Below are 61,963 nucleotides of genomic sequence, written 5' to 3'. Positions count from 1 at the left end.
GGGCAAAGCGCACTGGGCACCACATGGAGGGTTCGGAATTTACGCCGGCGCTATAACCGGTCCCATCTTCTTCGATCACACACTGACCGGACAGCGTTACGTGGGCGAAATCCTTGAAGCAGTGGTGAATTAGTTTCTCAGGGAAGTCCCGCTGTCACGTCTTCCACTTCTGTGGTATCAGCAAGATGGGGCGCCAGCACACGGCAGCAGCCGAGCACGAAATTGGCAGGACGCGGCTTTTCACGCGCAATAGGTTGGAAGGCGCGGGTCTGTAAATTGGTGGGCTAGGCCACCTGACCCCTCTCCAATCGATTTCTTTCTTTAGGGTTATATGAAAGATTGTGTTTACATGATCGAGACGGACGTCAGGTTAGCTCAAGACAAGGATAACGGATGTCTGTCGTAGATTTCGACCGTCGGTCATCAAGAAAGCCACTGAACATGGGATAAATCGGACTCGGTACTGCGTAATTGAATGAATGAATAGAATTTATTGATAGGAAAGACAGAGAGGTCGACCTGAGCTATTGCGCTCTAGTCTGCTACTCTGCACTGGGGAAGAGGGAAGGGGAGTGAAAGTATTGGGATGGATGATGATGATAAGATAAGTGCTTATGTACATGAGACAGTGGCCTCGCTAGAGCCGCTCGTCGAGCTTGGTGTCCTGCAGGAACTTCAACAATACTTTTGTTGCACGCATTGAAATTGCAGTGTCAGGCCATGGGCCGAGGAGAGCTTCCTCCGACAGTAGTTGTCTGCCAACGCTGGCTAGGAAACTGTCTAACGTCCTTCGCTCCAGCATATATGCTGGGCAGTCGCACAGTACGTGCTGCAGTGTTTCGGGCATCTGGCAGTGTACACAATCAGGGCTGTTCGATTGGCCGATGAGGTGTGCGTAGCGATGGGTGAAAGCAACGCCGAGCCGAATCCTGTGTAGCAATGATGTTTTGCTCCGTGTAAGTTTCGGGGGCAAACAGAATTTACCGTCTGGGTCAATCATATGTAGACGTCTGTGAATGTTATCAGAGTGGGCTCTGTAAGCCTTTGTAAGGTCCTGCATGAGTGCATTAATCATGGAGTTGGTGTCAGGTCGCGAGTAGGCAATCCGTACTTCATCAGATGAAGAGGAGGCCGATCTTGCCTCACTGTCAGCGAGTTCGTTACCAAAAACACCACAATGGCTAGGCACCCATTGAAAGGTGATCACGTGGCCACTTAACTCGGCACTGTGATAAAGTTCGACGATTTCCAGCACGAGCAGATAGTATGGCCCTTTCCTTAAAAAGTATTTTAGCGCCTATAGCGCTGATTTGGCATCACACAATATTGTCCATTTATGGGGTGTCTGCGTTCTCATAAAACGGACAGCCTCCCGTATTCCGGCAAGTTCCGCAGCCGTAGATGTCGATTTGTGGTCTAATCGAAATCGTTGAGTAATTCCAAGTTGTGGGATGACAAATGCGGCCGTTGTGGCAGATGGCGTGACCTAACCATCGGTATATACTTGTACAGTCCCACTATATAATGTAAATATATGGGACAGGGTGAGCTGCTTCAAGCCAATGGAGGAAACGTGAGATTTCTTCCTAATTCCGGGTATCTGAAGCCTCACTAGTGGTCTTGGCAATGTCCATGGAGGTGTCGCGGGGATGTCGGTGGGCTGGAATCTTGCAGGTATAATGCTTGCGTGACATGCAATAGCTGTCGAAGGAAACCTATTCGAACACGTCCTCTACGGAGCAGCTGGTGTTCAACGGCGCTTACGAATTCATACATAGTAAGGGCATACTGAAATCTGATGTATCTTTCTTTGTTTATTGTGCAGGCGTCCAAATCGCCGAGTCGGCTCATTTAGAAGTGGTTATTTACTTTCTTGAACTAATCGGTTTTGCCTTTTCTCTACACGAGGGTCGCTTTCCTGTCCGTGTATTTCACTTTTATCTATTCCCACTACCCTGTTTTTGCAGCACGTACACACCCTCATGAAAGCTAAAAGCGTCATTTTAATTTGGCTTTGGTCAGAAGCAAGTTTCTGGCGCGAAATGTAGCTGCGCGCGCACTCAGTCGATGCGGCGCGAGCAAAGCCGGGAATTTTATTTATGCTATGCCTATTACATTGTTTTTCGCCTTTCGTGCGTGGTCAGAGCGGCGCTTCGGCCGCGTTATCAAATGGCTTTTGTTATCAATGTGATCGGTCGGCCTTGTGAGACGGGTAATAAGTGTGACGTAGAGAAGAAGGAACAGCTGCAAAGCCGCGAAACCTGGGCCGCTATTTTGTAGCGATGCCTTAAGCCTTATTCTATGCTATTCTTTTCATCCACCACACACAGCCGCCTGATCCCGTTGATAATGTGGGCACACCGTCGCTCTGACCACTGGCCAAGTGCGAAAAGCCTGAAAAAGCACAGAATCTGAAAAGGCATCGCTACAAAATAGCGGCCCTGCTGTTGGTGGTCCTTCTGTACCATTATCAAGGTGATGCGGTGTCTCTTCGGGTTTGCGACAGGCAATGCAGTTGCTTTCAATCAGCCTATTTGAGGGCGCTGCTTTATGGATGCGGGTGGGAGCGCAGTTTTTTTTTATTGAAGTGAATATTAGGAGAGGTTGGCGCCTTTATGGTGGCACCGGCTACTCCTTGTCACTTAGCAAAGGAAATAAATTTGTGTAGAAAGGGAGAATAACGACACGAAATATGGCACTCAGTAGAACACTGGATGAATAAAAAATATACAGTCCAACAGTACATGAGTCGGAAAGTTCTGTGCATTAGTTCAGTCCACGTACGCATACATAAAGTCAGATATTTAGAACAGCCATAACACACAACACATGTAATGCACTGCAAGTACAGAACAGAAATATACATATTGTATAAAAGTTGCGATCGCCACATTAACCAATTATGAATCACGAACAACGTTTATGTTACTCATTTAGCGCATTCGGATCATCTGATACCTAATATTTTCCCAAAATGTTGGTCTCCTCTAAAAACTTTTTCAGAGCAAGAAGCGCTCTTTTTTGAAGGCCCGCAGTTGGCCATGGGCCAAGTATTTTTTTTAGAGTGAATGGTCTTCTGTCTAATATCAACAAATTTGCTTGCAGTACCCTTCTTTGTGGATTGTATTTAGTGCACTCGAGGAGAAGATGATGCACATCTTCGTCTGCATGGCCACAAGAACACTGTGGACTGGAGACACGTTTTATCCTGTACAAGAAGTGTTTAGTGAATGCAGTACCAAGACGCAGGCGGTGTACCAATGTTTCGAATTTTCTGTTGTCTCTTAGATTTTCCGACATTGTTAAGTTTATACATGGATCTATGAAGTATAACTCAGAGTTTTTAGTTTGCTGATCAAACCAGGTAGTTTTGCTGAAGCCACAAGAAATCTGTCTCAGGAGCAGACGGACTTCACTACGCAATAGAGGAAGATTGGTTGTCTCCGCGTTATTGTGCGCCCGATTCGCAGCTGCGTCCGCTGCAGTATTTCCAGGAATATTGCAGTGCCCAGGTATCCACTGGAATGCAATTACGTGGTTCATTGCGCTTGCTTTTGTAAGTTCTTTGAGTGTCTCATACAATAGCAAAGTGTTCAAAGAATTTTTCTTATTGCTCTGTAGTAATGTAAGAGCGGCTTGCGAATCGCTAAAGATAACCCATTTTTGCGAATGTTCTTTTGATGCTATGAAACGCAAAGCACACAGGATTGCAAACAGTTGTGTCATGGTGGAAGATGTCGCTCGGGATAATTTAAATGTTTGCTCTAGCGCTAAATGTGGAATGACGAATGCTGAAGTCGAGGAATTTTTATGACACGAACCATCTGTATAAACGTGTATGTACTGGGGATATAAGGAGTAAATTTGGAAGAGTGCCAGTTGTTGTGCGGCTACTATGAACATGTCTCTCTTAGATATAATCCCGTCAACCGATAATTCTATTTTAGGACATGTTAACATCCAGGGAGGGTAACAAACATCCACTTTGCGTAATTCAAATCTTGGTAATAACGCTTTATGTTCTCGAACAACATCGTGAATTTTGCTTTTGTTTCTTTCGGTAAGCGCGAGGTTTAATGGATGATTCTCGTGTTGGGTTAAGATGCGATAAATATGTCGGCATGTTTCAACCGTTCGTATGACTGGAAATGGTGGGTGACGAGCTTCAGCAATTACTAAAGAACTCGAGGTAGCCTGCGGAACCCCAAGACACACTCGCAGCCCCCTTGCCAGTAAACGTTGAAGACGTTCCTCAGAAGTTTGTGATAAGCCATGGAGAATAGGTGCCGAGTAAGCAATTTTTTGTTTTATGAGTGCGTTATGAATTTGTAGTAGCGAAGAGACTGATCCCCCCCACGTTGTGCCTGCGAGTCGCCGAAGTACGTTTATTACTGCATTGGTCTGCTTTTCAATTGCGCGGATGTGTGAAGCCCATGTTAGCTGGCGGTCAAGAATAATTCCAAGGAATTTATGCTCTGTCACAAACATCAAGTTTGCCCATTAAGCGTAAGTTGGAAATTATTCAGCTGTCGTCTAGTAAAAGGAAGTACGGCTGTCTTTGCGTATGAAAGACTCATGCCTCTTTCTTTTAAAAAGGTGTCGATACTATAAAGACCCTCTTGCAGCGTTGTTTGAATGTCTTGTATATGAGATCCAGAGGCCCATATGCAGATGTCATCTGCGTACAGCGAATACTGTAGACCAGAGGGAGTTTTAGTGGCAAGGCTGCCATGACGCAGTTGAATAAAAACGGACTGAGAACACTGCCCTGCGGAACGCCCTGTGTGATGCTGTGATAATTACTCGCGCCTTCGATTGTTTCCATAAATATTTTTCTGTCTTTCAAGAAATTTGATACCCATCGTAGTGCTCGACCGTGTAGGCCAAGCTCTAACATACCAGCAAGGATGTGTATGTGACTTACAGTGTCGAATGCTCTTTGAATATCTAAAAATACTGCTACTGTCCCATTCCCGCAACTTCGTTCATGTTCGACGCATGTGGCAATGTCTTGTACTGAATCCATTGTACACCGCTGTCATGTGGTATTTTTAATATTTCGTGAGGTTTGTTTGCCAGTCGAAAACAATTGTACGCAATTAGTACGATGCTGAAAAGACAGCAGTTAGATGCCATTTGGGGGTGCCTACAGATGCCTCATTGACAGTTTGATAATTAGGACAGTACTTCTCAAATTAGATAAATTATTGCAATTGTCAAATTAAATTTCAGGAACGAGACAATTACTAGCGGCTACTCCACTGTACTGGAAACAATATGCGCTAGGTTTTGTTGGAGTTTCGCAGCTGCTCTTTTTTAAAGTTCATGATAGTTGGGGAACACTGTATAATTCACTCAGTAACCGAAATGAGGCCAAGCCAGTTTCACTCGAAATCAGAATCAACAGGGACGCGATCAGAGATATTTTGTTCGATACGCGTTCTGTTCAGTTGCTGCAACGTCACAAAGTTGCAGTATGCAAAATTTGTGACAACGGGGCGGAGAGAGCAGATAATCAGGAAGCGGTGACCTCCCCGGAAGTTTACTTCCGTCGTTTGTCGTCTGCTTGCAGACAGTATACTACAAAACGAAATGTTTCTCGTCTTCCAATTGAATTAAATCTTTTTCTAAAAAAATGTACTTTTTCTTCTCAAGCCCAAACACGTTTTCAATTAGTAGTACGTGTGACTACTGCAATTTATAACTATTAGTTTCTTTGCGTCGTCCCTAGGTGGTGTCGCGCACAGCGAGATGAAAAAAAAAAGAACGACGGGAAGAATGGCGCACTTTTCAAGAGGCAGCGACAACATTCCAGTGGCTCGCTGGCACCGATGATGGGGTCGATTTCTCTGTACAACCAACGAATTATTTGTTTCGAGAAACAAAAACGATGCGGGAATTCACTTTCTGCCATTTCTTCAAACGCGTTTCGCACCGCCACCCGCTCTCCTCCTTCCTCTAAAAACGCCAGCGCAACAACCTAAGTTCCCAACGGAAGCGCCATTTTCTCAAATTAAAACTATGGGTTGGATTCAAACGTGCCATGCCGCAGCCGCCTGTTGGATCCAATCCAATCCACCAGACGCGCCATGCGAAGCCGTATGATCGCTCCAAACTTCCCAGCTCCCGTCGGGTTCGGCGCCTAGCAGACGAAATGCTCGGTGGGAGGATGATTGACAGGAGCGTGTCGTCATTTTGACGTCACCAAAAACGTGGCCGCGCCCCGCGGCTGGCGACGTCGGCGCGGAGTAGGCCAATCGCGCGCGCCGGTAACCGAACGAACGCGCCGAACAACCATCTCCGATCGCACCCCAGGAGTCATGAGCAGGAACGCTTATACACGGACTCACAGAAAAAGACAAAAAGAAAAGACAGAGAGATGTTGCAGTTTCGCCGGATAGGCGAAGCAATATTACCAATATCGAAGCATACGACGATTACACGAAATGACTACACCACCGAGAGACGCCAGATTCTTGGTGGTAGGAGAGGACTCAGGCTGTGAAATTGAATTGTCTCCTACTATGAGGTCTTGTAAATTATCATATAAGGCCGTCACTTCAGTGAACAATTCTTCGAGGTCACACGAAGTTTCTTCAACTGCAAGAATATATATATATATATATATATATATGTGTGTGTGTGTGTGTTTGGGGGGGGTGTTGTTGTGAAAGCTAGTCGCCCCCCTCCCCCGGAGAAATGAAAACTTTTCGCCTATGGATGATTGGGTCATTTATTCTGTTGTGAGCAGTTACTTATGCCAGGGTGCACTTAACAGCCGTTTTTGTAAACTCGCGGACTGGTGCGACAACAGAGGAATGCATGTGAACTTTTCCAAAAGAGTGTCCATGACAATGAGATTGAAAGGAAAACCACTATTTTATACTTACCATATTGGCAATCGGAACCTTGAATCAGTTACCTCTGTTAAATACTGAGGCGTATCAGTTAACAGTAACCTCAAATGGGATACCCATATTAACAACATATGCAACTAAGCATTAACAAACTTTTCTTTATATGTAGAAAGCTAAAGAAGTCGCCCTCATATGTCAGGCTGCAAGCTTATCGTCTCCTCGTGCGCCGAGTCCTACAGTATGCTTCCATAGTGTGGGACTTGTACATTAACAAGGAAGCTGCCAAACTCGAGCGAATTCAGCGCATGGCTGCACGGTTTATTTGCTCAGATCACAAAGCGTCATCATCAGTTTCTGCTATGTTAGGCAAACTCACACATACTGGAACGCTCCACGCGTTTCGTAATATAACCAGGCTGATTTTTTTTTTTTGCTCGATGTGTTACAACCAAGCAGGTTTAGCAGATACCACACATAATACTCTTGCTCCATACAGGTCGTCGCATATTTTTCATTCTAGAATAGTTCAATCATACTTTGCCCGCACAAACTTTTTTCAGAAATCATTTTTGCCACTTACAGCGAAGAAGGGAATCATTTACGGGAATGTCTTGTTGAATGCACATCTTATGTTTTCGTTGGCAAACTGTTGACAAACCATCTTTTGTAAACCCGCTCCAGCTTGGGCAGCATTATGAAAAAAAAAGGAAGAAATACAGCCGGTCTGAATAAATGGGGACTTGGCAGTACACAGTGTAAAATAATTTACACCCTAAAAAGTGAAAAACGGTGTAAATGTGTCTGTAACTCACACCCTTAGGGTGTCCGCTTAGTAGATAACACCCTAAGGGTGTGGCTTATAGGCACATTTACACCATTTCTCACTTTTTAAGGTGTAAATTATTTTACAGTGCACGTGACTGACAAGATGATTTTCGAAATCTCCGCCTCGTTCAGTCAGTCACAATTTCATTGCTCAGTTTTTCTCCCGCAACACTTCGCGGAGAAAGAAAAAAAAAGCAGTGTTCTCAAGGGTCTGGGTGACATTCACTCATGGATACGCGTGTTTATCCTCGAAACGGCATCCCCTGGGAACTGTAGATATGTGTAAATCATAAATCGGACTGCTTTTCATCAGTCTGCGTCTGATGTTTCTTTCTGGGAGCAGTGAGAGCCACTGTCGCAACCAGTGTAGCCATTTATTAAGACGCAGCTGTATTGAAAAGAAAAAAGAACCTCTTGTGCGTGGGCAAAGTTCACGCATCGCGTTCCCGTCGTAATCTTGAGCTCCGTACTTCATTATCCTCCTTCTCACTGCCTTTGTCGATCGCTCTCGCGAATGTCCTGAACCCGCTTGTTAAGGGCGACAAATTTACCATTCCGGTCTGGCCAAAAGGAAAAAAAAAAAGCGGAACTCGGTATAGCAGCTCAGGCAACATTATGGGAGACAGAAGCAGCCCATGCATGTAGAATGCCTTCTTTTTTTTTTGTCCCTCCCTCTCTATAGAACGGTCCTTCACTTCGCAGTGCCTGCCCCCTCATTAATGATTTCTCTTTAATCCGGCAAGGCGCTCATCGCAGCTCAAAAGAGCGATCACAATTTAAGGGCTTTGTATCTAGGGGCCGCCGCCGGAGCTCAAAGGCGCTCGCGATGCTCGGGTTCGTCGCGGCACCGACTCGACTCGCGTCGTCATTGTGTAGGCCGTAGTAAGGGTGAGGGCCCAGTGTCGCAGCCTAATCTGAAGTCTTGGCCAATGAACGTCGTGATAAACCACGAAATCCATCGCCGAGATAATGTGACGATTCTATGTGAAATTTATTCCGTTTCCCCGCTCCGTCAGCGGCCCGAGCGGTGCTCCTCTCACGCTATCGCATGCGTTGGCAGGCCGTGAACAGTGCATGATAATAATGCATGATGTTTTTGCTTGATAATAGAATCAAGCGAAAAGATCCTTGCATTATACTGGCCCTTGTCTCAAGTTGCAATGTTACCTATACGTTATTGATTTTCGATGGAATTTCATTGAACCTGTCTACCTATACCAATGCTTTCTGTCGTATGCAACGTATTTACTTGTACAGCTCTGACAACTGCAGTCGGCAGCAATACTGCATATGCTTGACTATCTTGCCGATGTAACGGTGAAAACCTGTGCGAGGAATGCTTGACGAAAATTTCTTAGGAAACCATCGCAGCTGGGAGCAAAAAATTAACGTTGCGTAACTGCATGAGCGACAACGTAGTAGATGGCCTGGATTAATTTTTGTATTCTTTAACGTGTGCCCGACGCGAGGCACTCGAGTGTTTTTGCATACCGCCCCCATCGGAATCCAGCCACCTCGCCCTTGGTCGAACCCGCGCGACCTCGTGCTCAGCATGTGTTCGCGGCAGCCCTCGTTGCTAGTCACATGACGCGTGCAACGCGCGCGCAGTCACCTGCGTAACACTACAGAACAACCACCAAGTGCAGCGGACAGAGCTTGAGAGGCAAGGCGGGAGAAAAAGACTCGATTTATCGACCACTGGTGTGAATAGAGATCGGAGAGCACAGCTAATGTAGGTAGATGTAAAAATATGTGGGGCTGCGACAGATCCATGGCGAAAGCATCCTGTTCCATACGCCTACAACAAACGTGGTCATTACGTGCCATTCCTACGCTGCTGTATAGTGTTTCTCCGACGACTGTCTCAAATGATTAAAACAAGGGGATTCGAAATAAACGGGTAATGTTTTTGCTGGCCGAGCTTCTTGGCAATTGCTGACGTAGTAATTTGCGCGATAATCTTCAATGCAATACACAATCGACACCGCTTCAATGCAAATATAACCATCGTAGTAACATTTGGTTTCAGAGTAAAACTAACCTAGTAAGAGCATCTCGCCTGAGCACTGTTTCATGAATTCGGTGTTGTGCCCCGGCGCACTTATGAAAATGCCGTGCTTCTGTAGAACGCAGTCAGATGACGGCGTCTTATGTTGTAGGCTCATTTTACAAAGGAGCTGTATATGGCTAGGTTCTGACGAAAAATGTGTCCGTGGGCCAGAGCCCTGTGGAATGGAATTATTTATATATATAGTCGCCCAACTGTTTCCGCGTGATGTTATCAGTCGCGGCGGTCGCACCGAATGTTATCATCTTATCGACCATGTTATTTTAGCAGGGAAGAAGTTGGGGCGTGTTGGTAGTTCAATCGTAAACTGTATCCCAGTTTACGACCATGTTATGACGTATGACCTTCAAGCCCATATATAAAACGTGAGATGGCGAGGCTCCTTCGCTCCCATTGGAGGGTCGAAAAGTATAATAAAACGCAATCGTATACCCACTAATCGTCGACCTTAACGACCACCTAGCGCGCCTAGACGGCAAGTGCATTGTATCCTTCCTGTTGGAACGGTTTAGAATTGAGTGCTACACAGACGTCACTGTGTCGACCACGCGCCACCGGTCATGGAAAGATTTAACCTTTAGCAAGAACGTGTCTAGCATAGCAGTACAACCGATCGCGGTGCAGCACAGCGACCACAAAGCTATGGTCTCTGTGGTAACGAACGAATGAATGAATGAATGAATGCTTTATTTAGACAATACATTGTCTGGGATGTAGGGGCTAAAGGCAGATGCAACTGCCTGACAAAGGACCCCCCCCCCCTACCCGTACATTGCTCAGGGAGTGGAACATCATGAAAATACAGTGGAACAATGTACAAACAAGAAAAAGAACAAAATGTATGCGGCAAGCAATCAAGTATACAAAGAAGTAAGCTTGTTACGCTTTATACATAATATATCATCAGTAATGCGCGAGAACATGGAAATATTTAAACAAGCAAATAATAAGTATGTGTGTTACAAAACATTATATAGCAAATAGGAGAAAAAATGTAAGAGAAAAAGCGACTTAGGAACTTAGCATAAGATAATTCCTGACCCTTTTCTTTAGACTATAAGCAGATCTACATTCCTGAATCATACTAGCGATTTCTGGATTATTATTGAGGAAATGAGGTATTAGGTAGGCGAGTGTCTGAGTACCATATTTGGTTCTAAACATAGGTGTTCTAAGTCTGTTATGCCTAAGGTGATATTGTGAGTTGTCGGATGACAAAAATGTGGACAGGGTATTTGGGTCATGCAGAATTTCCCTATGTGTATACATAGCAAGCCTTAGTTGGAATAGATGATCTATTGTGAGTATGTTTAGCTTGGAAAAGTATGGTGCAGTGTGGTCACTATGTTGAAGGTTTTCTATGCAGCGCACTGCTCTTTTTGTAGGATTATTAACCTATCTAAATTTGTCTTAGTAGTTGTACCCCAGATTAGTAGACTATAGTGTATATGTGAATGAACAAGGACATAGTATAGCTGTAAATTTAACCATTTTGGCACCAAGGTTCTGGTATTATACAATATAGAAATTGGCCTGCACATATTTGCATGTATCTTGTTTACATGTGGTGTCCAGCTCAAGTTTTCTTCAAAGACGACGCCTAGAAACTTACAAGTAGAAACCCGTTCGATATCACAATTCTTAAATCTAATACAGGTACTATAGTCATCAGGCTTATTACGGCTTTTGAAAATGATATACTTAGTCTTTTGTACATTTAGTTGGAGTTGATTACAATGCAACCAGTTTGATAGATTAGTTAACCATGTATTAGCTGCCCTTTCAAATTCATATAAGTGTTTACCTGTAAAAAAATACTTGTGTCGTCTGCATAGAGAACTATGTCAGGAGTTTGCGGTATGTTCACAAGATCATATATATAAAGAATAAAGAATAATGGTCCAAGGATAGAGCCTTACGGTATGCCATATTTATCGGCTGTAATAGGGAACGGTAACCATTTAGGCTAGTAAATTGCACCCTGTTGGATAGATAACTGCGCATCAGATTTAATACCAAACCTCTAACACCGTAGTGTGGGAGTTTGCGAAACAAAAGGGTATGCTTAATAGAATCGAACACCTTTTTAAAGTCTAGAAATAAACCAAGAATGTATTGCTTATTATCAATATTATTACCCGCCGTGGTTGCTCAGTGGCTATGGTGTTAGGCTGGTGAGCACGAGGTCGCGGGATCGAATCCCGGCCACGGCGGCCGCATTTCGATGGGGGCGAAAACGCCCGTGTCCTTAGATTTAGGTGCACGTTAAAGAACCCCAGGGGGTCGAAATTTCCGGAGTCCCCCACTACGGCGTGCCTCATAATCAGAAAGTGGTTTTGGCACGTAAAACCCCGTAATTTTTTTATTATCAATATTATTAATTAATTTTTCTTTAATATCTAATAGCGCCGTTTCGGTTGATTTATTTTCACGGAAGCCAAATTGCTGCTTGGAAAGCATTTGGTGGTCGTCAATAAACTTCATTAATCGTAATTTTAATGTATATTCTAACACTTTAGAAAATAAAGGTAGCACAGATGTAGGCCGATAGTTATTCAAGTCATTATGAGAGCCACCTTTGTGAATGACTACTACTCTGGCTATCTTCATGCCTTCAGGAAAAGCACCCGTGGTGAAAGCTTGATTGCAGATGTGCTGAAGTGGGCCACATAGTAATTCAGCAACATGTTTAATTGGGTCAGCCTTAATGTCATCATAGCCAGCGGAAGTATTTTTATTTAACGATTTCAGGTATGTAACTATTTCTAATTCACTACATGGAGTCAAGAAAATAGATTGCGCGCAGGAAGAAGAAATGTATTGTTCACAGTCATTTTTTTTATTGAAGTGAATGTTAGGAGAGGTTGGCGCCTTTATGTGGTGGCACCGGCTACTCCTTGTCACTTGGCTGACGAAACAAATTTGCGCAAAAAGGGAGAATAGCGACACTAAATATAACACTCAGTAGAACACCGGATCAATAAAAAATATACAGTCCAACAGTACATGAGTCGCAAAGTTCTGTGCATGAGTTCAGTCCACGTACGCATATATGAAGTCCGATGGTTTGAACAGCCAAAACACACAACAACACTTGTAATACACTCCAAGTACAGGACAGAATTATACGTATTGCGTAAAAGTTGCGATCACCACATAAACCAACTACGCACCACGAACAACGTTTATGTAACTCATTTAGCGTATTGGGATCATCCAATACTTAATATTCCCCCAAAATGTTGGTCTCCTCTAAAAACTTTTTCAGAGCAAGAAGCGCTCTTTTTTGAAGGCCCGCAGTTGGCCATGGGCCAAGTATCTTTTTTAGAGTGAATGGTCTTCTGTCTAATATAAACAAATCAGCTTGCAGTACCGTTCTTTGTGTATCGTATTTCGAGCACTCGAGGAGAAGATGATTCACATCTTCGTCTGGATGGCCACAAGAACACTGCGGACTAGAGACACGTTTTATTCTGTACAAGAAGTGTTTAGTGAATGCAGTACCAAGACGCAGGCGGTGTACCAATGTTTCAAATTTTCTGTTGTCTCTTAGAGTTTCCGGCATTGATAAGTTTATACATGGGTCTATTGAGTATAACTCCGAGTTCTTAGTTTGCTGGTCAAACCAGGTAGTTTTGCTGAGACGACAAGAAATCTGTCTCAGGATCAGACGGACTTCACAACGCAATAGGGGAAGATTGGTTGTCTCTGCGTTATTGTGCGCTCGATTCGCAGCTGCGTCCGCTGCAGTATTACCAGGAATATTGCAGTGCCCAGGAATCCACTGAAATGCAATTACGTGGTTCATTTCGCTTGCTTTTGTAAGTTCTTTGAGCGTCTCATACAATATCGAAGTGTTCAAAGAATTTTTCTTATTGCTCTGTAGTAATATGAGAGCGGCTTGCGAATCGCTAAAGATAACCCATTTTTGCGAATGTTTTTCTAATGTTACGAAACGCAAAGCACACAGGATTGCAAATAGTTCTGCCATGGTGGAAGATGTCTCCCGGGATAATTTAAATGTTTGCTCTAGCGCTAAATGTGGAATGACGAATGCGGAAGTCGAGGAATTTTTATGACACGAACCATCTGTATAGACGTGGATGTACTGGGGATATAATGAGTAAATTTGGTAGAGTGCCAGTTGCTGTGCGGCTACTATGAACATGTCTCTCTTAGATATAATCCCGTCAACCGATAACTCTATTTTAGGGTATGTTAACATCCAGGGAGGGTAACTAACATCCACTTTGCATAATTCAAATCTTGGTAATAATGCTTTATGTTCTCGAACAACATCGTGAATTTTGCTTTTGTTTCTTTCGGTGAGCGCGAGATTTAATGGATGTTTCTCGTGTTGGGTTAAGATGCGATAAATATGTCGGCATGTTTCAACCGTTCGTATGACTGGAAATGGGGGGTGACGAGCTTCAGCAATTACTAAAGAACTCGAGGTAGCCTGCGGAACCCCAAGACACACTCGCAGCCCCCTTGCTAGTAAACGTTGAAGACGTTCCTCAGAAGTTTGCGATAAACCATGGAGAATAGGTGCCGAGTAAGCAATTTTTTGTTTTATGAGTGCGTTATGAATTTGTAGTAGCGAAGAGACTGATCCCCCCCACGTTGTGCCTGCGAGTCGCCGAAGTACGTTTAATACTGCATTGGTCTGTTTTTCAATTGCGCGGATGTGTGAAGCCCATGTAAGTTGGCGGTCAAGAATAACTCCAAGAAATTTATGCTCTTTCACAAACATCAAAGCTTGCCCGTTAAGCCTAAGTTGGAAATTAATCAACTGTCGTCTAGTGAAAGGAAGTACGGCTGTCTTTGCGTATGAAAGACTCATGCCTCTTTCTTTTAAAAAGGTGTCGATACTATCAAGGCCCTCTTGCAGCGTTGTTTGAATGTCTTGTCTATTAGAACCAGAGGCCCATGTCTTGTATGTGAGATCCAGAGGCCCATATGCAGATGTCATCTGCGTACAGAGAATACCGTAGACCAGACGGGAGCTTTTGTGGCAAGGCTGCCATGACACAATTGAATAAAAACGGACTGAGAACACTGCCCTGCGGAACGCCCTGCGTGATGCTGTGATAATTACTTTCTCCTTCTATTGTTTCCATAAATATTTTTCTATCTTTCAAGAAGTTTGACACCCATCGCAGCGTTCGACCGTGTAGGCCAAGCTCTAACATGCCAGCAAGGACGTGTATGTGACTTACAGTGTCGAATGCTCTTTGAATGTCTAAGAATACTGCTACTGTCACATTTCCGCAGCTTCGTTCATGTTCGACGTATGTGGCAATATCTAATACTGCATCCATTGTACAACGATTTTGTCGAAAACCGGTCATGTGGTCGGAAAACACATGTGTGTGTTCACACCACCATTGCTGTCGACTGGCTATCATCTTCTCCATTAGTTTGGAAAAACAGCTTGTGAGACTGACGGGTCGGTAGGAGTCAAGACAAAGTGGAGTCTTTCCTGGTTTTAGCACTGGAATTACCCGAGCTAATTTCCATGAATCCGGTAGAGTCTCTCTTATCCAGATATCATTAAATATCTCCAAAAGAGTCATTATTCCTACTGGACCTAGGTTCTTTAACATCACATACGTAACACCATCTGGGCCTGCGGTTGTCCTTGTACGGCATGACGAAAGAGCACTTTTCAATTCATTTAAACTAAACTCACAATCAAGTTGTGGATGTTGTGACATAAAGCACGCACGAAGCTTCTGTTCTGCTAGTGTTGTCGAACTTGCAAATTGTAGGCAAGTAAACGGAATTCCTGGTCTGGATATAAGTTGACAAAATTCGTCAGCAACAGATGTTTCCGGAGTACTTCGAGCTACGGCAAGGGCTCGAAAGGGATGGCTCTGGGTAACTGGACCACTAAAAGATCGGACAACGGACCATATTCTGGGAACTGGAGTAAACGGAGACAACTACGCGCAGTATTCTCGCCATTTTCTTGTACCTAATTTTTGTAAGCGTCTGCGCGAAGTTGACTGAACTTTCTGTGCCATTTTGTAGTTGTCCAGCTTTCCACTGCGGCGGTAAGCCCGTTCTGCGCGCCTTCTAATTGCTCTTAGGCATTCATATTCGCCGTCGACTGCAGCGTATTCATTTGAAACAATGACTTGCTTTGTGCAGTTCTTGTAGGACTCACACAATGTATTTGCAAAACTTTGAAAGTTCGGATTTTCACCCAATGAATTACTTAAATGGTGCCGAAAACTTTGCCAATTAGTATACTTTGAGTAGCGGCTTGTCCCTTCACTCCGTATGAGGCGATGTTTGACCAGGATCGGAAAATGATCACTACCGGGCGTTTCTATGTCCGTTGACCATTCAACACCATCAAGAAGATCTTGGGAGCAGAGAGTAACATCTATACAGCTTGAGTAACGAAACCCCCGCAAGAACGTTGGAGAGCTGTCATTTAACACAATCAGATTACTTTTTTCTGCGGCAGACTCTATAATGCTTCCACGGGAATCATTATATTCACTGCCCCAGATGACGTTATGTGCGTTGAAGTCCCCACAAACCAGCACATGTGAGTTTGCGATACCAAACACATTCACCAAGCTGTCTACTGATATTTTGCTAGAACATTGTAGATAAATACTGATCACTGTGACGCTTGCATTTCTAAAAGATGTATTGCATGCTACGAACTCCGGTATGTGTGAATCGCTCGACTGTATTAAATAGGACGGCAGGTCTTTTCTCACGCATAACATCGCTCTACTACTTCCAGCAATGCGCGATGATTTATATATAACATAGTTCGAAAGACGTCATCTCGTACGCGTGCTTCCTGTATGCATAAAACAGGAAAGTTATGTTGAGCTAGTAGTTTGCGAAAATCAGCTGACTTATTTCGAAGGCTATTAGCATTCCACTGAAATATGAAAACATTGTTATAACGATCATTCATTGTAAGCCTGCAGTGGAGCTGTTGGTGGTTGTGGAAGCACCAACGATTCCATAGAAAGCAGTGCTTTTACCTCTGGAAGGTTGTTTGCGTGTGGAATGGCACTGAGAATTGCACGCAGAGCTGTGAATAGCACGGGCAGGATCATCTGTGCCACGGGTAAAGACGCGTAATCACCAAACGACGCTGAAGCTCCATGTGTGCTCGAAGCAGGTCGCTGAAGAGCTGACTGAGATGGTCGCTGGGATGACAGATGTGGTTGAGGCGAATGTTGAGGTAGTCGCTCAGATGTTAGGTGAGGCTGCTGTGTCAATGGTACAGGGCGTTGTTTAGAAGGTCGGCTAAGTTCACTCGAAGCCTGGGCAAGATGAGTAGTGTTCTCTGGAGGTGGATCGTGTCGCTCGCTGCCAGAATGTTGTCGACCTGAGTGCTTTAGAGCTGCAGAATAGTTCATATTGACCACTTGCTCTTTCTCTTTGTTGGCAGTTGGAGGCGCGCATCTTACAGCATCAAGGTTGGGTGGGGGCGCATTACGAGGAGGCAGCCTTCCGTATTTCGACTCATGTCTGCGCAACCTTGAGGCAGCTCTGCTCTGAGGGCACCCGGAGAAGGAAGCTGTATGGTTTCCGCCACAGTTGGCACACTTTGGCTGACACACAGACTTGCACTCTGAATGGTCGTGGTCTTCTGAGCATATCTTGCAGCGACGTGGACTGCGGCAGTTCTTCGATAGATGTCCAAATCTCTGGCAGTTGTAGCATCTCAGAGCAGGGCCGTGATATTCTTCTACGGGATGACTCGTGAAACCTAGATGCACTCGTTGCAGCATTGGTTTATCTTCTCTGAAATGGAGAATGACAGATCTCAGAGGGCGTGATTCTACCGCTCCATCTTCTTGGCGATTGTAGCGTGCCTGACGACGGGCAGATGTCACGCCAAAGTCCTTCAGGAAGTCAACCAGTTGTTCTTCTGTATACTCAACTGGCACATGGCGTATCTTGCCGACATTCTTGGTATAAGATGCCGGAATGAATGGTTTGACTCCCAAACCAGCCACTTCGCTCATCGACAGAAGATGTCTCGCAGATGAGACTGAAGTAACGTTGACAGCGAAACTTCCATCTCTGTTCACGCGGAATGACTGTACTTTTTCCTTTGCCGCGGAGACAATTTCCGACGCAGCGCGGTTTGGATTCACTTGCCAGAAATTGCGCCCTTCCTGTGAGGGTCGAAAAACAACTGGAATTCCCTCAGGCCGCTTCTTTTTATACGATACCAAGGAGAACGGCGTGTCATCGCAGTCGATGTCTTCATCTTCACTTAGCTCATAGGTAGATGTCTTGTCGTCGTCAACCCGTGGTTTCTTGGCTTCACTTTCGCTTGTCTCAGCCATATTCACTGAAGGTGCACTGGAAGGTAGGGCAGTGTTGAAAACTAGCGTCGCCGGCTTGATAACATTAGGCGCGTGGTGTGGCACTTCCGAGTGCGGCGCCGATTCTGCGGCACTCATGCGCCTAGGAATGCGCTGTCGGACATATGGCTCGTGCCGGTGTTCTTTGCCACCCACCGCCGTGGCAGGCGTAGATGGGCTGCGGAGCGCAGCAAAACCACGCGATACTGTGCGCGATCTCCAGCACACAGGTATCCCACGGGATGTCCGTTCTCTCTGGACAACAGCGAAGTCTCGACACAGCACTAATTCCTGAAGAAAACAGAAAACAATATCTCACCGAAGAAGCAGCGGCCGCTCGGAGGGACTTCTTCTTGACCTGCTGCACCAGAAGTTAGGAAATGGTTATTGAATTTGTTCGCTAGGCCGACTTCAGTGAACTCAACGCCGTCAATGGTTAGTGTCGTAGGAAGGCTAGCCTTTATTTTCCCCTATGAGCTAACGTGACGAGTTCCAAGCTTTCCTGGGATTACAGCAGACCCCAGCAAACCTTGCCTGATAATATTGAATACGAGCTCTCTTCAAATCTGAGTTTAATTTGTTGCGAACTTTTTTGTATTCATGTAATAGAGATGTGTGTCTTAGTCTAATGAAGTTATGATGTAGTTTATCTCGTTCTCTAATTCTATTGTAAAGATCTCTGTTAATCCATGGTTTCCTGGACTTGCTGTGCCTTCTTTAGTATTGCAGTACGAAGGCAGCATCATAGCAGTTCTTTACATGTTGTAGGAACAGATCATACGATACGTTAGGGTTTTGGTCACTGTACACATCACTTCAGTCGATACTTTCAATACTAACATGAAATGTCGACAAGGCATTCGTATTGAAGGAGCGATATGCTACAGGAGCATCGTTATCATTTTTTTCTTTCCTTGTCGTAGGGAAAAAACAAACAATGATAAATGATCGCTCAGATCAGCTGTTAGCACACCAGCATTAAAGTAATTTCTATCATGGTTAGTTATGCATAGGTCTAGTAGAGTTTCACTTACAGTTGTTATTCTGGTAGGTAATCCTTTTAAGTTTGTGCAGGAGAATGACTCAACGACATCTAAAATTTGTCTAATATTTGGGTTAAGTAATAGCAGATCAATATTAAAATCACCAACAAGGACAATACGCAAATTTCTTAAGGACGCATATTCAAAAACCGTAGTTATAAATTCAGAAAATTCTTGAGTATCCCCTGATGGGGGGCGATACACTGAGGCAATCAGAGATGTTACACAATGAACAGCAACAGATTCATAATGTGCGCAAACACAACAAAATTCAGGAACCACCTCATATAAGATATCTTCTTTGATATATAGTGACACTCCACCACCCCTGCGATTCGGTCTATACACACCTTCATGTTTGTATCCTTCGAAAAATACTACATTGAACGCACATGAGTACCTGGTCACAGGGAAGGCAAAAAAAAAAAGTGAAACGTATCATCTAATGAATCAAGCAGCACATCAGGTTGTTTATTTCTTAGACTGCGTATGTTTAAGTGGAAAATCGACATTCTGTCCTGCTTCTTAAAAGAGGGGCACTGCACATGAGATTTAAAAGATTCAGCATCATGATATATGGCTTCATGTAAGATAGCCATAGCAGTAACACTAACGATTGAAATAATGCAAAGGATAAAAGAAAAGAAGCCATTCAGCGAATCTTATCAAGGCCACTTTGATGCGCAGTGCTCAATCACCAGGCACCTTGCGCACAAAAAAAACTTGCCATTTTTGTACCACGCGAACTGATAATGATGCTTCTCAGCTTTTGCTTTCATTAGCCAGAGAAGTTTCTTGTTCTGTGGCGTCAAATTGTCAAGGAAATACACGCCAGAATTAGCGCTTTCTAATTCGGCTTTCTTAGCTATCCATTGATCACGTGTGACACGTGATGCGAAACGGACGAGCACGACAGAACTTTGCCAGCTTTTGGCGGCAGTCTATGCACGCCTTCGACTTCGGAGCTAGTCAATCCAGGAAGGGTAAGCTTAGTTGCTAAATTATTCAGCTTCCCGGGCAAATTTTGATTCTGGGTGACAGGTAAGCCATGGATTTCAATATTTTGTCGCCTGCTGTATTGCTCTAGGGCATTGACTTGCTTTTGCAACTCAAGAACGTTCATGCTAGTGTTAGATGTCCCGACGGAATCTGCTTTTTTTAAGGGCGGCTATTTCAGTTGATTGCTTTTGCATTTCAGCAAGCACCGAATCATATTGATCAGACAAATGCTGAACAGACAGCTCCAATTTGTCCACTGTATTCTTTAATACCATTAGTGAATCTACCTTGCTTTGTATGTCGGGTGTTTGGGCCAGCTTCTTATTAATTTCAATAGGTATTTTCTCGTAGGCCAATTTATGCTCACCGGTGTGGCTCTTTTCACCACGTGCCCTTCGGGCCGCCAAAACAAGGCATGTCTGGCACTTCCATGGTTTCTTTGCGGCATCGTCTTTTTTGAAGGTCGTCTTGCTCACACCCGAGCATGCTCCCAGGTGATAGCAGTATTTGCATTCTGAGCAGGTTGGATATGTGCCACTATCTAGGAGTGGCTCAAAACAAACTGGGCAGGCATCGGACTGGGACCTATAAAACAGAGCAAAAATCAAAGGCTCACAGTAACAGTGGTCGTTGAAAGGAAGCTACAATGATCACCAACAGGCAGCTATTGCAGCAGCGGCGGTGGCAGTGGCGGACAACGAGAATCTTAGTGAGGTGTAGATACAGTGCACACCTACCTGCAAAGTCAGTCGATAGGGGTTAGTCACGAGCTGACTGTTGTCGTCGCCACCACCGCTGAGCAAATAAAGACGATATAAAAGACAAAATGAGACAAAATAAAGACGATATCAACCACAAAGTTACGTGTAGGCGTCTTTATTCAATAAACATAACAGTAACCGTATAAATCAACATAGTTGTCCATATAGTCATCCCAATACAGCTTCAGTGGTTACACTCCTTTACAGAGTGGAAGGACACTAAATTTTTTCGTCCAGAATCAGCGGTTCTGCAGATGCAGAATTTAAAGCGAAGCTTCTTTACCTTCGTCGTGCTCTTGGAGATAATCTAACCGCTGTCGACTACGGATGTGCACACTGACGTCAAAACACCGGGCCCCAAAATCGTGCTACAAGACATATACGTATACAGTCAAACGCCTTTATAGCGAAGTGCGTGGGATTTCCAATATCCTTCGATATACAGGTCCCTTCACTGTAAAAATCGCGCATCCTACCACTTGACATGGAGCAGGCTAGGCACGCTTGTCAAAATAAAACCCTTATTTAACATAAATTCAAGCAGTGAAATAATTCGCTTATTTTCTTCTGTGCACTTAGTTCGACGGAACGTGCGACTGTAGCCTGACGCTATGGCATCGAAGTTTGCGGTATGCAAGCCTAGCGGCGAAACTTGGAGGTGAGGCAAGGTGCCCAGCTTCGTCAAAACTCTTGGTTATTCTGCAGCCTCTTTACCACCGCTGCCTTCGTCGACCTTCTCCTCCATACCATCCATGATGGCCGCCACGATGCCGTCAGTCGTAGGTTCCGAGAAGATCAATACGTCGTTAAATGTAGTATGGGGGAGGTAGGGGCGGCATGGAAGGGGGCCTATCCAAGCCACTTCGGCGTTCAGACCCTCCTATACGATGACGCTTCTTATGTGCACCGCCTACGCACATGAAGGCTCTCTAGCACCACCACGTTATGGCGGCTACAAAGGGAAGTGGCGCCACCGCTACGTGCGTAAAGCAGTAAATCAGCCCTGTAGAACCTATATACTCCTTCTTTGTACAGGCGAATTCGTTGTAAAGGTATTCGTTGTAAGACGACGACGAAGTGTTTCTATCATAGAACGCTTGTACCTTTGTCTCGCTTTGTTTCTTTCCAAACTCTGGGAGCTGCCGCTCCCGTGTTGTGGCAATGGACGACGAAGCCCTCGAAGACCTTCCTGGACCCAAGCCATCACGTGGGGTCGCGTCCAGGAAACGTGGAAATGCGTCAAGTGACACGGACAGTGAGGCAACCGAGTTGTACTCGGGCAGCGTCGACTCGTCGGACGACGATTTCACGCTTGTCATGAGTCGAACCACAAAAAGAAGACTGCTACGGAGGTCATCGTCGTCAAGTGTCTCCACCGTGAAGACAACACCACAGCGCTGGCCGCACACTATGCTCTTCATGCCTGTGGACCCAGTGTCAAATCTGCGACTCCTAAACAGGCAAGTCCTTTCTGCGTTTCTTGAGGGAATCGCGCCAAATGAGATAAAGGACGTGAGAATAAACGCACGGAAGAATGTCCTTGCAGTAGATGTTCTACACCGTAGTGCACTGCAAAGCCTGCGGCACGTAACGGAGATCGACAAAGTACAAGTGCGATCCATGATACCTACTGGCTGCAATGGGACTATCGGCGTCATTTATGATGTCGATATTTCTATACCAACCGACGACTTACCAATATTAATAAAGCCAACTACAGAAGGCACTCTTATCACGCACATCACGAGACTTGGCAACACCCGTTGCCTGAAGCTGTGGTTTGATGGAGACAGCCTTCCCTCACACGTCAAGTTGGCCACGTCCGCCATCCAGTCCGCCCATACGTACCGAAGCCCTTGCAATGCTACAAATGCTGCAAGATGGGACACGTAAAAGGTGTCTGTAGGAATAACCTCGTGTGCCCATGGTGCGCCGAATCTCATTCAGCAGATGCCTGCCGCGCAACTGTGTTAAAGTGCCCTAACTGCCATGGTACTCATGAGGCCTCATCCAATGATTGCCCGCGGGTGAGGAACGAGCGAGCAGTACTCAAACGTATGGTACGGGACCATTCAACACACAAAGAGGCTGCCGCTACTCTCAGGCGACGACGACATCGGCACCGAAGAGCAGCACGAAGAGTTACGTCTACTGAAAGATATACACCATCTTCCGGCAAAGCGGCTACCGTATCAACGCCGACTTCCGCAAAAACAGACACTGCGAAAACGAAGAGTGGGGTAACACTCTCACCTCCTGAAGAGTGGCCTACACTTCCATGAGCACAACCTGCCTCAGAGTCACATCAAATTGCGCCGCCCTCAATGACCTCACGAACCGCGGATGGGACGACAACTGAGGATCGCCAAGTCATAGTGATGCTGAAGTCACTTATGGACGCCATGCGCATTCTACTGAGCAGCATGAAAACCCCGTCGGCACAGAGCGCTTTGCAGGTGCTGGACACCTTGAGTCCGGTGCTTGCGGCTCTAGGGTAAAACCACGGCCCGAGAGATGCCGTCGTTTCAAAAGGGAGTCAAGAATGCATCTGTCTTTCAGTGGAACGCCAGAGGGCTTAAGTCACGCATGTCCGACTTTAGACAGTTTGTCTTCACGCACCAGTTGCCCATTATCGTGATTTGCGAGCCCAACCTGTCAGCTCCCATCAGACTGCCCGGGTATGAGTGCTTTATGTTCTCTACCCACGGAGAGTGCAGCAAGGTTGTTGTGTTTATACGCCGTGACTTGACTTATGTACATCACCGAGTGCCTCCTGACGAAGCAAATCAATACGTTTGCTTAACAGTGAAGAAGAAAAAGCTCACGTTTACAATTCTTAGAGCCTATTTATCTCCAGCAAGCCGTCTAGATTGTGAGCGCCTACGGGGAATTTTGACGTCGACTCCACAGCCGTGGGTGCTTACTGGTGACTTTAACGCCCACCATTACCTATGGGGAAGCTCGAAAGTTAACTCTAGAGGCAGAACATTGGTGTCCTTTGCCGCTGAACACGAATTTTGCTTGTCAAATGATGGAAGCCCTACTTATCTGCGTGGATCAGCTAATAGCAGCTGCTTGGACTTAACCTTCGTTTCACGGTCGCTTTCGAGAAGAGTGCACTGGTTTTTCGATTTAGAAACACGGGGTAGCGACCACATCCCAACCTATTTGAATATCGAAGGTTTGACTAGCTCCAAGTTCTCCAGAACCGTCCAGTGCACCGACTGGCCCAAATACAAAATAATAATGGAAGACTGTTGTCGTGACGGCACCTCTTATAACCTACAGGGCGCGATAAAGGATGCCGTACAAACAACCACGCATTTGCTTTCGAGGAGTTCTTGCCGCACCGATTTCGACATCGAACTAGGAAAACTTCGAGCAATTCGCCGTCGTGCGGAGCGAAAATATAGACGCACGAAATCCATTCATGATTTCAGATGGCTAGACGTACACAAAATAAAATACAGCGTCACATGAACAAGCTGGCTTCGCGACAATGGACATCCTTTTTCGAGTCCCTGGATCCGCGAAAACCATTGTCGCTTATGTGGAGGACTCTTCGTGGCCTTCGCACAACCTTTGGTCAGCGCCACCCGTTTAAATCTCTGGAACTTTATCTACAGTGTAGAGATATTGACGTCGCTGAATCTTTCTGCAGAAAGATTGCTGGCGAGGCAAATTCCGATGGAACGGGTACGGGAACACTCGACCACCCACTGTTCTCACGCGATCCCCGCATGGAATGACCTTTTTCTATGGAAGAACTAGAAGCTGCGCTGGCTTTGTGCAGGCGTTCTTCAGCGGCAGGACCTGACGGTATTACATACCGTGCCCTGTGTAACCTAGGAGACCAAGCTCGGAAGGCACTCTTGCTCTTGTACAACGACTCCTGGCAGACGGGTACGGTTCCGCAAGAGTGGAAGTCAACTCGCCTTATTCCACTTCTCAAAGCTGGCAAGTCGCCTTTGGACATTTCCTCATACCGTCCGATCGCACTTGCCAGCTGTGTCGGAAAAACCATGGAAAGAATGATTTTAACACGCCTGGAATGGTACTTAGAGTACTATGAAATCTATCCACATGCTATGAAGTTTAGCAGAATGCGTTGTTGGGCTAGTTGGTTCATTGTAATTGGAAACGTTGGTTGCGCTTTTTAGACAATCACAAGGTCTCCCTTCCTTGTGATTGTCTAAAAAGCGCAACCAACGTTTTCAACCACATGCTATGGCCGGATTCAGACGGGGCCATTCGTCAACAGACAGCGTTGTTGACTTGATAACATTTGTGCAACACCAAAAGGCCTGTAAGCGACTATCTGCTGCTTTGTTTCTAGACGTTAAAGGAGCTTATGATAATGTCACCCATGAAGCCATCCTTAGCACGTTAGAAGCCGTCGGACTTGGTGGTAAGATGTATAAGTGGGTGTGCAACTACTTACAGAGGAGACCATTCTACGTGCACACAGAAAATGGCCCGACATCCGAGCATTACGGTAGCCGAGGAGTCCCTCAAGGCGGAGTGCTTAGCCCGACTCTTTTCAATCTCACACTCAGTGGATTAGTTTACAACCTGCCAAGCACCGTACAAGTTTCCATCTATGCGGACGACATCTGCATTTGGGCATCAGGTGTGACACGACTTCAGCTTCGCGCTCGGCTTCAGAAGGCAGTCACAATGACATCTTGCTACCTTCGTGAACAAGGACTTGAAATTTCATGCGGAAAGTGCGCAATGGTGGCATTCACGAGGAAGCCAATGCTGGTTACGGCGTATCTATTAAAGGAAAGCTAAAGAGTCTGTCCAATTCAATAAGACGCTCATATACGGATGCGGGAACCTTATAAACCATGTAGGTAAAATTTGGGGTTTTTTTCAATTAGGAGCGACGTAATCGTCGGTTAAAAGTGCGCTGTAGCTCCGCCCCCCGTCGAATGCCGCGCGCTGCTGCTGACGCTGACGATGCGAGCGGAGACCGGAAACCGCGGTGTTGTGACGTCAACTCTAGTGTTTTGTTCCTTCGCAGCCTGCGCGACCGTGCCTGACCGTGCTTGTTTCTGCGTGCGTGCCATCGTAATCTGCTTCGATCGACCCTGCATTCCTTTGTTGGTGCGTCTGCGTGTATGTAGAGTGGTAGTCAACGTGCGCAGCATCAACTGAAGTGGTGGGCCGATCATGCTGGCTTTCTGTGCAGCCTACGGCTGCACGAGCACCAGCGGCCGCGACGATGTTGTCTTCTATTGCTTCCCACAAGACAAGAAGCTTTTAACGAAGTGGGAGGCTGCTGTGAAGCGAAAGAGTTTCAAGCCCTCAAGAACAACAGTGCTGTGCTCCAACCACTTCCGTGACGACGATTATCACGAGAATTCATCATTAAAACGTGCGTTGGGTTTGCCAGTCAAGTCGGCTCGTCTAAGGCCCGGCGCAGTGCCGTCAGTGTTCGCGTACACAAGGAGCCTGTCACCGCTGTCAAGGCCAGCTTTCAGCTTTTGTCAAGGCCAATTTGCATGTGCTGGAAAGCCGGCGCACGCCAGGACGCTACGCTCCCCCCTTCTCTCGCGCACAGCGAGAAACCGACCGTCTTACGTAGCCGACGGAATTCGCCGCCTTTACGACTTCGGTTACGAGCAGTGTGCGGATGGCGCACAGATGAAGGTAACTACACGTACTGCATGAACCGGGAAGCTTTTCACGCGTTTAAACCGTCTTTGTAGATTGCCGACAGCTTTGGACAGCGCACAAATGCCGACGATCGCATCCCCGCTTACGTTCCACGAGGAGGCATGCAGGAACACCACACTACAGTTGTTTGACCGGAAACGAGCTCACTAGATCAGCGAAAGATCGGCGAGACCACTAGATCGCTTTGCGAAAAACATACTCACCAAAGAGCATTTCCAACACGAGGAGATCCCAAGACTTCGCTTTCGTTCGCGTCGAAAGCACTGCTCGCAGGAGCATCGTTTGCTTCTTCGAGGGGCCGGCTCTTCGCAATCGTCTCCTACATGTAGGGAGTAACGCCGAACTCCTCAGAAAAACGCAGTCTCTCTAAATTTTCCATTACCTCTTAATTTTCCATTACAGCACCAAACTACCTGGCACCGCGCTTCATGTGTAGCGGCAGCGGTCGGTCACTAGAGTTGACGTCACGAGGCGCCCGACCAATCACTGGCGGAAACGAGACGCGCGAGCTGGGCGTGTTCGCTGCTGCAGTTTTCGTCGAAATAAAATATATTTGCGCTTTCTTTCGCTCAATTTCGATACGATATTCGAATTCGGAGGGTTGAAAACCATTATGTACAGATGCTCACTCATTTTTTCTCGAAAACCTTTCAGCTTCCCTTTAACGGACAACTTATACCATACAGCAGAAGTCACAGGTTCTTGGGAGTCGTAATTGACAGAGACCTGTCTTGGACTCCGCACGTCAGTTACGTGAAAAAGCGGCTGACTGCTATCTGTCACCTGTTCAGGTTCCTTGCAGGAAAAAGTTGGGGAGTATCTATACAGGCTATGTTACAGTTGTACATGGCGTTGTTCGTTGGATTCCTGCGATACAGCCTGCCTGCAATATCTAACACCTGCAAGACTAACCTGCGTACGATTCAGAGTATTCAAGCCCAAGCCCTTAAGATATGTCTTGGCTTACCACGCAGTGCATCAACGGCTGAAACCATTGCCCTTGCGCAGGATTACCCAATCACGACGCACATTACCGTTGAGACAATGCATATGCATCTCAGGCATTATGCTAGGACCCCTTCCCACCACTTGGTGAGCCTCACTGCTGCAAGGCCCTGCTCGACATTTAGTGGTATTGTCAGTGCACATCGTGCGTCGTTTACTTCAGGGTACGCACCTGCGGCCGTACCAGCGTTTCCTCCGTGGTGTTTGAGCCGTCCACAAGTACATACAATGATTCCAGGGCTACAGAAGAAGACAGATCTACCGGCCCCTGCTCTAAAACAGCTGAGCTTACTTCTTCTGCATGAAAAGTACAGCAACCACGTGCACATCTATACCGATGGATCGACTACGTCGTGCAGTTCTGGTGGTGCTGTGGTTATACCAACGCGAGGAATGACACTGCGGTTCAAGACATCGCATGTCACGACCTCAACGGCGGCAGAACTAACGGCCCTGCGTCGAGCACTGGAATTCATTGATTCTGAAAGACCCAGAAAATGGGCTGTGTTCTGTGATTCAAAACCGGCATTACAGTGCACGCAGTCAGTTCTCCGACACGGATGTCATGACCAATTGACATACGAAGTCGTGAATCTTTACCATGATGTCGAACAAAAAGGCCACGAGGTCGTTTTTCAATGGGTACCTGGCCACTGTGGAATCAGTGGCAATGATTCCGCCGATAACGCTGCTCGCACAGCACATCAAGAAGAGCACAGCGTTCCAATTCCGCTTTCGAGGACTGACGCTGTAAGGCACCCTCGACACCTGGCACGCAGTCTCACAGTGACCGAGTGGAACTCGCTAAACTTACGACTTACACGACTGCATCGACTAAACCCCTCCCTGCAACTCCGACCTCCACTCGGACTTCCTCGACGTGAAGCTACGCGTCTCTGCCGCCTTTGGTTAGAAGTTGCCTTCACAAAGGCGTACTCTACATCAATTGGAGTAACTGACAGTGCAGCATGCGAGGTCTGTGGCACCGAAGAAAACATTGACCACCTGCTGTGCCATTGTCCAAGATATGCCCTAGAGAGACAAGAACTTGCCAAAGCTTTCCAAAAACTGGACAATCGGCCGCTTTCTGTGCAGGTGCTGCTGGAACACCGCCCCCATCGCCCGTCGGCCCATAAAGTGGTGAAGGCGGTTTTGTGTTTCTTAAGTACGACGGGTTTGTGCGACCATCTGTGACTATTATTGCAATTATGTAAAACCACACGCGTCAGCGAATTTGCCGCAATTTCCTTCTTTCCTTCCCTCCTCTTTCTCCCTGTTATCTTTGTTTTCCCCTTTCCCATTCCCCCGGTGTAGGGTAGCCAACCGGATGTTATTCTGGTTAACCTCCCTGCCTTCTACTTTTCTCTTTCCTCCTCCCCCTCCATTGTACAGGCACTTTCAATTCACAGGGCACCAGCCACTCTTGCTTAGTAGCTATGGTGTTGGGCTGCTAAGCACGAGGTCACGGGATCGAATTCCGGCCACGGCGGCCGCATTTCGATGGGAGCGAAATGCGAAAACACCCCTGTACTTAGATTTAGGTGCAAGTTAGAGACCCCAGGTGGTCTAAATCTCCGGAGTCCCCCACTACGGTGTACCTCATAATCAGATAGTGGTTCTGGCACGCAAAACCCCATAATTTAATAATAACAATTCACACGGCAGATAGGAATTCATCTTTGACTTGCGAAGTCCTTCGTTATAGGCACCGGGCGGCCGTCGACATGTTGGTGAACAGCGCCGCGAACGGCGGAAGTCAGAGCACTGGCATGGGAAGCAGATGACGGGACGAAAGCCATCGCGGCGCTTCCAGTGACTTCGAACTGCGGGTTTTAAGGCCTCACGTACCGGAAAACGTATTTTCGTCTGTCTACTTTTCAGAAAGGTCGCCACTTGTACGAGGCAGGCCGCATTCATGCCGCCAGGTAATATATAAAGTAGAAAACTGGTGCAAATGGCGATGCAGATGTACCTCGCCGACAGAGCTATCCGCGGTAAGCTAAGGCGTGGAGCTCCAGCGTTTATATTCTAGATGTTATTTTGCAGTGCACGTTAACATTGTCGCGTACTTAATCATGTAAATAGGGGAAGAGCAAGAAAAAGAAATTGACTGACGATGTATGATGGAAGGAAGGAAGGAAGGAAGGAAGGAAAAAGTGGAGAAGGAAAGTCAGGGAGGTTAACCAGTTTAGTTTAACCGGTTTGCTACCCTACACATGGAAGCGGGATGGGGGGATGAAAGATGGGGAAAGGAGAGAGAGAGAGCACATAGGCACAGCACACACATCGCCCGTTAGAGTCTATCACTCTTGCGTGGTATAAAATGTAAAATGCATACCACTGGTATGTACCCATGAGGCCGCTTGGTGTGTGCTACTGGGTATATGCCCTAGGCGCCAGCGGGCATCTGCCGCTCTTAAATGAATCTTTTTTGACGTCAACTTGGGTCACTGCATGTGACATCAAAGACATCACACCTACACGGGGACATTCATGTAATGCGATTTTCTTGCAAATGGGGGTCGGCGTCGAAGTTGTGGCTTTTTTCAGCTCAGAAAGCACGTTCTTGCCAAATATGACCTTTAATATCACCTTTGCGCTCTTTAAGGGCTTTGCATGAGAAATATTAAGCTAAAAGGCTTTCACTGCTACCAAGGCGGTTCACGAAAACTGTGTTCATTTTCTTGTTAATCATACATTAACAAAGTATTTGTCAGAAGACTGCAAAGATTACCAGAGTGACTGCAGTGGCTATGAGCGATAACTCGTAGTCTTGCGGGTGTATTATTCGGCTGCAACGGCAATTTCTCGGTTCCTTCCTGGAGTACTTCTATACATACGGTTGGATCTAACCCCTGACGCCGCAGGCAAAGTAGCGCGACTGTTCAAACCGCACGCATGCTTCTCTCATACCGACGCTAACTACAGTCGAGCACCTGTACAACGAACGCCACTAGAACGGAAGGGACCTGTATAAAGAAGAAATGACTGCCGCTGTTGTGTGAGCTGTGCGCTTCGCGACCTTTGCAATGAAGGGACCTGCATAACGAAGGATTTCGGAGGCCCCAAGAACTTCGTTATAAAAGCGGTTGACTGTGTTACACTTCTTTGACATGACTGGCACGAATGCGTCTGGTCCCACATAGCACGAGCTAAAGCACTTGTATGCGCTCTAACTTCCGTTCGGCCACCAGAATCAATGATTTCTTCCTTGGAGGGAGTCAAGTGATTCGCAGAACGTCTTCCACCGTTGTTCCTCCAGCCTATCCATACGACGGTGGATTTTCTTTTGCATACGTCGAGCAACTCTAAGGTCATGAATTGACTTCGGGCGCCTCTATCGCCTCTCGGCCCTTCTACGAATCGTTCGTCTATCATATGGAGGACGGTGCGCGGCCTTTAATTGGCTCGTCTCCTCAACAAAGACATTCATTCTGCGTCCTAGCCCTCCATCAAGGCCGCGCGCAGGTTGATATTGGCCGCGAGATCGACCTATAGGTGGCAGCACCGTCGCCCCGTTAGTGTGGATGCGTCGCCCGTGCGGTGTGTGGAAGTGTAGGGAGCTACTGTTTTCATTTCGCGATTATGTGCTCCGTGCCCGCAGAAAACGCTTCATTTACCATCGTGAGATTTTGTTCGGTTCCGCAATGCAGCACATATTGCACAGAGCCAGGGATAAGCTTTCACTACTATCCCGTTGACGCGGCACGTCGCCGAGAATGGCTCGTCAGGCTTCGGAACGGCAAGGCGCCTTCCAAGTATGGGATGGTGTGCAGTAAGCATTTCGACGATGGTGCGTTCAAGCGTTCGCTGACGAAAAAGGATGGTGAATAGTCAAATCTGATATCACGTTTGGGAATCCTAATCGGCAATCTGGGCATTAATGTTTGCTACATGCGTAATTGCTGTGTAGTAGCTGTGCATGTGAAGATCGTTGCAGTCCCCGAAAGTTCGTGTCGGCGTGGCCTGGGATGCCAGTAATGAGTTGCCTGTGCTTTCATATACTTCCGCAAGTAAATTAACCATGTCTCCACGCATGCAATTTATTTTATATCCTTCATGCGCCGCCTGCGCAGTGAATGCAAGGTTCGCGCTCAGCTGCGAGTCCGTTTAAACGAGCGTCACCGAGCGTGACTAGTTGTCACGTTTTCCGTTGTCTTTTCTCAGCCATGGGAACTGTTCTCAGTGCTCCGAAGTGTAAATACGAGCACCGAAACACGGCAAGTGTGTACGCATGATCTCGTACAGATTAAACAGTGTCGTTTCGCGAGCCAACAGCGGGTGGTCCATTAAGCGATGAACGAACATGCGCGAGCGAATTTATTGCTACTGCTCATATATATATATATATATATATATATATATATATATATATATATATATATATATATATATATATATATATATATATATATATATATATATATATTTTTTTTTTCTCTTTTATAGGGGGGCGGAAAAATTGAAGCCCGATGCACTGCATTCAAGTACCACTGCAAATCCAAGTGACTGCATGCGAAAGTAATTAAAGGGATCTAATGATTATGATACAACATAAATTATACGTTGCATGCTTTATTTGAGCTTTGAGTAACGGTTGCAACTGGTTATAAAGCGACTCGAAAGCATTTTACAATGGTAGTAACACTCTGAAACTAACTCGCGATTTCGTAGGTCTGGCTAAAAACAAAAATTGATAAAGCAACATAAGTTCTCTAAATTTATCGTATAACGTAAACACATCGCAAATACGCGAGTCAACTTAGTATTATGTAATGTAAACAAATCGCGATACGCGCCGCGACCAACTACATCCGAACAACTTGAGGCAATACTTTACCCTGCAGGGCATGTGCAGTTCAATTCTGCTATTTTTGTCTCGTCGGTCAAATTCAGGTCGACTCGGTGTGGGTCTTTACTAAGCGCGGACGACTGCAGCACGAATGCGACAACGTGCACAGGACCGTCAGAGTAGCAGGTGGAAGCGACGGCACTACACTCAATGATGTGGCCCGCCGCAACGACTTGGTCGCCTTTGACGAGACACCTGACACCGTCCCCAACATGGTTGAGAATTGTGCTTAGAGGCAAGGGTGCTGTAAAACGGAAAAATAGCACGTTAACCTCACAACACGTTGATGGTGATGATGATGAAGCAACATTTACTGGGCCCGAAATAAATGGGTAGTGCACGCAGGCACCAGACGGGGTGGTTCCCTAGTTACGGGACCCATATGTTTCCAGCAGCTCCTGGCCCCTGTCCGTCAGTGCGAGCTGAATCGGTAGGGAGACGAGCGCACATTGTGTGGTGTGGTCGCGTTAAGCAAATGCTTTTCTCATCAGTACACTAAAAACGTACAGCGATTTACTTTACGAATTTCCGTTACAAAAATGAAAGAATAACAGGTTGCGAGTTTGTCCACCATCGAACAGACCGTCCTCGTCAACATCCATCGTGATTTCGCGAACTACGATCGCTGCACACTTCGGCTGGAGCGGCGACGGGCCACCGTCATCCACACTTAGGAGCTTCGTCACCTCGCCGCTAGGAGCCGACTCTGTTCGATCTCGAGGCCAATAGCCGGAGATTTCTGTGCGAAGATTGCGGGAAATGTGATACCCATCTATAGCGAAATTCTGGGATGAGGTTCCTGCGACACGCTTCCCAGTATGGAATGTGTCCTTCTCACTTGAGGAATTGGACGCTGCTCTGGCCGGCTCTGGCCACATGCGGGCGCTCATTGTTGCCAGGGCCGGACGGCATCACATACGCTGCTTTATGCCACCTAGGTGAAGATGGCCGAGGTCGACTTCTGGAATGTTACAACCAGTCATGGAATGATAGTGTCGTTCCTGAGCGGCGGAAGCCCAGCCGCTTGATACCATTGCAGAAGGGTTGAAATCCGGGCCAGTTGGTAGATCGTTGAAGGAAAAAACCAGTCCCAAAATACAGAAGACAAGAAGAAAGGTTCACACCACAACGACTGGACTATCAACTGAGCTTTATTAGAAACGGCATAGTCCCAGCAAGGCCAGCAGAGCATGCGCAACAACAGCTTCACTAATCAGAGAGCATGAAAAGACAAGAGATCACATCTGTCGTGACAGACCTAAAAAAGCAAATTCTTTTTCAAGTAAGCATACGGACGTTGTACTAAAGCAGTCGTAACCTAATAAACTGATGTAGTACGCTTCCAGGATTTTTCGCTCTTCTTTGCCCTTGCCCCTACCAAGAATCGTTACATTGCTGAACAATGGGTAACAGCCACATTCATTGAAATGGAGAGGCAAGTTTGCACCGTTATCGGACCCCATGGAGGAGTGGTGCTCACGCAGGCGGTCATTAATACATTGACCGGTTTGGCCTATGTAATCTCTCTCGCATGTGAGAGGGAACTTATACGCAACCCGTGCCACACATGGCGTGAGACGGTTTTCGTGCTGCGTTCTGCAAACGTGGTTCCTCGCCCTGCCTCGAGAAATGCGCGAGTACAGGTCCGAAAGCTTGCAAGAGGCAGAAAACACTACACTTATTCCCTGCTTGGCCGTAACCATTTGGATATTGTGGCTCACTTTACGCACATACGACATGACATCGAGTTTCCTACGTTTCTACTTTCTATCCCTGAAGCATGGAAAGTCGCCACTTGAACTAGCGTCCTACCGACCGATTGCGCTGTCCAGCTATGTTGGTAAAGTCATGGAAAAAACGGGGTGGGGCGGGGGGGGGCTCTCACAAGCCTAGAATGGTATCTTGAGCGCCCCAACGTATACCACGAGGCCATGGCCGGATTTAGAAGAGGCCGCTCATCTGTTGGCAACGTCATTGCCCTCGGGACGTCTGTACAAGAAAAACACCGCAACGTATATCGGTTGCATTTTTCCTCGATCCCAAAGGCGCCTATGATAATGTAACACATGGATTCATCCTTGATGCACTAAAAATAATGAAATTGGTGGACGAATGTTTAGGTGGATTCGGAGCTATCTATTTTAGAGAGCTTTCTTTGTGCAAAGTGCGAATGGCCGAACCACTGACCATTACACTTGCCGTGGCGTCCCTCAGGGCGGAGTTCTTAGCGCCACTTTGTTCAACGTTGCAATCCTTGGACTTGCCGACGTTCTACCACATCTAGTCAACCTGCCCATATATGCTGACGACGTATGCATATGGGCTGCGGCAGTTACACGTCCCCAGATGCGTGCACGGCTCGAAAAACAGTGACCCTACATTCGTCGTACTTGCGTGCTCGAGGCCTCAACATTTCGACCAAGAAGGGCGCCTTAGTCGCTTTTACCCGCAAGTCCATGACCCTGTACCCCATTTCTATTGACCACCAAACAATTTCATTAAAAAAATCTCACCGATTCCTAGGCGTTATTATCGACAAAGACCTTTCATGTAGCCCCCACATCTCATACTTAAAGGGGTGGAGACATCAACATTTTCGTTCATGAGTTTGTTGATTCAAACGTTGCGTCATGCTTCAGGAAGCACGATACACATAGTGGGATTCATATATATTCGATAAATAATTTAATAATAGCATTATTATACCGAGCGATTTCGGTTTCGGTTTCTGGGCTCCGGGGTATGCTATGACGTCACAGAGGAGGAAACGCAACATGGCTTGGTCACGTGGGCCACAAAAAATAGTGACGTAAAACTATGCTGCGTCGTCTGCGCGCGCAAACGCGTGCTCTGCCAGCAGAGGTCAACAACTGGCGATTCGAAGTGCATGTCGCGACTATTATAATTATTGCGAAGAGCGGCAACAACGGTAAGAAAGTGTTGCGGCTTGTGAGAGTTGGTGATTCATTCCGAAGTGCCGTAAGCTTTAGCTTTTAAGTGAACCGGAAAAGGCCTAGCGACGATATCGGCGGCGCCGAACGATCAGAGGCGGTGAAGCTGCCGTCGGTGCCAGAGTGACCACTCCTCGGTCGCTGATTGGCCGCTTCGCCGTACGGCTGCCGCAAAAATGGGTCCCGGGCCCGTCCTCTCTACGGCAAGGAAATCTCGCCGTTCGCGAGCGAAACCGCCGTCGCAAGGGGGGCCCGCGAACGGCAAACGGCGTGCGGCGAGTTTCCGTGCCGGTAACGTGGACGGGCCCTCACACTGAGAAAGGCCAAGTGAACGAGAGACCGCTCCGAGCTGCCGAACTATGCGGCTATGCGAGGAGAGAAGCGGACAACACGAACACCGCATATCCTGGTCCCTTTCGGAGTCGGCCAGCTAGTGTTACACTCAAACGTGTAAAGGCCCGTCCGCACGGCAACTCGCCGCACGCAGTTTGCCGTTCGCTGGCCGCCGTGCGGCGTTCGTGTTGTCCACTTCTCTCCTCTCGTGTCTGTGTCTGCACGCCTTACCCCTTCTTAGCATTAAGAAAGGATTTCTATATGCCTGTAGCTCGGTCATAGTGGAGGCTATGCTCGGTCGCTCGGCTCAGCATTTCATCGCTACTCATGATACGTCACGTTTTTGTGCTAGTGTACTATGACGTGGGTATTTTCGTTCCTCCTCTGTGACGTAGTAACTGCCGTACTAGCGATGGGTCTCGACTACGAGAAGGAGTTTTTAATGACTTTTTGGAGCTGAATTAAAATTATTTTGAAATGTTTGCAGCGTCCAATACCTCGTTCTGGGTGTCCTTCCATGCGAAAGCAGCCTACAACATGCTTTTTATAGCCTCAAAATTTGGTGTCCCAACCCCTTTAAAGAAGAGGCTTATCGCTATCGCCCATATATTCTTTCTTGCCGGTAAAACGTGGTGCCCCTCCGTGGCATCTATGGTTCAACTCTACAGGACACTCTTCCTAGGATAGTAGAGATATAGCACAACAGTGCTGTCCAACGCTAACAAAACGAACATCCATGTCCTACGGAGCATTCAAGTCCAACCCTTCGAACATGTCTGGGGCTATCTCAATGTGCTTCAACCATAAGAATGACTGCCACCGCGAGAGACCACCCAATAACGACTTATATAGCTGTCGACGCACTCCGGGCGCATGTTCGCCGTATATCCAGAGTCCCTGACCACCATCTCGCTCGCTTGCCTGAGAAAAGGAAAGGTAGCGTTTTCCATATCAGTTGCGGCTAACCAGCACTATTTGTCATTGAGATACTCGCCCGCAACAAGAAGGCCATTCCCTCTGTGGTGCTTAAAAAAAGCCTCGTGTACCTTGCTATTCCAGGAATTGCGAAGAAGGCTAGCCTGACCACAGCGGCTCTCAGGCAGATAACATTGGAACTTTTGTATTATTCGTGCGCTAACCGAATCTATGTTTACACGGACGGTTCGGTCTCGGAAAGTTCGATGGGCGCCATTGTTATGGTTCCTTAGAGACTTTAGCGCGCACAAATGCAGGACGTTGAACGAAGAAGGGGCACACAACATCCGCAACATGCGCATGTTGTGTGTATTTTCTTCGTTCGACGTCCTGTCTTTGTGCGCGCAAAAGTCTCTAAAGAACCATGTACAACCAACTCGCCCAAAACGTAACGCTTCTGAAAGTCATTGTTATACCATCTCAACCGGTCGTCATCAAGTTTAAGACTTCACCCGTAACGACATCTACAAGTTGCGAACTGGCCGCTCTTACTGCTGCTGTCGAATACATTAAAGAAGAACCACCTAGCAAATGGGCAATATTTGTAATTCTAAAGCAGCCCTGCAAAGCTTGCGAGGTTTACGACGTGGTATTCATGAACAGATGGTGTGCCAAATCAACGAAATTTGCCATTGAGCTTGTGAACAAGGACAAGATATAATCTTTCAGTGGGTGCTGGGATATTGTGGCATCGTTGGTAATCACATCGCCGATGACGCTACTCGATGTGCCCAGGCTGGAGCACCGACACTACTTATACCTTTATCGAGAGTAGACGCTGCAAGAGAGCTTCGCAGTCTCGCTCCTACCATCATGTTCAGTTGCTGGCATACACCACATAACTGCCATTTATACAGCCTCGAGCCATCACTGAAACTGAAATCACCAGCCAACCTTTCACGACGTGACGCAACACTGCTGTGTCGGCTGTGGGTAGGAGCGGCATTCACTAACTTCTACAACTATCGTATTGGGATGGCGGACTCACCGATGTGCGCTAAGTGCAAGCGTCAAGAGACCATCAGTGATCTTCTGTGCCACTGTTCTCGCTTTGATAACCAACGTCAGGCTCTTCAGTGTGCCTTGAATACATTGGACGATAGCCCATTCACAGAGGCAAAGATCTTGGGAACCTGGCCTCACAGTTCATTAGCCCAGAAAGCCATTCGAGCAGTTCTTCATTATACCTGAAGGCAACAAACTTGAGTGCCCGACTGTAGGCATCCTGCACCTAACTTACTGCACGTGAAAGTGCGATATAGACTCATGTTTTTTCTCTCTCTCTTTCACTCCCGATCTCCCTCCCCAGATGTAGGGCAACAAACTGGACTCAGTCTGGATAACCTTCCTGCCTTTCCTTGCTCACTATCTCTCTCTCTTTCCTTGGAGGGAGACGTACGTCTCCTTTTTTTTGTTCATGATATTAGAGCATACTTCTTAGGCGCCCGTTCCTGCGTCGGCGTCGGCATAACCGAACGAACGAGCACCGCGAAGGATGAAAGAGCGAACGTGGAGCGTAGCAGGGCATGAAAGACGGCGATAGCGAAGAGAGCGCGAGGAAAAAGCGGAGGAGGAGGGTGTGGCGTAAGAGCGAGAAGAAAATCGTAGTACCGCGAAAGACGGGCTCTGCACTGACGACCGCTACGACATGGCGCCAGAGTAGCGCGCCGTCGTCTGTTCACCGGTGGCATGCGGTGAGCGCGTACACCCATACTATATATGGAAACAAAGCACTGCACGAGCGGAGATCTGTCTGCGGCGGCTGCTGTGAATCGCGCTCACGCGTCACCCACGCGCTGGCTTTCGCGATCTGCCGATTAGCGAGGCAATCGCGCCACGCTTAGCTCCATTTTCAATGCACGAGGCAAATTTTTGGCGCCATCGCAAAATGAAAACGCGTATAGTTTTCGCATTAGGGAGAATCGTAATTTACGGCGAATTTATTACTCCTGAAATAAGCGGTACCACTTGGGCCGAATCCGAAGGTGGTAAGCCGCCGTGGTTGCTCAGTGGCTATTGTGTTAGGCTGCTGAGCACGAGGTCGCGGGATCGAATCCCGGGCCGCATTTCGATGGGGGCGAAATGCGATAACACCCATGTACTTAGATTTAGGTGTACGTTAAAGAAACCCTGGTGGTCTAAATTTCCGGAGTCCTCCACTACGGCATGCCTCATAATCAGAAAGTGGTTTCGGCACGTAAAACCCCATAATTAAAAAAAAAAAGGTGGTACAATGTCCTGCAGCGTCTTCGTAGTGTTCTGCTACGAGGGAGGGACTGGGGAAGGAGAGCCGTCCCCGAAGGCGGGGGTGCAGTTTAATACCCCTGACACACGGGCACTCTAAAGTCCTTTAGGTAAGGGGACATCTACGGGAAAGGCGTTCGAGTGCAGTGACACACGACAAAGGAGTATCTCCTTTACGACAAAGTTCCTTTTCGGGAAAGGAGATCGCGCAACTACTTTTCGAGCGGAAAAGGAGTTACTCTCGCACACGGCTTGCACAACTCGTCAATAGAAGGAAACCTGCCACACAACTACGGTGCCCATGGGTATTTTTTTTTTTACCTTGCGAAAATGTTTTAATTCTTAGCGGTAATACAATTTGTCGAATAGTGAAGATTTCGTCTAGCTATACTCTCAAACGCTCGCATAACGTCGCTAGTGCCACCATGTTGAATTCCGGCAGTGTCGTCGTTTGCTGAAATAATCTAGTAACGTTGGTTTGCTGCGCGCATGTGGTGTGTTCACGTCGCGAGATGGAGACTGCACAATCAGCGCCCGCAGGAAATAGCCAGAAGAAACCACAGTTGTTGGAATAACATATAGAATAAAACGCGTTACGCCTGCGCGCACGAAGGAAGGGACGACAAAGACGTGAAAAAGGACGACAGAAACGTGAGCATCACCAGAATAAACAGCACGCACAGCAAAACACCGGCTGCACATAGTTGCTGGACCAAGTTAAATGGCTGCTAACAACGCAAAAACGCGAATAAAATAAACGACTATAAGCATTATTAGCCATCAACAATGAAAAAAATATATTTTTAGGTTCTACAGTAGCTAAGTATAATTATATACGCAGCTCTTTAAGAATGTTTTCTCTCTTGTGGCTTTAACAGCCAGCGCTATTTTTCTTGCGGCGTTCATCTGAGGAACTACCTAAAGAAGTTCAGTGCGGTGCCGTGTGTCATCGGCGCAACTCCTTTCTGCAAAGGGTCCTTCAGAGTAGCAAAAGGGGTTTACTGGAAAGGACTTTAGTTTTGCCCGTGTGTCAGGGGTATAACACAGCGTCCCAAAGCTTTAGCTGTTACGAGGCGAGAATGGGACAAAGTAACCTGCTTCCGCTCGTGACGCAAGGAAGAAAGTCATGAATTCTAGAGGCCGAACGGAAGCTAGAGCACACACAAGTGGTCTAGCTCGTGCTATGTAGGACCTGACGTATACGTGCCAGTCGTGTCAAAGAAGTGTAATAAGTTGGCGTCGGCACGAGAGAAGCATGCGTGCGGTTTGAAATATCGCGCTGCGGTGCCTGCGGCGTCAGGGGTTTGATTCAACCCTATATATGGAAAAACTTCAGAAAGGAACCGAAAAATTGCTATTGCAGCCGAATATTACACGCACAAGCCTACGAGTTATCGCTCATGACCGCCGCAGTCACTCTGGTAATCTTTGTAGTCTTCTGAAAAATACTTTGTTAATGTATGATTAACGAGAAAATAAGAACACTCATCGTGAACCACCTCGGTAGCAGTGAAAGCCTTTTAGCTTAATATCTACCATGCAAAGTCCTTAACGACGTCTCCCCCCTTTTTTTGAGCTGCTTCGACGATCGCACATGTGTCGATAAGTTCCTCTTCCCTCTTCTTATATTTCGTAATTATGTGTATCTTTGTAATGTATCTTAATTACCTGTAATTGTAATTGCAATTAATTGTAATTAATTTATATTTGCGATGTTATCTTTGCATTGTCTTTGAAACAAGCCCAATCTTCAGTCATGGCCCATTTCACACAGCTTAGCGTGACAAGAGCTGTCGGTGGCGGCAAGTGTGAACACGCCGGTGAATTTGTGATCGCCGTCGATGCACAGCAGTCATGTGCCAGACGCAACCAGAGTTGGGAAGCGCGAGTAAGAAAAATATATCCTAAAAGGAAGACTGATACTATGATTCACTACAAATCTGAGTATTCGCCTTCGTAGCCCAAGGTCCGGAGCCATTACAGCTGCGGAGGCGAAGACAGGCAATTGCCATGGGACACGAAGCTCTTGCGTATGAACAGCTCCTTTATTAATGTTAGAACTACTAGACCATAGCAAAGCCGCGTACGGAAATGTACTGTTCACAGTGATTGAAACGCAATAGTCGGAGCACGCGGCTGCCACCTTCTTTTTTTTTCTTTTTTACGCCACAGGTGAACTCTAGGTGATCGCAGTAGGAGCAAATGCATTCACAATGAGTCACAAAGGTTCTGACTTTAACTGTATACCACGATGCATCAGCTTGGTGTCCCCCGCGCTTACAGCTGGTGCAAAAAGCGTTGGCGACCATGCGCTTCGAGTATCGCGTTTAAATTGCTGAGCACTGTACGTACTGTTGCCTGCAGACCACGCGTATCCAGTGTTTCTGCCGTTCCATCTGGTGAGGCTACGATGAAAAACCATTGAAGTGAATGGCCTGACCAGCTTCAGTCGTGTTTCATTAACTGTTCGTGCGCCTAAAAAAGCAACATGTTTGATCAGATTTGGTTTCACGTGGTAATTCCGCAACGCAAATAGAAAAAGACGACGGGACATGTTGGCTTGGACATGGCTTAGTTACTGCGTGTTGATTTGGGGCACAACGACAGCACAGAATTATACCACATTACTCACATTACAAAAAAATGGTACTACGAATATTTGAGGGATATTATGGTCAGCCGCAAGGTCTCAGCACGCGTCCGCTATTTACAAAACATTTCATATTGCAAGCTAACCAAATCTATTATCTCTAGCTTTTTCTGCATATCCAAAATAATAAGCTATACCCCACGTACAGTTCTTCTAGATGTGTTCAATATTGCCTCCGTACACAAAGTATAAGAACACCAAAAATTAGAACTACCTATCGTCGGCAGCATATTCTGCATCAAATACCCAGTCTGCTTAATAAGCTTGGCAACATTTTAGACCTAAATAAAAAAATTTCCAAAAATAGGTTTAAACAAGTTCTTCTAGAAAATTGCATTGAATATGTTTAATTACTGTTTAAGTGTTGATTACAACCTCCATATGTATTCACTTTTCTTATCTTACTCAATGTACACTGCGTGTTTTATTTCTTAGCACACATTGTTTTTTTTTTTTTGCTGCTTGTCACAATTTATGTATGTCGATCTGCTTGTTTTCTTCACTCTGTGATATGTTTTTTTTTGTTTTTTTATATCTAGAGACAATTTAGATTGTTCAATGATTATCTTATGTCTGCTTATGACTCCTTGCTGAACTGTATCTCGGAGCAAAAGCCTCTGTCAGGCTGTATAGCCTTTTGCTTTTGCTTCGATTTCTGTTGATGTACAGAAAGAAATCAATAAATAAACTTCAAACTTCAAACTTCAAATCAACGTAACTGGCGGCAGCGGCTGCTGAGCCTGGCCTGGCCGTCACATGCCATTACATTCGTGGCGCCGCCGCATGCATGAAGAGGCCACCGGTCCAAACTCATCCTGCGCCCACTAAATATACAGGTCATTTTGTTGTAGAGGCGTTCGTTATAGATATGTAGGCGTTCGACTGTATATATATTTACAAAGAAATTACATGTTAGATGGTTGATTTGGAATCCGGTTCCCCCAGCACAGGAGCCCGGTGCCCTAGCCGTTAGACAACGGTCGTATGCATAAAAGGCGGTATCGAACATCTTTACGAATTTCCCTCGTGCGAGCCACCGCTGAGACACTTGGTGCGTCAGGCGCACCGCATAGCAACAACTTACTCATTATGAGATAATGGGCGCGCGCATCTTCTGGCTGACAATCCAGAGAGAAGTTACGGGAAGCGTTTATCGCTGAAATTCGTTGCGCGTCTCTCATCGTATGCTGTGGCGCTGTACGTGGTGCGGTTCTACAAGGTCGATCATGCCGTGTATTGTGATTCAACACGCTTTAATGCTGAATAAAAGTTCCACTTGCTCTGCAAGGTCCACCAAGATCGCTTAAGTTATGGGGTTTTACATGCCAAAGCCAAAATTTGATCATGAGGCACGCCGTAGTGGGGGGCTCCGGAATAACTTGGATTACCTGTAGTTGAGAGACGCGTTCGTTTCTGAAATATGCAGCACGTCTCTTGTCGTAATGCATATTTTGCCTTGCTGGTACATGAAAGCCTCTATTTCACCGAATCACACGGTGCGTGGGATCTGCATCATTTTTTTTTATATAACACTGGTATCACACCGACGAAGGTTCTCGGATGCGTTGACGTCGCGGCCAAGTAGTAGCATCGATTTCAACCGGTCCTACCAAGACGACAGACGGTGGTCGGCTCGGGGCTAGCAGAACGAGCATTCAAAAACAAAAACAAGAGTTCTTTGCTCAAGCACCGTTTCACAAATGCGGTGTAGTGGCGCTTTTATGGAAATTCTCGTGACTTTATGATTACGGTGCTCTTTGTGAAGGCCCTTGCGAAAGGGAATGATTATCATGCCCTCGAAACACTAAAAAAGAAAAATGCAAACGCTTGATTTCCAATGGAGTATAATATACTAGTGTATTCCAAGGCCACCGCTCTTCGACTTTTATACAACTGGTTTCATTCAAAACAGAAGGGGGGGGGGGGGAGTCCCACAAGTAACGCATAACTCACTTAAGAACCCGACAGAACATCTTTGGAGATGGAGCGATCTCAGATCTTAGGAATGCCAATGGAAATATGGATATAACTCATAGGTTGGCGAAGCCCATCCTCCAAAACTGACTCGCGTCGCATTTACCCTGTCGTCGTCCATTACCGGCGGCGTGCGTGGCGAAGTCTCTAAGCGATTACGTACGTCATGCTGGCTTGTAAAAATACCGCAACGAAACGATTTCGTCTGCAGTCGTTCTGTCCGTTTGAATGTCTGAAAAACAACTCCGCTTGAAAAAAAAGAAGAAAAGCTGCTAGTGTAGCTTGCGACACTGCTCTGCCAACTCGACACGTTCTGTGCGTACGTCATACAGTGAAATCAGCAAGCGCGTCCCCGGAGTGCTCGCGCCACCACAAAGAAGCATACGCTGCGCGTTTCAAAGCGCACCATACATTAAGGAGACAAGAGGATGGTTGAACGAAAGAAGGCTAAACATGTTTAATACTTGCTGACATTTGTCTCGGTCAAAGCCTTGGCTTTGTATAAATGCCGAGAGTAGCGCTATCACACAGGCCAGTGGCCCTTATTATGCAATCGGAAGTGTTTGAGGCTGGAATCAAGCCTTCATGTTTCGCCTTCTGTAGAGTCTCGCAGATACATTGTTTTTATGAAAAAGAAAAACAAAGTATTTTTCGATTGTTCTGCAATCTTCTGCGACGGTGCTTTCGCATAAATGAGACTTTCGCTTGTCGCTCAACATTCGCTGCATAAAACTTGCATCGAAATTTTTCTGTTGAGTAAAATGAAGAATAGTCACGTGAAACAGTGAAAAAATAATTTTATCAGTGGGTAATATTCTGGATAGTTAGGCTCAACTATTTAAAGGGACACTTCAGAAAAATGCTAAGTTAAGCTTGTCTTAGGAATTATTCTTCTAGAATACTAAAAGATCAGACTGATATAATTTGTTGTGCAAGAAAGGTCGATTGAGGGAATGGATTTGACTGATCAATCTTCGTTAGCCAGAAATAACGCAGAAACAAAAGAGAAGGTTCAAATTGTTGGCGCGCTACAGCTATATGGCGTCATGAGATTTATACGCTATCTGGTAGGGACTAGCTACTAGGCTATTCATAAAAAGGGACTGCATATTATTCCAAAGGGGCCAATGACTCAACCTAGTGAGCTTCTGAGAACTTTTCTTGAACGAATGCGTCCAAAAGGTGCGAAAATGCTTTGATATCCGTGACGTCATACAAACGTGCTGACGAACTTTGCCGTTCGAGAAACTTTGCCGTTCAACTCCTCCGCTAATATATAATCTTTTTTACGGCTAAATAACTGAATGCGAGCAGTGAAAAATACATATATTTAATAAGAAGGCGTAAAAAACACCGACACAAGCGACACAAGAACTGAAACACAAAAGCCTTTTCGCCCATCTTGTGCCTCCGGTTTTGAGTAAATAACGTAACATCTTTACCCAATCGCTCAGCTCTTTTAAAAAATTTTGGTAGAACCCATCTCATGATGGCTGTGAACGGTAATGCGCTTAGCATTGAAGCAATATAGACATACAACGTATTGCCACCGTCGAAACACCTTATGTATCATCAGGCGTGTACTGCAGCGGTGCACCTCTCACGGGCTTCCCTATACGAACAATCTGCGACTTTTGCCTACATCCCAAAAATTGCTCGACCCTTCACTGAATGGCTTACGAGCACTAACCATGTGGCCCGCTACATTGCTACGTGGTTTGATGCTTTTCAGTCCCGCATAAGTGATCTCGTATAGTCAGAGCTAAATGTTGTCCCGCCATCAGATAATGAGATAATAAAGTCTGGCTTAAGTAGTTTAAGACGAACAGTTGCTGACATGAAATAAAGAAATGATTTTCTAGAATATAGTTCTGGTTGTAATAACATTATTTTTCACGGTATAGCGATGCATACGAACCGGAGCAGCAGTGCATTCTATTCTAAGCTTTATGTTTTGTTATCGAAGAAAGAAGGCAGTGAACGCGGAAACATAATTGTAGCGTTCCCAAGACGTAAAGCAAGAGCGCACCGCTTAATAAAGATGGATATAGTCCGCTCTTTAATTCTGCAGAGGCAGGCCTAAGCTATCTGCTTCTACAACGCGCCTCGTTCTACCTCTTCTTTCATGGTTTAAACGCAACCCCCTTCACCCCTCCAGGCTCCTTTTGCTGATGCTTTTAGGTTGAATGTGCTTCAAAACATCTTCAATATAGGTGCGCTCTTCTTGACCAGAGGCACCCAGGTATTCAGACAGTCTTCAAGCAACAGTGCGGAAATGACGCCGTCAGAACCGGGAAGGAACCATAAAATCAAATCTCTTTTCTTATCTTATTAAGACCATATCGATAACGCGCGTGTTAGGTATTTTGCTGCGGCGCCTCCTTTCGAAATTCCTGGCTGTTCGTTGACTGTAGATATCTTGCTTTTGTGGACTTTTCTCTACAAGTTCAAGCTTGCCAAGGCGAAGTTCGTGGTTTGCAGGAAATATACACTGTAAAATAATTTACACCCTAAAAAGTGAAAAAGGGTGTAAATGTGTCTATAACTCACGCCCTAAGGATGTTATCTATATGACGGACAACCTTAAGGTGTGAGTTATAGACACATTTACACCTTTTTCACTTTTTAGGGTGTAAATTATTTTGCAGTGTAGGCTGACTACTGATGCGACAAAATGGGGGCGGGGGGGGGGAGGGCTTACAACCCAATTCACTTTTTTGTGACCCACTATGATGCTTCACAGCAGCTTCTATAGGCAGCACTTCCGTCCACATGGCAACTTGTCCATGTCCATACATACAACATACATGTCCACATAGTATGTTGTTTAACATCCTGGCGGCAAGCTCAATGAGGCCGTTAGCTGCAGGATGATAGCGCGAGCAAAATTTAATAATCATACCGTGATCTCACATGCACTTTGGTTGTTTAGCGCTGAGGAAGGTAATTATTTGTCGCACACTTTAGTAGTACTTCATCAGTGGTCGAGCAAGAGATGCCGCTAGTATTTGTGTGTCTGAAACAATGAACTGGAAAAGGCCAATGACACTGTTGGGTCTTTCTTTCTCATCTTGACCGTAATCATTCGGGTGCCTTCGTCTATGGAATGCAGGAAAGCTTGCTTGTACCTGACGTATTTTCCTCCTTTAGCTCCATGAGACCTAGTTAAATGACACCAAAAGAGACTGTGAATACTTTGGGTTATCATGAAGTTTGTCAACTGTCATATCTCCATTTTCTTTACATGCATACATGTGGCACCCATGAACTTGCTGCTAATGTCTTCTTTCATACCTGGCCATGTAAATCACTTCAGTAGCTTGTTGTACGTGCGCCATGCATATTCCCTCATATCAACATGACACTGAAGTATTTTTCAAGTATCGTGATAAAGATGAAGATTCCTCGGAACTATTTTTGTAGACACATGGTTCTTTCCGTCGATGAAGTTCATTTTTTCGGTGCGCTTCCAGAATTTCGCATAAAAAGCTCGTTACGGATGTTTACTTGTTTTATGGACAATTGAACACAAGTGCAATTGAATTTATCGACAATCTGAATAATGCGCCCGCATCAGTGGGCAGCGGACAAGAGAGGTGCGAAATAACATAGCCAAATTGTTGTGTGTAGTTAACACATCTTGCACTGCATTCGGTGAAACAGTGCATGGAAATCAATGATAAGTGCAAATTTCGCTCGTTCTAGGTGGCCTAGGTCCTCGACAGCTTACAGAATAGCGGACACTCAGTGCTTCATTTTCTGTGCTGGGGCGCTATAACCTAAAACTATTCCAAACTTTTCTATTCTAATTCTGCAATCAGCCCTCCGCGATTGGTCAAAAACATTTTTTGGACTACCCCCACTTCAACTGTCCGTCACGCGACGTCACGAAAACCACGATAGTTCCCCATTTGATTTGACGTGTACACACTGATTGTGCATGATTTGACCAAAAAAAGAAAAATAGTTGTTTCTGGTACGACGCCTTTTCTCCATTGGCCCCCGGCTATTGGTCAAAAGTTATCGGGCTGCACCCATTTCACCTGCCTGCACGCGACGTCCCAAAACCGCAAGAACTCACTGCGTCAAAGTGACGTGTACGCGTTAAAGATGCATTGATATGCCGAACAAAACTGAGTTTTCTTCTGAATATCCGCAGGCTGCCCCGTTCCGAAAGGAATGAAAGATGGCTGCCGCCGATCGCTCAAGCACTGGCTACTCGAACCTGCCGGAGAGCATGGGTTTATCTGCCTATAATAAAATTTTTTGCGTGGCCGTGTAACGTTTTCGAGCACTTTCAGCACGTTTACGATCTCGTTATGCCAACTTTACTTTAGCTGAGGATTCGTTTAGCGTCAATCTTAGGCTTCCGTTTCATGCCGCCGCGATTTTCGACCAGCCACTGCAAGCTAAGTAAGGGAAAGCGGACAAATAGCAGAATCCGACACCACCTTCTTCACCGGTTATCGACTTTCAGAGCAGTGGCTCGGCTCTATCAAATCCCTCTCCACTTGAGCGTGCTCCTCGCCTCTTGTCAGCCAATTAGATAAGGCAAGTCGCTCAGTGTAGGCAATGTTATTCGTTTTTAAAGCGAACAAAAGTGACCTCCTATGCACGAAGAGAGCGTTTGATTGGTCTGTTCAGAGAACTCTGTGGGTGACCGGCCGGTGCTTGCGTCGGCGGTTACGCAAATTTGACGTCAGGAGATTGGAATAAAAACATATTGGAAAGTTTTACGTTATAGGGCCCATGGATTCTGTTAGTGCACAAACAATCCAAAGTTCCAATGTGATCTGCTTGAGAGCCGCAGTGGTCAGGCTAGCCTTCTTCGCAATTCCTGGATTAGCAAGGTACACATGAGGCTTTTTTAAGCACCACAGAGGGGATGGCCTTCTTGTCTTCTTGTTGCGGGCGAGTATCTCAATGACAAAGAGTGCTGGTTAACCGTGATTGATCTGGAAAACGCTGCCTTGAGTTTTTTTCTCAGGCAAGCGAGCGAGATGGTGGTCAGGGATTCTGGATATATGGCGAACATGCGCCCGGAGTGCGTCGACAGCTATATAAGTCGTTATTGGGTGGTCTCTCGCGGTGGCAATTATTGCTATGGTTGAGGCACATCAAGGTAGCCCCAGACATGTTCGGAGGGTTGGACTTGAATGCTCCGTAGGACATGGATGTTAGTTTTGTTAGCGTTGGACAGCCCTGCTGTGGTATATCTCAAGTATCCTAAGAAGAGCGTCCTGTATAGTTGAAGCATAGATGCCATGGATGTGCACCACTTTTACCGGCAAGAAAGAATATATGGGCGATAGCGATAAGCCTCTTCTTTAAGTATGAGATGTGGGGGCTCCATGAAAGGTCTCTGTCGATAATAACGCCCAAGAATCAGTGAGATTTTTCGTGTGAAATTGTTTGATGGTCAATAGAAATGGGGTACCAGGTCATGAGCATGCAGGTAAAAGCGACTAAGGCACACTTCTCGGTCGAAATATTGAGGCCTTGAGCACGCAAGTACGATGATGTTAGGGTCATTGCTTTTTTCGAGCCGTGCACGCATCTGGGGACGTGCAACTGCCGAAGCCCATATGCATATGTTGTGAGCATATATGTGAAGGTTGACTGTTTGTGGTAGAACGTCGGCAAGTCCAAGGATTGCAACGTTGAACAAAGTGGGGCTAAGAACCCCGCCCTGCAGGACGCCACGCAAATGTAACGGTCAGTGGTTCGGCCATTCGCACTTTGCACAAAGAAGGATCTTTAAAATGGATAGCTCCGAATCCACCTAAACATTCGTCCACCAATTCCACTATTTTCTAGGGCATCAAGGATGACTCCATGCGTTACATTATCATAGGCACCTTTCACATCGAGGAAAAATGCAACCGATATACGTTGGCGGTGTTTTTCTTGTACAGACGTCCCGAAGGCAATGACGTTGCCAACAGATGAGCGGCCTCTTTTAAATCCGGCCATGGCCTCGGGGTATACGTGGTGGCGCTCAAGATACCACTCTAGGCGTGTGAGAACCCCCATTCTTTCCATGACTTTCCCAACATAGCTGGACAGCGCAATGGGTCGGTAGCACGCTAGGTCAAGTGGCGACTTTCCAGGCTGCAGGAATGGAAAGTAGAAACGTAGGAAACTCGAAGTCATGCCGTATGCGCGTAAAGTGAGCCACAACACCAAAATGGTTGCGGCCAAGCAGGGAATAAGTGTAGTGTTTTCTACCCCTTGCAAGCTTTCGGGCCTCTACTCGCGCATTTCTCGAGGCAGGGCGAGGAACCACGTTTGCAGAACAAAGCACGAAAACCGTCTCACGCCATGTGTGGCACGGGTTGCGTATAAGTTCCCTCTCACATGCGAGAGAGATTACATAGGCCAAACCGGTCAATGTATTAATGACCGCCTGCGTGAGCACCACTCCTCCATGGGGTCCGATAACGGTGCAAACTTGCCTCTCCATTTCAATGAATGTGGCTGTTACCCATTGTTCAGCAATGTAACGATTCTTGGTAGGGGCAAGGGCAAAGAAGAGCGAAAAATCCTGGAAGCGTACTACATCAGTTTATTAGGTTACGACTGCTTTAGTACAACGTCCGTATGCTTACTTGAAAAAGAATTTGCTTTTTTAGGTCGGTCACGACAGATGTGATCTCTTGTCTTTTCATGCTCTCTGATTAGTGAAGCTGTTGTTGCGCATGCTCTGCTGGCCTTGCTGGGACTATGCCGTTTCTAATAAAGCTCAGTTGATAGTCCAGTCATTGTGGTGGGAACCTCTCTTCTTGACTTTTGTTTTTTGTGACTGTTTTTTTTCCCTTCAACCATGTGCCAACTGGGCCGGATTTCAACCCTTCTGCACTGTTATCAAGCGGCAGGGCTTCCGTCGCTCAGGAACGAGTCCATCATTCCATGACTGGTTGTAACATTCCAGAAGTCGACCTCGGCCATCATCACCTAGGTGGCAGAAAGCAGCGTATGCGATTCCATCGGGCCCTGGCAACGATGATCGCCCGCATGTGGCCAGAGCCGGCCAGAGCAGCGTCCAATTCCTCAAGTGAGAAGGACACATTCAATACTGGGAAGCGTGTCGCAAGAACCTCACCCAGAATTTCGCTATGGATGGGTATCACATTTCCCGCAATCTTCGCACAGAAATCTTCGGCTATATCAACCTGCGTGCGGCCTTGATGGAGGGCTAGGACGCAGAATGAATGTCGTTGTTGAGGAGACGAGCCAATTAAAGGCCGCGCACCTTCCTCCATATGATAGACGAACGATTCGTGGAAGGGCCGAGAGGCGATAGAGGCGCCCGAAGTCAATTCATGACCTTAGAGTCGCTCGACGTATGCAAAAGAAGATCCAACGTCGTATGGATAGGCTGGAGGAACAACGGTGTAAGACGTTTTGCGAATCACTTGACTCCCTCCAAGGAAGAAATAATTGATTCTAGTGGCCGAACGGATGCTAGAGCGCATACAAGTGCTCTAGCTCGTGCTATGTGGGACCTGACGCATTCGTGCCAGTCGTGTCAAAGAAGTGTAACACAGTCAACCGCCTTTATAACGAAGTTCTTGGGGCCTCCAAAATCCTTCGTTATGCAGGTCCCTTCATTGCAAAGGTCGCGAAGCGCACAGCTCACACAACAGAGACAGGTCTTTCTTCGTTATACAGGTCCCTTCCGTTCTAGTGGCGTTCGTTGTACAGGTGCTCGACTGTAGTTAGCGTCGGTATGAGAGAAGCATGCGTGCGGCTTGACTAGTCGCGCTGCTTTGTCTGCGGCGTCAGGGGTTAGATCCCACCATATTTATAGATATACTCCAGGAAGGAACGGAGAAATTGCCGTTGCAGCCGAATAATAGTCCTGCAAGGCTACGAGTTATCGCTCATGACCACTGCAGTCACTCTGGTAATCTTTGCAGTCTTCTGACAAATACTTTGTTAATGTATGATTAACAAGAAAATGAGAAAAGTTTTCGTGGACAGCCTCGGTAGCAGTGAAAGCCTTTTAGCTTAATATCTGCCATTCAAAGCCCTTAAAGAGCACAAAGGTGATATTAAAGGCCATATTTGGCAAGAACGTGCTTTTTGAGAGCTCAAAAATAAAACACAACTTCAACGCCGGCCCTCATTTGCAAGAAAATCGCATCACATGAATTGCACCGTGTAGGTGTGATGTCTTTGTGATACATGCAGCGACCCAAGTTGACGTCAAAAAATGTTCATTAAAGAGCGGCAGATGCCCGCTGGCCCCTGGGGCATATACCCAGTAGCACACAACAAGCGGCCTCATGGGTACATACCAGTGGTATGTATTTTATATTTTTGATACATTGTCAGTAAATTTCTTTCTTGCTCTTCACCCATTTACATGATTAAGCACGCGACAATGTTAACGTGCCCCGCAAAATAACATCTACAATATAAACGCTTGTGCTCCACGCCGTAGCTTACCGCGGTTAGCTCTGTTGGCGGGGCAAATCTGCAGCGCAATTTGCACCAGTTTTCTATTTTATATATTAACTGGTGGCAGGAATGTGGCCTGGGGCTCTATACCGTAAAACTATTCCGAACTTTTCTATTCCAATTCTGCAATCAGCCCTCCGCGACTGGTCAAAAACATTTTTGGACCACCCCCACGACGTCACTACAACCGCGATAGCTCCCCATCTGATATGACGTGTACAACTGATTATGCATGATTTCACTGAACAAAAGAAAAACAGTTATTTCTGATTCGACGCCTTTTTGCCATTAGCCCTCGGCTATTAGTCGGAAGTTTTCGGACTTTCCCCACTTCACCTGCGTCATGTGACGGCACAAAAGCCCAAAAACTCACCGCGTCAAAGTGACGTGTACGCGTTAAAGATGCATTAATATGCCGAACAAAACTGAATTTTCTTCTGAATAGCCGCAGGCTGCCCCGTTCCGAAAGTAATAAAAGATGTCTGCCACGGATCGCTCAAGGTACCAACCATCACTTACAGCGCATACATAGACGAGGGACAAAAAGAACGACGAAGACAAGCGCTGTCACAGACACAGCGTTTCACACTGCGCTTCAGACACAGCGCTTGTCTTCGTCGCCCTTTTTGTCCCTCGTCTATGTATGCGCTGTAAGTGACGATTGATACCATATAATACCAACTAGTTCGTACTCAAACCTTGCTTCAGGATTGCTCAAGCACTGGCTACTCGAACCTGCCGGAGAGCATGAGTTTATTTGCTTATAATAAAGCTTCTTGCATGGCCGTGTAACGTTTTCGAGGACTTTCGGCCCGTTTACGATCTCTTTGTGCCAACTATATTTAGCTGAGTATCCCTTTAGCGTCATTCTTAGGCTTCCGTTGCATTCCGCCGCGATTTTCGACCAGCCACCGCAAGCTAAGTAAGGGAAAGCGGACCAATCGCAGAATCCAGCACCACCTTCTTCATCGGTTATCAACTTTCAGTGCTGTGGCTCGGTTCTATCGGATCCCTTTGCACTTGACCGTGCTCCCCGCCTCTTGTCAGCCAATTAGACAAGGCAAGCCGCTCAGCGTAGGCAATTTTATTCATTTTTAAAGCAAACAAAAGTGACCTCCTATGAACGAGGAGAGCGTTTGATTGGTCTGTTCAGACAACCCTGCGGATGACCGGCCGGTGCTTGCGTCGGCGGTTACGCAAATTTGACGTCAGGAGATTGGAATAAAAACATATTGGAATAGTTTTACGTTATAGGGCGATGCCACTATCACTCTACGCAATCGAAAGCGCGTATGCATTTTGTTGTGTAGTTTGCTTCTGCAGGCATCAGCGCATAGCACGACATGGTGCCTCCGGTTATCATATTGCTGTAACAGTTTCTGATGAAACACTGCGGCAGTGTCATAGTACGACGTAATGGTTTTCTAAATGAATGGTATGGAGACGTCCGGAACGCACAGAATAGGATCTGAAGTTAGGAATTTTACTAGTTTGCGGTAAGTGCTTGCACAGTCATTGTTCCACCGCAATGTTACGTCTTCTTTTATTTATGTAGCAGAAAGCTGCGATTAACTCTGATCTATAGGGCAATAGCTCTGTGATGACAATGAGGCATGCCAGTTTATATGTTGTGGAAGCATTCATCTAGTTGAAAAAAAAATGAACTGCAAACACGTTGTGATTAAAATAGACATCGAGGACGACGAAAAGATTTTGCATGTCACTACCACAAAGTGTCCTCAATCCGAAAAAAAAGAAAGACAGTTTAACTTTCTGAGAAGACTACAAAAGAATAATTTCTTTTAACAAGGCATGAAGTCACCACAAAAATAAGGCAGGGATAGGATGCAAAAGTACTTGAATTGAAAATTTGTAGGAATGAATATTGAAATATTTGAAAGGACATGTATTGTGTAGTCCTGAGGCATTGCGTAATTAAGATCTCTTGTTCTATATAATTTATTTAAGAGGGTGGGTAGCACCAGTTTAACGGATAAATAACCACTATTAGTGCGGGTTGCAGACCGGTACATACACGATTTACTTTGATGTGTGAGTATCCATTACAGTATACTTTCACCTCAGACCCGCCGTGGTTGCTCAGTGGCTATGGTGTTGGGCTGCTGAGCACAAGGTCGCGGGATCGTATCCCGGCCACGGCGGCCGCATTTCGATGGGGACGAAATGCGAAAACACCTGTGTACTTAGATTTAGGTGCACGTTAAAGAACCCCAGGTGGTCGAAATTTCCGGAGTCCTCCACTACGGCGTGCCTCATAATCAGAAAGTGGTTTTGACACGTAAAACCCCATAGTTTAATTTTTATTTTTTTTTCACCTCAGCAATTTTCATTCGGTTCCAGCGTTTTGTCTTTAACGCCAATTTATATGTCATTACCAAGCGATCTGATGCACGAACAACTTTAAAACTGGCTGAACAAAGGTTGGCTGTGATGAAGCGAGTTGACGTTTGAACAGGCGTATAGTGCCACACGCTATATCGGGTATTTTTTCAGACTGAAAAGAACTTATAAAATTGCCTGTGGCAGAAAGAATAATTCTACTCTTCGAGTTGGACTACTCGAAGAGGCGGACATCACTTGCACGAGAAGTCGAAATGCATAATCTACTAATTAAGAAAATAATCAACTACTTAAGCGCACCTATTGCGATTTACGAATTGTAACCGGTGAATCAGCAAGGCGTATCCCCTTGGAGCGAGTTCTGATGACGACACCAGTTTTGAGACATTCACTCTTAAAATGTGGGACGAAATACATTGGCGCTATAGTTACTTTTTTGCTTAAATGCATAAAAAGGACATTTCGCTAGAAAAGTCAATAGAGCAGTGCACTTTTGACGCAGGTTTGACGGCGCACATATCAAAACTGGTGTTATCCTGAGAATTCGTTACATTTGGATAGGCCTTGCAAACTTACCAGCTACAATTCGTAAACGGTAATGCGTGCGATAAAGTAATTAGGTAAAAACTACGCAAAATGTTGGTAATGGGCCTATCATGTCTCTTCGAGTAATCCATTTCAAGAATTTTAATTGTGTTATCTGCCACAGGCAATTAAAAAAATTCTGTTCAGCAGTACGTTAAGTATGACTGCCTCAAGCTTTTGAAGATGACAACTTTTGCTAAAATTGTGAATATTAAAGCACAACTTGATTTTCTGGCTTTCTGGTGCACATCATCCACGTGTTCGTTTGATGACATATTTTTGGAAAATATAACATCCAGTATCAAAAAATGTGCAACGCCCAACGCCGAACATATTTGCCGACTCAATGGCGACACCAGCCAAGGAAATGCTCATACGGGCCGGAATGGTCGTATTTCTGGTCCTGAAGAACATTCAGCTAGTGTTATTAGTTAGAGCATTAGTTAGTGTTATTCTTGATTATTAAGCTGTTGGCTTCAGTCCAGGTATTGATTATTGTTTTTTCTCCAACGAGCTAGACAAGAAGAAGAATCCAATCGCCAGCACGAGAGAGTGCTGGCTCCCGGAGAAGACGAAGTAAGAAGAGACAACGAATAACTTTTTAACTTTTGTCTTGTATTTTGTTTGCTTTTGTATGTTTTCTTATCTCTCCTTCGTTATATTTTTTTTCTCATCGAATAAGTGGCACTTCAAAAAGAATAGGTGAACGTTTCAGCACGCAATTCTTGGCCAATCCCCCAGTGTGGATATGAGCCATAACATGAGGCCATCATCATAATCATCATCATCATCAACGACCGCCATGGACTGTATTCCAAGTAATCCCTGCAAATAATGTAAATACGGCTCTGTTTCATCCTAAGCCGTGACCATTCTTTCTATACCAGCCATGCAGCTCAGAGAGCATACTATTTGCCGTTGCCGTGATGGTTTTAGGGGTTGTATACCTATGAGGAATAAAGTAGAGTGGTCAGCGTTTGCAACTACGAAACACTCAAGAATTCAGTGCTCAATTTCTTTAAAGTAAGAATTAAGAGAGGCTCCAGCACACTTTCTACACTTCTAAAACTGGATTGGAAATTATTTATCCACAGAAATTTGCCTAATACACGATAAGTAGGACTTAATAATTTCACTGCATGCCCGGTAGTACTATATTGTTGAAGATTTTTGAGAATGGCAGTGCGATCTAATAGGTAAATGAAAAGCGTGGAGAACATATATGTATGTGACCAATATTAGTAGTTTATTTTCAATATGACCGAGAATTACTTCTTTCTGTGACCAGAGCAAAGTGTCTGTGATTTTTTTTCCTTTCTGAAACCACGTTGACAGTCGGTTGGAATTGAAAAGCGCTTAATGTATGCACATGGTTTGCTGTGCATAATTTTCTCAAAGCCCTTTGAAAACATTGCGTCAGAGCGCAAAAGAAGACATTCACATGCACGCTCGCAATCACACCAGCACAAACACTCACACGAACGCCATAAGAAAGGACGGCTCACCACTTTTTCACGCAAGCGCGATGAGTGTGTGCAAAAGAGGAGGGAGGGGGAGGTCCTTTCTCAGGGTGGTCGTGTGGATGTGTGTGTTCTTTTGCGCTCTGACGCAAAGTACTAAGATGAATTACCAACTAGCCAACTACAAGTTCCCATTTAAAAAAATGAAGAGTATTGCTATGGGCGTATAGTTTTCTCGTAATTTCTTACTGCCGCCTCTTGTGTGTCGAAATTATATTACCTATCTGCAATAACTGCGGAAAAACAACCAAGGGCAGGGATAGATTGTAAGTAAGCGGCAATACAGGAGCTAATAAATCCGTGACACATTTAATTAGTTTTACGTTGAATTCATCTACGTCATCACTCTTGCACTGGCTGGTACTACAAAAAACTGTCAGTACTTCCCTCTTATTTGTTGGTGCTAGGGAAAACGAGTTGTAGACGTGTCTAACGTACAGGCAAGTGTCCTGGTCAAGCGTAACATTGGAAGTCGATATTCCTACGTTGATGAAATAACTTTCAAAGTGTCAGGCAAGGATGCGCCTGTAAAATTTTCGGTCAAGCACGATTTCAGTTACCTCACCTATTTGATCGTGCAGATGTAACACTATGTTGATGTTTCTTTTTTTTTTTTAATTCGTCTTTGTCCGCTTCTTCCGTGTTTCTGCTTCAAACGTGCGACGATTCTCATCCTGTTTGCATAGTATTATATAAAGACGTTGAAATGGTCAAAATTACCTGACACGTAGAGAATGTACGTCATACGGTTTTACCATCTTTGAAGTTCTTTCAGTGGACTTCTGCTTTGTGTATTTGGTACAGCCGTCGAAGACCCTGCCGAGAAACACCACTTTCGCTTGGAAAAATTCGCTTTACATCAAACTTACACTTCTAAGTGGCTCGTGGCTGAAGGTATGGAGAATTTGGGCAATATGACTTCCATTGTGGGGGGAGGGGGGGGCTCTTCTTTCGTCTGCTAGAATACGATGATGTCGTCTAGATAAGTGTTGCAATTACTATCTAAGTATGCTTTCAGGATTTCATTCATAATTTTTTGGAATCATGTTGGGAAATTCTTACAGTTAATAGGTATATATATTCGAAGAAAATTAGAAGGCGTAACAAACACGGCCTACTTTTTGTTCTCCTCGGTCAATGGAATCTGCCAACAGCATTTGCAGACCACGATACATGAAAACCACTACGTTTTTGGCTTTGGGAACGCTGTTAACTCTGCTAGGCGGTTTAGAATGATATAATCAATACAAAGACGAAACGTTCCATTCCTTTTAGGGGTAATGCTTATAAGTGAAGCAAACGCTGAAACTAGCGATTGAATGATGTCGGCATCCAAGATTGCCTGAAATCCGTTTTTTAACCAAACATTCTCTTCTCTTCCTATGCTGTGCAATGCTGCTAAGGCAACGTTTTGTGTGGAAGCCCAAAGGGACTTCATCACGTCAGTATGTCTTACTATGAAATCATACAAGAAAACCACTACGTTTTTGGCATTGGAAACGCTGTTAACTCTGTTAGGCGGTTTAGAATGATATAATCAATACAAAGACGACACGTTCCATCTCTTTTAGGGGTAATGGTTAAAGTGAAGGAAACGCTGAAACTAACCATTGAATGATGTCGGCATCCAAGATTCCTTGCAATCCGTTTTTTAACAAAACATTTTCTTCTCTTGCCATGCTGTGCAAGACTGCTAAGCCAACGTTTTGTGTGCAAGCTCGAAGGGACTTCATCGCTGGAGTATCGCTTACTATGCAGACGAGTTTCGGTTACTGCTTTTTGATGTCTTCTCCGCACTGTATTGACCGCAGAGAGCTCGTCGCCTCCACGCTTGTCGTCATTTTTATATAGTCTTCAATCAAATCGTTGTCGTCTCAAAAAGTGCTAGTATTTAGCTTTTCGATCTCAGGACGATATAAAAGGAAGTCCTAGGCTATTTCGGGTATTACCAACACCCCACTGGTTACGCCAATTTATTCACCAAGAAGCCCACTCTTTATGGGAGCATACCGCCTCATCGTATACGTTGGATGCGCAGGGCTCTCCCACTCTGGAGAGAACTGACATCTACTCATTTCTTGTTGTTGATTAACCTGGAAGACGTTGTGTGCCCTAGTCTACGGGTTTGATGACGAAACAGCCGACGACAAAGCAATGGCCAGCGAACACTGACGGAAAGCATACGATGAGAACAGGCTGAGCGTTATCACAGTCCTTCTTTCGTTCTTTCCGCCACTTCCCGCAGTCCACGGCAAAAGATAGCTGCCTCTTGGAAGCCCTGCAAATTATAGTGTATACGTGGTAATGACGGGAGAATAAACTGTGGGAGGTGCAACAAACGACGCTTCCCAATACAGTACTATAGTAGGGAGTCACGCGCATACCACAAAATCCGGTCTTTAGATAGCACTGCTCTGGAAAGCAGCTAGGAAACAGTTTTTATATCTCTCCCGATATGTTGGCGCTTGATCCAGAATCTGCAGATCGTCTAACTTTTTCACGCTGACCACAAGGGAGCGTCGCATGCCTCGAGCGTTCTTCTTGTCGGACAGCCACCAATTATTGTCAGAGGCATGCTTATAATACCATAACCAGTGCTGTGGGTCTTGGTAGCCTCCGAAAATGTCCGCTTCTACAATATGCTGCACTTGTTTTCCCTGGCTAAGAGGTTACCCGCCGTGGTGGCTTAGCGGCTTTAGCGTTGCGCTGCTGAACACGAGGTCATGGGTTCAAATCCCGGCCGCGTCTCAATGGGGGCGAAATGCAAAAACGCCCTTGTACCGTGCATTGGGTGCACGTTAGAGAACCCCAGCTGGTCAAAATAGTCCGAAGTCCCCTACTATACAGCGTATTCGGATTTCTCTGGGGATCATTGTAGGCCTACGTTTTTTGCGAACCTACCCATAGCGGTGCTGCAACAACAACGATGAAATCACTTGCTAGGCTTGTTCTTTTATATATGAAAGTCTAGTGACGTCACTCCCCCCCCCCCCCCCCCCATCGCAAGCTGCTGTCGCCGCTGCAGCTTGCGCGACAGTAATCTTTACCAGGAAACTTATGCAGGAAGCGTTCTGTGCTTCGCGTTGTTATCAGGAGCGCCTTATTATCAATGATGTGGTTTGGATGCTCGTTTTGTGCTTGTTCTTTATTGAAACGAATGCTGTGCTGTATGTTGTATGTGTGATACCAAAGAATACATGCATATTTCGCTTTACTATGCTGAGTGCTTGAGGACTGCTTCACCTCTGCCGCGAGTCGGCCCTGTACTGCATAACCTCCGGGATCGGCCCACAGTTTTGCCTGCGGACGACGGCACGGAAAATGCCGATTAGAGAGAGGCAAACAGCTTCGCTGTCAAGAAATGCTCTACAAACGGGAATCCTAGTCAGTTTTGATCATGTAGGAAAGTAAGCAGGGTGCGATGGAGGGCGGTGGGGGAGAAGTAAGCAGCGCGACGAAGCAGAAAAAGCATGCAGTATTTTCGTGTCGTTTGTGGCCGCGGGTACCACGCGCTGAGGAGATGATGACATACATTCACGGCAGCATTGTTATCGTTACGAGAAGACACATTGTTGCTTTCGTTGGCTTCAATTTTTTTTCCTGCTTGAGCGCACCTTTGTACTGCTTTGCATGATTTCTGCACGGTTCGGCTACGGAGCTCAGCTGAGTCGTAGAGTTCATGTCTATTACAAGCGACTCGGCCGAGGAGCCCATAGTGACCGGCATATACCCAACGTTTGTCCCGATTCTCGCACACTTGCGAGTTCTGGCAAGCAGCTAGTGGGGCGTTGACTGATGAAGCTGAGAGCCATTTCAAAGAAATAACTATTTTTAAAGCGAAGCTTTCTAAGCTTCTTCTCCACACTTAGCGGGTTCAGCCTGCTGGCTGCCGCGGTATTATACGATTGGCTGCTGCGGGACATATTGAAAAACTTTATCGGACATCGGGCTAACCAAGGCGGCCCGGGGTGGCTGGTGACGTACGTAAGCACGGACGTGAACTCCAACATAACCACACCTTCGTCGTCATCATTTCATCGCGTTCACTCCAATTGCAACCATTCCTTCGTTGCCATAACATCGTCATAATTCAACTGTCTTCGCTATGTCGTCGTGAGTGCATTGACATTTCGTCGTCATCGCACCGCACTTCCGTCGCCATATTGTCGTCGTCACCCGTCGTCATTCCATATTCATAATGTCGTCATCATGCCATCATCGTCATTGCGTCGTTTTCATATAGTCGTCGCGTCTCCGTGGTCATACCATCGTCGTCACGCTGTCGTGGTCATTCCATTGTCGTCATTGCAGCTTTGTCACGCCGTCGTCGCCATACCATCGTCATCATTCCAGCATCGCCATCCAGCGTTGACGTCATGCCGTCGTCGTCCCGCCGTTATCGTCATACGATCGTCGTCATTTCACCGTCTTCATCTCATTACCGTCATTACTTTGTCGGCATTCCATATTCGTCATTCCTTCGTCATCATGCATGGGTTCCGCATGTTTGAGCACCGCAAGTGGCTGTTGAGTGAAGTGTTTCCCGGTGAAAATGCGCCCAACTTGGTACTGGTCGCTGATCGAGAACAACGTTCTTCGCAAACATCAAAGAAAGCTTCGCTTAAACCAATCCCTACAGCACGTGAGATCCACACACTCTTTATTTAACTACCGGGTTGACTATATATGCGGGAAAATTTTCGTTCCGACGGTTTAGGTGACCGTTTATCTATCACTGCAGATAGGGTTCTGCGTTCAGGCACGTTCCAAGAATGTTTATTCCGGTTAGGGCTCATTTCCGAAAAAAAAAAAATTGGTTCGGGCACAGTTTTTGGTTCAGCTTCGGTTCGACGCCTTCTATTTAGGTCACATGGAAATGAAGAAAGGATTACTTTAGACGCCAAGAACACGGAGGTTAATTAAAATAGCAGATCTGCGATATTTCTCTAAAGCTTAGGCAAAAGGAATTTCTACTTTGCGTGAAATTTGTGCTCCGAACTCTTCAGAACTCGCTACCATAAATGTAACAGGAGCGTCTTCTTGCCTCTAGCCCCCCCCCCCCCCCCCCCCCCCCCGGTTGGTCGGTGTAAGATCGCGTCACGTTACCGTATTCAGCGCGCAGAATGCCGTCTTTCTGCCTGAGGTGACAAAAAATGTGCATACACCTCACGTATGGAAGCGCAGTGATTTCACTGCACATGGACATGTGTGGCGAGAGAACAGCCAGGTTTAGAAAGGGCGAAAACGAAGCAGCAACGTGCGTGCGACCGGAAGCGACCACTGCTGCTCAACAAAGTGTATACGGCGCGCGCTCTAGTGATACGACGCTAAATAGTAGGTTGCGGTTTCGGGAACGCTTCCTTCGCGTGCGCACCTGCTTTGTTCCGGTTCTCTCAGATGGCAAAGTTCGCCCTCGGTTCAGTTCTGCGCCCCTTTCTTTCCGGCTTCGTTTTCTTTCGTTCTT

The 61,963-nt window shown here is 46.1% G+C and overlaps 1 long non-coding RNA gene across 1 annotated transcript; it reads right to left on the bottom strand.

Moving 5' to 3' along the window:
- Window positions 1-20,495: 20,495 nt before the first annotated feature.
- Window positions 20,496-26,891, bottom strand: LOC142572700 (uncharacterized). Its single transcript, XR_012826127.1, has 3 exons — window positions 26,790-26,891; window positions 20,881-20,938; window positions 20,496-20,728 (listed from the first exon to the last, which is right to left on the bottom strand). It is a non-coding gene; the product is annotated as an uncharacterized LOC142572700 (long non-coding RNA).
- Window positions 26,892-61,963: the final 35,072 nt, after the last annotated feature.

The sequence above is a fragment of the Dermacentor variabilis genome, chromosome 1, assembly GCF_050947875.1.
Source record: "Dermacentor variabilis isolate Ectoservices chromosome 1, ASM5094787v1, whole genome shotgun sequence".
Taxonomy (NCBI): domain Eukaryota; kingdom Metazoa; phylum Arthropoda; class Arachnida; order Ixodida; family Ixodidae; genus Dermacentor; species Dermacentor variabilis.
Note: the sequence above shows the minus strand (reverse complement) of the source record. Positions and strands in the feature narration are given on the sequence as shown.